The sequence below is a fragment of the Protopterus annectens genome, chromosome 5.part0, assembly GCF_019279795.1.
Source record: "Protopterus annectens isolate FY-2018-M chromosome 5.part0, PAN1.0, whole genome shotgun sequence".
In the NCBI taxonomy this organism is placed as follows: domain Eukaryota; kingdom Metazoa; phylum Chordata; order Ceratodontiformes; family Protopteridae; genus Protopterus; species Protopterus annectens.
Window position 1 is genome coordinate 912,612,139 of NC_056735.1, and position 72,089 is coordinate 912,684,227.

Below are 72,089 nucleotides of genomic sequence, written 5' to 3' on the forward strand. Positions count from 1 at the left end.
GGAAAACCAGTTAGATTTCTGAGGGAAGTGTCTTTTGAACTAATCTCTGAAAGTGGGAAAGAGATTTATTTTATGTGAGGGAGGTGGAATTACAAGAGCTTGGGTTCAAGAATGTGAAAAGGTGTGGCCAGTACATTGCAATTTGGTTTGGGAGTCCTGGGCAGTGGTCAACATGTACACAGTGGAAAATATCCACAGTTATGTAAAGTGCATTTACATAACAAAGCATGGACAGACTGTATGAGTAAGTCAATCTGCTGTACATTAGCTTTATATAGCATGTAGGATGGAAATGTAAGTGAAGTTTAATGACATAAAGCATTAGCATACAGAGAAGGACAAGGTGGAGTACTTATGTTTCCTAGAAAGAATTTTGCCAGAATGCTGATGAGACATGCAGCAAATAGTGCAAGTAAGTACTCACTTTGTCAAGCCGTTGTTAAACTTGGCAGATGCATAGCATATAGCAGGTGGTAAGAACCACTAAACTGGTGCCCAGATAGAAGAAGGAAGGAAAACAAGGGGGACCACAAGGAGAAGAATGCAGAGTAGGAGCACGTATAAGTAAAGCAGTAGGGAAGAAGACAGGACACTGTTTTCTTGGGGGGGTCAGAAGTATAGCTAGGTTACCTGGTATTCTGTGCAGTTCCATTATCTGGTGGCAACTTGATTCAAAGTTGTAAAATAATGTCATCCCAAAGTTGTAACCAGAAATACAGTATCAGCATTCCTTTCTAAATTAAAGTACATTGTCATCTGCCAGTCATACCCACTGACACCTTGCACCCATGGCAGACATCGCCCTGTAATCACATGTATCCAGGGTGAACACTGGATCTTATATTTAAAGGGAGTTTATTCATTGTTATCCATGATAAAGGTATCTATTTATATTCATATTTCTCTGTGTTTGTGAATAAATCATCATCATTCCTTTTGAAATTAATAATTTTTGAAAACAGAGGATCAAAAATCATTATCAGGACCAAGTTCAGCTGTGTGTCCATATAATGTACTTGTGACAATGTTCATGATTTCACAAATCCATTCTTTTAGACATCTATTACAGTTTTCTATATAAAATAAGATTCCTTACACTGGGAAAGTATATCTCATACCAAGTGTCACAATTTGTATATGTCTTCATAGTAACAGGATGAAAAAAAAAATTATCACCAGAAATATATTTACATTAGCACTAGAAATATATTTACATTGTATACAGTTCATACATGGAAGTACCCTTTTCTTCTAAACTTCTATGACATATTTACTAACAATATCCTTATTACACAAACTCATTTTTAAAGTTTGTCATTTTTTATGCAGATAATAAGGCTTTTTGTCTGACACTGTCTAAAAGTCTTAATGGTTTCAATATACCACAATGTCTACTTGTAATATTTTTACTGCTATTTAATCTCTATTATAAGTCATAGAATATCTGACAATAGTTTTCTTTTCTTTTCTTTTTTGTAAACTTCTGCCATCAAAACTTATAGGTAAAAAATTGATCGCCCTCGTATAATTTTTTTCTTCTTCGCTATTGACTTCACTATTACTCATCAGTAATGTTCTCTATATTTAAGATCACCAGAACAGACAATCAGGTGTTATTCTGACAGGGTATCATCAGTTACACATTTTGATTTTATTGACATTTTACTGAATAATACACTCAGGAAAATAAACTTTGGATACATACTAATTTCATGAAAATATGCACTATTACAGATTTTCCAAATAGTTCAGTCTGTTCTGTTTCTGCAACGTTCAATCTCAAATACAAAAATCTCTTTCTACTCAAAAGCATGACTTACATCTTAATAAAGTTAATAGTACCTACTTTATGTTTCACAAACCACATGTAATTCATCCTCATTTCTCCAGATATCATTAAAACATAATCTACAAAGCGTTCACATAATAAAATCCAGTTAAAATATTTTATCACTTAATACATCGTGCTTTTACCACTCAGACAAAACAAGATTTATTTGCAATAGGTGTAGCTTTGACAACACCTGGCATTTATTTAAAATAAATCTTCTGAAATATAAACAAATTATTCTTAACAACTTTAAATTTCAAGTACTATTAACTTCATTTTGCTTATATAAATATTCTTACATACTTATTGCCTCAAAGCTTCAGTTTGTTATATTGGAAAATAAGAAATCTGTATCCAAGATGACAAAATAAATGTAATGAGCAACAACAATCTTTATCCAGTCACGTACCAGTTATGTAATTGCACCAAAAAGTCATCGTTATTTTTAATATAACAAGTAACAAAATGTAATAAACTATTTAAACTGATTTTCCAAATAAATGGAGATAGGTTCTGTTACCCATTCCCTCACAGAAAAAAATAGGTGTCATGAGTGGATTAGTTACAGATTTATCAATTATAGGTAAAGTGTAATAATTAGGATCTTTAGAGTGAAACACAAAAATAAGTCATCATTTCATCAGTGACACAATTGTGCTGTCTCAGTTCATGGACAAATAGGATTTATCCAGTATTTTTTTATCAGAGTATGTGTGTGTGTGTGTGTGTGTGTGTGTGTGTGTGTGTGTGTGTGTGTGTGTGTGTGCGTGCGTGCGTGCGTGTGTGTGTGTGTGTGTGTGTGTGTGTATATATATATATATATATATATATGTATATAAATATATAAATATATAAAACATACACAAACACATACACACACACATATTTTTATTTACATTTGTTAACTGGGTAGTGTCAGATTGTGTTGAAAAAACTTGTTTACAGGGGAGACCTGGGAAGAAAAGCTCCACAACAAAAAGAACATTATTAAGGTACAAGCAGTACACTTACTGTAAGTAGTATATTGCTAACAATATGTAAATGAGCTTAACAAAAATATTATAGCAAAATATAATAACAGAATACAATATAACTATGCATGCATGTTTCAGGCATACAGGAATACTATTTTTTTTTTTGCAATATATGTGAGGTGCATAAGTCATGTCGCTTTACATGGTGAGTCACTTCTGAAAGACCAAAATTGGTCATGTAGTTTTACAAGTTAAGTCATCTGAAGGAACAAAGATTAATATAAATAAGACAGATAGTGGGATAGCCTTATGTAGGATGAGCACTATTTGGGCTAACATGTGAGTTGAGTAGGAAAAAACAGGAAGAATATTAGTTGGGAGCAATACAGGGGCATAACTAATTATCATTTAAATAGTCTTCAGGGTAGTTTTTAATGTGGACTGATTGGGGTTTTTAGTTATCTGTTGAGGAAGGGTGTTCCAATCTTTGGCTATTTCATGGGAGTAGAGGGAGTCTTGTGAGACTGAGTTACCTTTAGCATTAGTTTGTTGGATTACCTGAAGAGTCTACAGTTTGTGTTTGGCTGGACTAGGTTTGATAGAGATGGGCAGTCGGTAGGGCTGAATATGATTTTATGGGCAAGTGAAAGTTATTTTAGTAATAATAGGTTGGGAAGTTGTAGCCAGGTGAGCTGTCAGAGAGCAGTGCACTGGTGTGTTCTGTGGAGTTGGTTGATGACAAACTTAGCTATTTTGTTATAGCAGGAGTCTAGTTTATTTAGGTCAGTTTTTGATAGGTTAGTAAAGACCTCAGAGCTGTATAGGAGGGTGGATAGCTAGTGGGATCTTGCAGTGGCCAGTCTAGCTTGTTGTGTAAGGTCAGGTTTAACCCTGTATGGAGTGCCTGAAATTGTCTTCAAACAACCTTTCTTTTCTCCATTACAGTTTGCCTCTGTTGCGTTCCAACATCCTCGGGTGCTCCCCACTGCTCTTAGAACCACCCTCCTAGAAGTAGCATCAAGTAAGAGAATTGCACCTCTGATTTAATGCAGAAAGGATTTTTAGCATGCATGTAACAAAATAAGCTATTTTCTATTTTATCTGCTTGTAATACTGTCCTAGTAAAGAGCTCAGCCATGTGTTCTCTAGCAGCCTGCTGACATCTTCAATTCTCTTTTCCCCATTGCCTCCCCATTTCCCTGGCTGTATCAGGTTTTACCACACTGTAATTTACAATCTTAGGCACCAGGTGGCAGTGTTTATGCATTCTTATTTTTGTTATTAATCTTTTCTGTGGTGGTGCAGCGGTAGCGTTGTTGCCTCACAGCAAGAGGTTCTCCCGTTCGATTCTCGGCTAGAGTGCGGGGAGTGCCTTCTGTGTGGAGTCTGCATGTCCTCCCCACGGTTGGATGGGCGTGCTTTCGTAGAAGGTTGAACATCGAGCTGGCACCTTGTCGTTCGTGAAAATTTACTGCCAATCATTAGCAGACCGGAGTTACACTGTGGCGACCCCTAACCGGGAAAAGCCGAAAGACAACAACATTTTTGTTATTAATCTACGAAAGTCCGGAATCATTTCTTCACCACATAATTCCCTGTCTAGCTTTGTTGTAAATTGAAAGTGTTTCCAAACAAAAATAATAACAACAATTATCTTTTGGCATTAGAGCCCATTTTGTTGACTCTGTGTAGCCCAGTGTTACTTCTAACTTGCAACCTAACCTCTTAATTCTAGCTGAGAGTCCCGTAATGTTTTCCCTGCTTAGCTCTTAATAGCATTACATTTCATTCTAAATATTATCTTCTCTAGCTAAGAAGCCACTGAACCTATTGAGTTGCATTCCTACCCCTTGGTATATCCTCTTATCCTAGAGCCTGCTCTTTGGCCCCTGGCTTATTACCTCCACACTGACTGATTGCTTTTCTTACCTTCCTCCGACTCCTTGGATCGACCCGCTCCATTCACCCTATGGGCTCACTCTGCTCCCAACCCTTCCCTCAAATCTCACCCACCCCCAAAACATCTACACTTATAGTTGACTAGTCAAACCCCACCTCCGCCCACACCTAATTAACCTATCCACCCCACCCATACTTACTTAATTTACTTTGCTAATCCTACCCTTCATCTGCTCCACCCTTTCAGTTAATTAAATTTGCATTCTTAACATAGCTGTCTCTATTCCCTCTCAGCTCAACTTACTCACCAAATCCATCTAATATAAACACCATGCCTGTCACACCTATCACTTCTCTAACTCTAATACTATTTCTCATCTCCGTATCATACTTACACTATCTCACTAGACCTCTCTATGCCTATCACACTCCCCCTTTTCACTCAGCCATCTCATCCTCTGTACAGTACACACATTCCTATATCTGCATATGCACTAACCTCTACTCCTTCAATAACATAATGCTCTTCTCCTATAAAATCATACCCCACCACAAAAACACTACTTCAACCAACAATAGCCACTTCACTGTACACTTTACTACCTATAAACTCTACACTAAGTAACACAAATACCTCATCTCACACATTCTATCTCTAGCCTTGCCTCTGGGGACATACACCCAAACCCTGGCCCCTCTACTTCACCCATCTCCTCCTCCACATCTCTTCATCCCCACTCAGCTGATAAATCCCTCCATTTCTCAACATTAAATGCACAAAGCCTTTATAACAAAATCCCTAACCTCCATGCCTGGCTTCTCCACAATAAACCTGATATTCTTTCCATCTCTGAAACCTGGCTTAAACCATATATAAAAGACTGAGAATTGTCCCCTCCCAACTATTGTATTATCAGAAATGATAGAACACACAAAAAAGGAGGAGGTGTCTCTCTGCTTTACTTCTCATCCCTCTCAGTCACCCCTTACTCCAAATCTATCCCCAAATTTGGTAATGCTGAATTACTTCTAGTCCTCCTTCAAGTAAACAAGCATAAATCTATTTGTATTGCCACTCTTTATATTCCTCCCAGAAACAATGCCCCAGTCCTGGAGGACATTCTCTCCTGGCTCTCAACCAACATCTATAATGAAATTATAATTCTGGGAGATGCTAACATTAACTGGGACACAATTCAATCAACTAACTCCTTAAATATAAACCTCTATAACTTCACTCAACTTATTAACTCCTCAACCAGACCTTCCAAGAACTTCCTTTGTGGTAGTATCCTAGATTGGATCCTAGTATCCCATCCTCACTACATCTCCAATAGTGGTATGCTTCCTGATCCACTAGGTGACCACCTCCCAACTTTTGCTCATCGTCTTCCCTCCTATCTACAACAGTCCCATACCTACACCTCTACTTGGCACCTAAAAAACTTTAACCCCAACACATTCTCTGATGCACTAAGACAAGCTAACTGTAACCCATGCAAAACTCTACCCCTGGAATAATGCTATTACTTACTTCAATGATACCTTCCTCAGCTTGCTAGACTCTTATGCTCCATGGAAAACAAAATGCATTAAAAGTAACCATGTCCCTTGGATAACTAAGAATACCTCAGCCACCATGCAACTCCACGATAAAGCTTGGAAACACTACCATAAAACCAAAACTATTATTTCCCTTAATGAATACAAAACACTTCACAACAAAGTAAAAAAAAAAAAACTTATTAACTCAGATCGCAAAGTCTATTTTTCCACTCTCCAAAATCATCACAGTAATAACCCTAAAAAATTCTGGAAAGGAATCTCCTCTCTTCTTAACCCAGGTAAACAAGAAAACCCTTGTCCCAACCCAAATGCCTCTGACTCAGAGTTAGCTACTCAATTCAACTCATTCTTTATTGATTACATTATCATATCCAAACTAGCATCATCTTTCACTAACAACCTTCTTCCCCCACAACATCCTCTACATATCCCCTCCACCTCCAGTACCTCCAGCACCCAAACGCCTCCCTTCTCCTTGAATCCCATTCCCACCTCTACCATAAAAAAACTTAATCTAAACTGAAACCTTGCTCTAATGCCCCTGATGAAATATGCTCCTACTTCTTACAGATTGCCACAGATGCCATTGCCTTCCCTATCAGCATCCTAATAAATTGATCTATTTCAAATTGCCATGTTCTCCAGCTCTGGAAAAAGGCCTATATTATCCCATTCCACAAAGGCGGTAACAATAATAATATCTCTAACTTCTGTCCCATTGTTATCCTATCGCCTATCTAAAAATTTCTTGAAAAATGTATCCACTTGCAACTCTTACCCTGTCTTATAAATAATAACCTTCTTACTCCCACCCAGCATGGATTCCGACCTAGCCACATCAACACCACCACTACCCTCCTCTCATTCCTGGAAACTGTAAACAAAGCTTGCAACTGTGGTCATATTGTAACCACACTTCTCCTAGATCTCTCTAAGGCCTTTGACACCATCTCTCACAACCTTCTTCTTGCTAAGCTCTCTAAACTAAATCTGTCCCACTCCTCTATTAACTGGTTCACCAGTACATATCTAATAGGCAACAAGCAGTTAAGTGGAAAAAAGCTACTTCACCATTCCTAAATACTCCCACAGTTGTGCCACAAGGCTCAATTCTAGGCCCCCTTTTATTCAATATTTTTATTATCAACTTCTACCATGCCATCCCCAATGCCAACCTCATCCAATATGCCGATGACTCGACAATAATCTGTTCTTCAGCCTCCACCTTTTTACTCGCAAAAGTAACACAAGATGTCTTCTCCTCTACAGAACAATGGATGCTACAAAACCATATAGCACTAAATGCAACCAACAATAAGCTAATGCTATTTCCCCCTTTTAAAACTCCCACCTTAGACAAAAACTCTTTCTCTATCACCAGTCAAAATAATACCCCTCTTGAAATAGTCTCCATTGCTAAACTATTAGGAATCCTCATCAAAGACTAACTAAAGTTTGATATCCATCTTCATACAAACATCAAAAAAACTCACAAAAAACTTGCCATGCTTTATCAACACAACCGTTTCATCTCTCCCTCCACCAGACTTACTCTTGCTAACACATACCTCATCCCTTCTGTATGGTGCCTCAATCCTTACCGATCTACAATCCTCCCTCAAATCAAAACTCTTCTCCTGTTACTATAAAATCTCAAAATTTGCATCTGGCCATAGATCCAATACTCCTCACTGAATCTCCCTGCATTAACTGAACTGGCTGGAGCTGCCCAATTATCTTACCTATGTTCAACTTATCCAAGCTCACAAACTTATTTTTTGTCCCTCTCTATGCCCTTCCCTTGCCTCTACCTTCCAAATGCATCTTCTTAAGAGATGTCTTCGACCTAACTTCCAAAATCTGATAGAAATACATAAACATGCATGCTCTCCAGGCAAACATCTTCTATCCTTCTGCCTAGCACGTCACGGGAATTCTCTCCCACCACTTATCCGTACCACTAAAAGTCCCTCTATCTTTAAAACTTTCCTTCATTCGTACCTAATCTCACAATGGGAATGCTCTTGCTCTCCTCTTACATAACATCCTTAACTATAGCTCTCTTAATATCAACATATCTGCTTATAACCCTATGCCCATAACTTCCTGAAAGGTTCAGACTTTCTTTATAGTACCTTAATTTGCTAACAATGGGATGTTTCATGCATTCTTCTCCTTTATATGTCAGTTTATTCCAACTGTTGTTAGCGTGTATATTTTTTTCAAATTTTATCCATTAAGTTTTTTTTGGTAAACTTTGTTAGGCTTGTTGTTCTGTAATTCTTTAATTCTACTACATTTGGATTGTATTTGTATTTACTGGAGCTTTTCTCCCCAGGACTCCATAGAAAATGGGCTCCTCATGGCCCGATGGACCATCCTGGTAAACAAACTGCAAATAAATAAATAAATAGTTTAGAGTGGATTTTTCTGATTGTCAGATAGATGTGTTTATCAAATTTTAGTGAGTCATCTATCGTTACCCCTAGCAGCTTGGTCTGATTGGTGGGTTCAATTCTGTACATTCTGTTAGATAGTATGGAGAGGGCTTGGGTACTGGGTTTGGAAGATTTATTAGAGAAAATGATGAGCTTGGTCTTATTTGGATTTAGGATGAGTTGATGGCTGGTTAGGTACTTTTCAATGTCTTGGAATGACAATTGCATTTTGTGTTGCAGTTCTTGTGGGGAGTGGGCTGAGCAGATAAGGGAGGAGTCATCTGCATATTGGATGATGGTGGCATGTTGGGTTGGCAGTATATAGGTTGTTGGTAAATATTATGAAGAGGAGGAGCCCAGGTATGGAGCCTTGCTGTACCCCCGTGGTGACTGGTAATAGTGGGGAGAGACTGTTTGCCCATTTAGTGGCCTGTTGATGGTCGGATAGATAACTGTAAAACCATGTTAGGGGTGTGGTATTGAGATGGTAAGTTCCAAGTTTGTTGAGGAGCAGCTGATGGGATACTGTGTCAAAAAAAGCTTTTGACTTATCTAAGAAAATGGCTGGGACTAGATGTCCTTCATTTTTGAGGTAGCAAATGGTCTCTGTACAGGTTATGAGGGATGAGTTAGTACTGTGTTTAGGCTTGAAGCCATGCTGGGTGCTGGAGAGTAGACTGTTGGTAGTGAGGTGACTCATAAGTTTCTGGTGGATGCACTTCTCTAGAATTTTGGCAAGGGGGGACAGAATGCCTATCAGATGGTAGTTAGTTATGTCTCTAGATGGGCCATCCTTATGAATTGGTATGATATTTGAGATTTTCCATAATTTGGGAACGTATTGTTCGGAGATCAAGTGATTTATTAGTAATGATATGGAGTAGGCGATGGATGGGCAGCTAGTTTTAAGTATTCATTTGGAAGTTGGTCGGCAGTTAAACAGCAAGGTTTTAATTTACGTAGGAGATTTTTTATTTAGGAAGTTGGGATGGGAATAAAGGAAAAGGAGTTTGCGTCATTAGAGGTACGGGAGGGGACAGTGAGTGTGTGATTGTTTTGCTGTCTAGGAGAGAAGTGATAGAGTTGAAGAGGTGGGAATTGAATTGTGAGGCTAAAGGCACAGAGGAGTTAGTAGTTGGGGGGGGCAGGGGTAGGGTTTTTTCTGGGGTTAAGAAGGTGGTTGATATTCTGCCAGAAATTTTGTGGATTGTGTTGGTATTTTTGTTAGCAGGTGAAGAAATAGGTTCTTTATACTCGATGATGTTTTTCTTAGCATGGCTTCTAAGTTGTTTGTAAAGGGTGAGATAGTTGTTATTTTTGGTCATATGATATAGTGACCAAGCCTTATCTCTTTATTTCATTAGTTGTTTTGTTTCTTTAGAAGCCATGGTAGCTGTTTGGTTTTTTGGCAAATTTTTCTGAGGGTGGCAAGACTATTTAATATTTAAAGGAATTTATTACTGAAGTATTCTACACCTAGGTCTAGTTGCAGTTTTTTTAATGGGGACCAGTCGCAGTTCTGTACTAGTAAATTGAAGCTGTCAGAGGAGAGATATTTTTTGCTATGGATGTATTTGTATGAGATACTGGTTTGGATATGTGTTTTCTTCCTAACTAGAAATGTAGGGGCATGGTCACTTAGCGTGACTGGTAGACAGCCTGCCTGGTACCCATGGTTTGGTTTATTGGTTAAAATACAGTCTAGAAGTGATTTTTTATTGAAGTGCTTGTCGATGCAAGTCGAGTAGTTAATAATTTGGGTGAAGATGTATAAGTTTATATATGAAGTAGGGGCGTCGGAGGAGCAGGAGAACCAGTCTAGGTTGAAATCACCTAGAATGATGGTTTCTTGGGATAGAGAAAAAGATGACCAGGATAGGAGGGATTCTATATTGTGCAGGTATACACAAACACACACACACACACACACACACACACACACACACACACACACACACACACACACACACACACACACACACACACACACACACACACACACACACACATATATATATATATATATATATATATTTGTGTGTGTGCGTGTATGTGTGTGTGTATATATATATATATATGTGTGTGTGTGTGTGTGTGTGTGTGTGTGTGTGTGTGTGTGTGTGTGTGTGTGTGTGTGTGTGTGTGTGTGTGTGTTTGTGTGTGTATTGCACATATATAAACAATTATAGCAATTTTTCTGCATATTTAGTTATTATATTTTCATTTTTCTGTAAGATTATTAAAGAATTAAACATTCATAAGTTTCAAATAATTTATACAAATTATTTTTAAATTCCTGTTGAAAAACTGTCACAATCATTTTACTATTCAGTATAAGTATTATAGATTTGTGTATTTTTATTACTATTAACTAGAAAAAAATAACTTCAGAAATAATTACTTAGTGAACAGTTCAACTTCAGTTCTGCTACTAAGAACATCTGCATTACTTACTGGATCAAAGCATAGTCCTTACCTGAAATTCCAGGCCTTATTTCATGTCATTGGAGATTGATATCCTTTTCCTTCTGTTTTCTATTTTCTCCTTGTCTTTCTTGGATCTACTTCTTTTGTTGTGGTATTGGTAATGAGAACTGTTGCTTCAGCAGAGAAAAATCATCTTCATTTAAACAAATGGTCTCTGTTCCTTTTAAGAAATGACTGGTTCTACAGTTTGTAAGAAAAAAACATTTTGTGTAGAGATGTGTACTAAATGCCTTGTTCTTGCTGTTGCAGCCCTTGCTGTGTAGCTTTGTTTCATCCTGGGCATTCACATTAATAGTGTGTTACTTGTGCTACACATTGACCTTTTGCTGTGGTTTTGGGCCATGTAAATATATTTTTCAAATTTTCAGTATCTATTTCTTTTACATTTTTAGTAACAATACTCAGATTCTCCTGTTGTGCCACTTCACCATCTTTTCATCAGGTGCATGTTTAAATATATGGTAATATGATAAAACCAGTATTTCATTTTCCAGTCATCTAATTTCATTTATTAATCTGTCTTCTATCAAAATGAAAAAAATGTGTTAATTTCATGTAATCCATGTTCTCTTTTAGATTCTCTGCTTGCATTTGCTTTAGAAATTCAGCATAGGTTTTGTCATTGGTCAGCATCTTCAACATTTTTTAATATCTCAGCACCACAACAAATAAGGATTAGTGCTTAGATTTTGCCATTGTAATTTTTTGTATTTGAAAATATTTTACTTTCTATTCTGTTTTATTTTTGAAGACAAGTCAATATATTATGTTTTGTATGGGGATATTTTCTTCTATCAATAGATTATTCCTTACAATTAGAATGAATTGCAAATGATTATTCATAGCAGCAGGTATTTCATCACATCTGCAAACAAATAGGTGTTTCACTCTCTCACTACCTTTGTTCATGTTTCTTGAGCACTCCCAAACACAAACAATAGTATTACAATTACCGGCACCTCAATTGGGTGAGTTCTGGGGCAAGAACCAGAATTCATCGGTATGTTACCCATCCCAGTTTTAAACATGTCCTAGTCTGCTCCTCACCCTTCTCATCTTGGTTACCACTTGTGCACGCTGCTGTCCATAACAAGTGTGGCCTCTGCTGACTTCCTCGCCATATGCAATCTCTAGTCCTGCTCAGTATTACTAAATCAAGCTACACTGTCTGAGAACTAGCTCACTCTGCCAAAAAGTCAGTGTCCTACAACCATGGCTACTCCCTTCTTATATGTAGACATGTCCTCAAAATGGGACAAAGAGCAGCGGTTAAACATTTCCGCCCTACAGTGTGCCCACCAGTATCTAAGAGATAAGGTGTGAGGCACAGTTGTTCATGACATCAAAAATATGACTGGCATCAGTCACACGGCAAAGCACTGTCATACGTGAGGCAAGGACATGATAAGATAGGCCACACATGAGCTGTGTAGCATAGGAGCCGCTAAGTTTGCAAAAAGAGGAAGGCATCTCTCACTGCACTCCTCATGGATGGTGAGTTATTTCTACCATTCCTGCACAGAGGTAAAGAAGGTATGGATACCATACCAGGAGACGCAACACTGGTTCCGGGAGTGGCCAAATTTTGTACTTCTAACAGGGGACCAGCCAAGTTAATAGATATAACATATTAAAAAAAAAAAGGACTCCCATAGGCTAAGGTATTCTTTCAGGTTTATTGAGCACTTTCATTCCTTATGTTCAAAACGAATACAAAACTACTTAACTACTTTGTTCTGTGGCACTGTTCTTTTGGTTTATGTTACTCTATACAACATATATGCTCTACAGGAACTCTGTAGAAACTGACTACTCTAAGTATAAGATAACCACTGCTTATGTTCTCCTAGTAACTTATGGTGTTTAGAATTGGGGTACCACCAGCACCTGTACGTGTATGTTTCTTGACTAAATGCGCCCACCTACCACTTGCCTACACCACAGGACATTATATGTTATAGGGATGATCATCTTCAAACTATTATTTATTATCGTGTGTGTTAGCAAAAAAAAAAAAGTAATAATAAATAATATGGAGATAGTTGTAGAGGCTAGAACAGAACAGCTGGCTAACTCAGCTTTTGTACGGGATCTAACAAATGATGCCAATGCACCTGGCATACATACTGTCAGTGTCTGTAGACTTATAGATGCAACAATGTTCTTGCACTTACTGCTATGTGGGTCTGTCAAATGTTCCTGTGTAGGAAGCAGTGATTAGATTTTTATATGCTATGCATCATAGGTATTACCTGGGTGCTATGGAGACACATTCATAATGATCGCTGGCATGTTGCACTCTACCAGGCAGCTGACAGAATGGAAACCCTTCCTGTAGAAGTAACACTGTCTATGGACAATTGATGGGCCTTTAATGTGTGCAATTTGTGGCTCCCTCCATTTCAGGGAGATGGACAATATCATAAAACTAATGTAATGAAGAGTCTCTTTCCCCTCATGTATCAGGCAAACATATGTGCTCATCCATGAATCATTAATTTATCAAAGAATGCCTTGAGTTTTTTACAGTTTGATGCCTGTGAAATACTTAATCTGTCTGCTGTTTACGAGTGGAAAGTCCATTTAGATAGAGTTTTAAGAGTGACGCATATCTTTTTATCTATTGGCATGGGAAGGACACAAAATCCTTAAGAAACAGTGTTTTTTCACCATTGAGGTCACCCATGACCTTACAATGTCTCAGCCTACAGAAAGACAACCCTGGTGTTGCCAGTCTGTCAAGGGAGGTGATTTTATCCTGTTTCTATATCACTTTCACTCATGCAACTTTCTGCTGGGTAGCACATCTATTTGGCTGATTGCAGTGGTGAAATATAACAAATGTTATCTATTATTTATTTATTGCATTTGTTAACCAGGAAAGTCTACTGGGCCTACTAGGTGAGCTCATTTTCAGTAGAGGCCTGGGAGAAAAGCTCCATAAACATTAATAGTACATACAAGAATAAGCACAATATACAGTGTATATACAGTCTTAATGCATGGAAATAAATATTAAACATAATGGTACAAGTTATTTACAAACATTGCACATCATCATTTTTACAATTTGATTATTGAGGATTAAGTTAGTCAGGTAGGGTAGCAGTTTTGATTCTTGTTGGAGTTTTGTAGGCATAAGCAGTTGAATTCAAAAAGTCAGAGAGAGCTCCTAAGTAGTGATATTGTAGAGGGATATAGTAGTGAATCGGGTTTTAGGAGATACTGTTTTGGCATACGTGCATTGCCAAAGAGAAGAGAGGTGTGTTCTGAGAGACATTTTAAAGAAAGCAGGATTACTGATTGTTCTGATGGAAGGTAGGACGGCATTCCATAGTTTTGAGACAGTAAAAAAAAATACAGCATTTGACCAGCTGCAAGGTTTGGTTTTTCAGCTTTCAGCATCATTGTGTTTATGGATCTTAGTGGCCTGGTCAGGTGGTATGTAGTCAATAAGGAGGAGAGGGAGGGGCGTGTTGAAGGCTTGTATATGAGTTTATGTTTATTTATTTATTATTTATTACTTATTTACATTTGTTTATCAGGAAATTCCAACTGGACACAGATCCTTTTTTAGTGGAGACCCCTGGGAGAAAAGCTCCACTGAACAATAAATGAGCAGCAGAGTACATGAAGAACAATTGAATATACAAATGATAGCAAATAATACATGCTGCAGCAAACATTAGCTATACATACAATATGAAACATAGTAATGAACAGATATACCAATATCTAGCTAGAAGGTAGGAATAAAGGTAGGATGTATATACAGATAGTACTAAGCTCACATGGATATTGTTCTAAACTCATATACACAAATCTTATAAACAAATATTGCACTAAACTCAAGCAGGTAATAAGCAGAAGCTTCACACGAAGGTGGAACAAGCTAGAAGGGCTAATGGGATGGAAAGGGAAGACAGAGGCATAAGAGAGGAGACTGAGTGAGCAGTATATGTGGTAGTGAGAGGAAGCTAGGTGTGAGTCAGTTGGATATGTATTTGGAGTATAGATGAAGTGAGGTAGTTAATCATATTATAACAGGTCTGAGAGATTGAGTGAGGAGGGAAGGGGAGTGTAAAGGGTGAGCTAGAGCCTGCAGTAAATGGAATGCAATGATCAGACAGTGTGAGACAGGGTGGCTAGGGGAGGAGAGAGGAAGGAGAGATAAAAGGAGGATTACAAATCGGGATTGGTACATGGGCATAGCCATAGACTTTTTAAGTGAGTTTTTAGTGCAGTCTTGAAGTGATTGCAAGAAGGTAGTGTGGTTATAGAGGGGACGAGATTGTTTCATAATCTGGATATGACGCAAGAGAATAGTGCTTCTCCCACTGAGTTCTTGGGTTTGGTCACGAGAAGTAGATTTTTGCTGCTGGAGTGTAGTGATCTAGTGGAGTAGTAGGTTTGGAGAAGGTTTTGAAGGGATGGGACTTTTAAGAGGCTGGTTTACTAACTTGTGGATGATAGAGAGTTGATTCAGGTGAAGAAAATGAGGGAGTTCAAGCCAGTCAAGTTCTCTAAGTGAAATACAGTGCTGGCTGCGATAAGATGCACCAGTGACAAACTTAGCAATTTTATTCTAGTAAGCCTTGAGCTTGTTTAGGTCTGTTTGTCTAAGTTGGGTAAGTATAGCAAAGGTGCAGAGGAAAGTGGAGATTAGATGGGAATTGGCAGCAGAAATTATGGCAGTCTTGATGAAGAATTGTTTGCTTCTGTACAATGCACCTAGTTTTTTTGTGAACCTTTTCTATGGAAAGAAAAATATGATTGTTAAATCTGATATTGATATCAATCTCAACACCAAGTAGTTTGGTGTGTTCTGTCGGGGAGATGACGGTATTGTCTTTGGCTAGAATACTAAAGTGGTGGATAACTGGGTCAAATTTAGTGCGTTGAAAGATAAGGGGTTTAGTCTTGCTTGGGTTGAGTAATAACTGGGCATTAGATACTCAGTTTTCTACAGATGAAAAGGCTTCCTGTATGATTTTGTAAAGTTCAGGTATAGTTGGGGCTGAGCAGATGAGGTTGGAGTCATCTGCATACTGTATAAGAGAAGCAGGATTGATGGCTGTGAATAGATCATTGGTGAAGAGTGAGAATAGTAGGGGACCAAGGATGGAGCCTTGGGGAACACTGAGTGTTACAGGAATCGAGGACATAGGTCATTATGTCAGACAAGTGATTGTTGGGTGCCAGTTAGATAGTTGAGAAACCAATCAGTAGTTGATTGGGAAAAGTATAGGTTAATGAGAACAGAGATTAGTAGTTTGTGTGAGACTGTGTCAAAAGCCTTGGATAGATCCAGAAAAATAGCAGAGGAGAACAGGCCATTATTTTTATGATGAAGGATAGCATTTGTGGAAGAGAGCAAGGTTGTAGTAGTGCTGTGGTATGGTCTGAAGCCATGCTGGCTGCTCAAGAGAATGTTATTAGCCAAGAGGTAGTTTAAGACTTGAGAACGGATGTGTTTCTCAAGTATCTTGGAAAGTGGATAAAGGATGGCTATGGAGCAGTAATTGGAAAGTTCTGTGGAGGACCTTTATGGAGGTGAATGATGTGGGGATGTTTTCCACAGTGTGGGGACATTGCTTTCTGATAAGGACTGATTAATTAAGATAGAGAATGGATTAGCTAGGGCTTCTGCTACTATTTTTAGGTATACAGAGGGGAAATTGTCAGCTGCTTTGTAGGCTTATGTTTCAACAGAAGTTTTTTTTTTTTTTCTATAGGAGGTAGGTACTGATGTAAAAGAAAAAAAAAACTGTGGGCAGAGTATTTGGTTTTGGTGTAGGGAGGGTGAGTAGAAGGTTGTGTTGTTTAGTCAAAGACAGAATGGTTTCAGTAAAGTATCTATTGAATGAGTCAGCAATACTGCTGGAGGAAGGGGGAGTGGTAGGTGGGGGCTGCCTACTTAACCTGGTTGGAGAATGGAGTTTATTTTGGACCAGAATTGATTAGGGTTGTAATGGGAGGAGTTTAGGGAAGACTGATAATATTGGGTTTTATCTTCTTTTATTTGCTTTTTGACCTTGTTGCGCAACTCTAGGAATGTCTATCTAGAGGTGGGAGTTTTTGTTAAGCGCCGGTGCTCCCAGGCCTTATCTATGATTTTCATTAGTGCCCTGGTGGTTTTTTGTAGCCAAGGGGAGTGCTATGTTTTGACTCTGGCATTTCTTGCAGGGGCATGTGTGTTTAGGATGTTTAGGAAGGTGGTATTGAAGACGTGGATGGCTTCATCCAGACTGAGATACTTTAGTGGTGTCCAATCATATTTTTGATGGGATGAGATAAAGGAGAGAGGGTTAAAGTTTACCCTATTTTGGATTTGCCTATAGATGATGTGTTTAGCATAATTTAAGTGGTGTCTCAGAAGGAATGTTGAAGCGTGGTCACTGAGGCTGTCTGGTAGACAGCCAGCTAAGTATGAGTGAGGATCTTTATTGACTAATATCCAGTCGAGAGTAGTAGCAGTTATGTGCAGTGGTTAATTGTGAATAAGTGAGGTAGTGTGGGAGTTTGAGCCAGTTTAACTGTTGTAGAGATAAGCAGTGGTGTGTTGAGTTTATTGAATTGGTTACAAATTTGGCAATCTTCTGTAACATGAGCCCAGTTTGGTTTTCAGGGAAGACTGGATATTGTTGAGGATTGGGCACCATATAGTAGAGATTGTAGCAGGAAGGATGCTGCTAAAGCTTTTTTAGCAGTAATATTAAGGTAGAATTTGTGTCTATAGATGGTACCTAATTTTTATGTGTTTTTTTGATGTTGCTATGGATATGGAGGTCACATTTTAGATTTTCATCAGTAATAACTCCTAGCCATTTGGTACTTGGAACAACATCATTGAGATTATTATTATGGGATTAGACAGAAAAATCATTCTTGTTCAAAGCGGTAGTTTTTTGGGGGGGGGTGTTAGAAGCTTGGTTTTACAGTGATTTAGAGTGAAATGGTTGTTTCGCATCCAAGTTTCAATTGAAGTTAAAGCATTTTGGGTAAGATGTCGTAACTCAGATTTAGACTTGGCAGTATTGTAGAATCATCTGTATATTAGATAACTGTGCCATGGTTAAGGGTGGTGCGGAAGTTGTTAATAAATATACTGAAAAGGAGGGGACCTAGTATAGATCCTTGAGGTACATCTGTGGTTGTGTTGAGAAAAGGTGAAAAGGATTGTTGCCATTTGGTGGGTTGTTACCTATTGATGAGATAGTCTGAGAACCAGTTTAAGGTATGGGGTGAGATACCTATGTTGGTGAGTTTTGTGAGCAGAAAGGGATGTGAAAACATGTCAAAGGCCTTAGAGAGATCTTGGAACACTGAGGAGACTATGTGACAGGCATTGCCAGCCCTGTTTACTGTGTCCATAAAGGATACAAGAGCAGTGCAGGTACTATGACCTGGCCTGAATCCATGTTGTGTGGGGGAACGTATCTGGTTTTGGACAAGACAGTTAAGAAGTCGATTTTGAATACATTTTTCTAATATTTTAGAGATGGGAGAGAGGATATCAATGAGTCAGAAATTAGACATATAAGAGCTTTTGCCACCTTTATGGAGTGGATGAACAAATGGTTCTTCCATACATTTGGTATACTGGACTCCTGAATAGATCTATTGAGGAGTATGCTGATAGGATAGATAATGAAGTTTGTAGATAGTTGTAGAAATTCAGCAAGTAAATTGTCTGGCGCATTAGTACAAGGTTTGAATTTATGAAGTAGTTTTTTATAGTGGACGTTGGTATAGGTGACAATGAGAACAGAGGAGTAGCAGAGGAGTGTGAAGTGGGAGGTTCAAGTGGGCAGGGGTCTATAGGTGGGAAGGCAGTAGTGAGTTTAGCTATGGTGTTAACAAAATATGAATTGAAGAGCGAGGCTATCTCAGTGGGAGTTTTATCTGGATTAGGAATTGTTATACTTGCCTGGATGGAGTAGGGAATTGATTGTGCTCCAAAATTCCTTTGGGTTTACTTTGTGTTGGTCTTGAAGGCTTAGGAAGTGTTCTATTTTATTCTTAATCACTAGTCATTTTGCCTGGTTGCATAATTGTTTATATTGAATGAGGTCATTAGGATTTTTATTTTTTGCCAGGTTTTCCAAGCTTTATCCCTAGCAGACATAATTTGCTTTGTGTGTTTGATAAGGCAGGTTGCCTGTTTAGCTTAATTTTAGTCAAGGTGGGGCTAAACTATTTAAAATTCCAAGAAATGTTGAACTGAAGAGTTCAACAGCCTCATGGAGAGGGAGATATTTGAAGGGGGTCTAGCTGATCCTTGTAAGATTTCATTAAAGGTGTTTAGGGGTGAAGTGAGATAAATCTATGGTTTGCTTAACTTGGTGTGTGCTTAGGACTGAGGTGGTCTTACGAGTTATCAAGACTGATAAGTCATTACTAATACTATTCTGTAGTGTGCCGGAGGAGGAAATTTTGTTAGGATCGGAGACGAGTATCCAATCCAAAACTGAGCCACTGCCTGTTTTATTGTTGGGCTTGGTTATACTGGTTATTAGTTGCATATAATTATATAGGTTTATATTGGTGGAAGGATCCTGATTAGAAATATCAAGCCAGTTAATATTAATGTCCCCTAGGATGATGGTTTCATTTGTAATATTATTTGTTGACCAAGCAAGAATATCTTCGAGTATAGGAATGCTGTTGCCTGGGCGGCTGTATATGACTATGATACAAAGGTTTTCATTGCTATTCATTTTTAGAAAGGATACTAGTATCTCTGCTGTTGAGAATTGCGGAACAGGTTTTGTGTATTGAACAACAGTGAAGGTGTTTGGGTATATCAGGGTGATACCTCTCCCTTTTTTCTGTTGTCTATCTATTCTGAGGCAGTTGTAATCTTTGATATAAGGTTTTAACCATGTCTCAGTAATGGTAATGAAGTCTGTTTTTTTTTTTGTCTAACCAGGCATGTAGGTGTGGTATTTTATTTCTAATGCTTTGGAAATTGTTGATGGTGAAGTTTAGGGACTTTAAGGAGGTTGAGAGTTAAAACAGGCTGTAGGGAGACCATGTTTGAATGTATATTGCCGCATTGACTTAGGTTACAGAGGGTGGGGAGATGTAGCTGTGCTAATGTCACTGCTGCTCCCATATTATTGCAGGATGCAGTTCTGAAAGTTGAGACATACTTTTCCTTTATACTTGGATGCATAGAACTTGTTTACCATGCACTGTGCATTGTTTAAAACAAAAATACTAAAGCAATCCACATTCAGCAAAACAAGCATGGCATTTGATGTTTTTTAACTGTTTCCATAACTTCAACAAAGCCTATTCAGATAACCACTTCAAGGGTAAGCACTGCCTGATTTCACCTGTATCTCTATTAGATATCAGAGAATTTTAACTTTTGTAGCCAGCCTTCTGTAATGGCTTCAATGTTGTAATAACAGTTGTTAATCAGAAATGGAAATTTCTATAAAAATAAAAGGGTAAATGTCTGAAAGAAAGTCTGTAGCAAGTAACAAACTTTTTCAAAACACTTCAAGTTTAATTCAGAATGATGTGAGTGCTGGACATAACTTATGATACATCCCTGTAAATCATTAGAAAGGCTGCATCATCCACAACAAGAGGGAGGAGAACAAAAAACTGTCAGGCATGGGAGCAGGATTTAGAAATCATGTTCTTAAAATCACAACAGCAAAGTTCTCAAAAGAGAGGAAGAGCATATTGAAAATGGATTCTGGGAAATATTCAGGCTTTACAAAAATGCATGTACTGTATAGACCAAAGAAGCTCATACTGATTGTATAAGCAGATTCAAAAGCAAAGAATACAGGTGGGTTGTACTTTGAAATACCAAGTTTTACAGTCCTGACCATAGGAAATGTCAAAAAAGAATGTCTGGAACACATAGGAAAAAAATATTAATTTTACTGATTTTACAAGCCCCACCAAACCGCAAACGTATATATGCCACCTCCATGGTCACACCAACTCAAAGAAGTGAGAACTTTCATATAAAAAACAGCAATCAAGGTTATATTTCTCAATGTTTTTAAGGGTGCAGCTTCTCAAGGAAACTCACCTCAACCAACTACAGGAGAGTTATAAGGGTATTACCTTTTGCTAAAAAAGTAATTTTAGTTTACTTTTAAAATGTATTGTGGAAAGTTGAGTGTTTTTATGGAGCTAAATGCCTTGCCCGTCTCTCCATTTCATTCTTTTTATTCATACTGTGTGGATGATGTGCTCATATATAAATGAATAAGTATTAGAGGCAATATATTCCATCTTGTTTTAGGCAGAAGTGCCTATTTTTTAGCCATGACTTGGGAGACAGTGTAGTTAAGTGCTTATCTCAGGGTCTGACAATGACAAAGTTAAGAATAAACTAATAACAAGTAGGAACACACGGAGAAGTGCAGAAGTAGCTTGTAGCATTAATACTCTTCATTAAATAGCTAGACGTGCTTAAAGTGTGAATATGTTTGAGCTTATATCTTTGTAGGAGACGTGACTATGTTTTTAGATGTTGTTGCTTTAGGCTCTGAGTTATGTGGGACTGAGGGACTGTGGTCCCATCCATAGCTGATACAGAAGGGAAAAGCATGCCAATAATTAAAAATCTAATATTATGAAACAGACAATGTCACCATCAAAAAGATAACCATGAACTGCATCCTGTGGTCAGAGATGAGGGGTTCCACACTTCATTTTTTAGTAGTTTTTAGTAGTTAGAAAGTAAGCAGTAAATTAGGCCTGGTGCAGACTTCTCCTATTGCATTACTTTCAATAACCTTCTTACAGTGCTATAATATGGAAATATTCACATAAGTGACTGCCTACAAAATATAAATTAAAGGCCTGGCGTATATGCACCAAAATTAATCTTAACTGACCGAATGACTGGCCCTGTATTTAAAAATGTAATGGTGCTTGGCAGGATCATGTGCTGTTACCCTACTCTGAAGTCAATGGGACTAGAAAACAATGTTGTCCTTAATTAAGTAAAACATGTCAAGTGGCATGCTGCTTTCTGCTGCATACCAGACCTATACTCATCATCACAGTATCTCCTCACATGATCCCAAACATCATGATGGTTTAGATGACAGGATTGTTAGGAGGTGCAAGGATTCGTGGAAATATCAGTGGAGCTTCTATTCATTTTATAAGGGAGCACCAACAGGGAACTGTGTGTTGATAGTGCCATAACTGTTTTACCCTGAATAATTGTCACTGTAATTAAGTTACTTCAGTGATTTAGATATGTTTGTTTTGTGGTGTCATACACTGAAATAATAGCAAGATTCTCGGGCATTGCTTTTTCATCCAGCATGGTGCAAATACTTGATTCATCAACATTTAAAAGAAAAATATTCACAAACAAAATAAGGTGCAGGTTATTTGCTTTCCTATAAATATAGCTAGAAGAAAAAAAAATACACAAGCAACCAAGAAACATGTAGTCGTATTAATGGGATGGCACAACATCATATATTTTATGCAAGCAGAACATTGCATTACAGCATGTTCAGTTCAAAGCTCCTATTGTTTTTAACTATTAAATATAAACTGAAATTGCATATTATTATCATGTCCCCAATGCATCAGACATAGAGGAGTAATAATGCATTATAACATCTTAAAATTGTTATAGTGCCACTTTCCATATGTTTTAGAATTTACTTCCCTTTTACAATTACATTCGTCTAATGTTTTGTAACCTACTTAAATAGGCTAACCTTTTAAAACATACACTAAAGAATACAGCCTGCATTGTCATCGCTTCTACCCCAAAAAACACAAACACAAACACACACGCGCACACACACACACACACACACACACACACACACACACACACACACACACACACACACACACACACACACACACACACAAATCTCACACTTCACACCAGCATTGTGTTAATATTATATGATGAAGAGATGGAAAGGATAAACACAAGTCTTTATATTAGAAATATTGCTACAACTAAGAGCATAAATAAGGTTTCATTTTCAGTGCTAATTAAGTTGTTGCTGGATAGAAACGGTCTCTTCCTTTTGAACAAATTTAGCCTTTGCTGCTGCAACTGCTGTATGTATTTTCACTGAATTTTCATTCCTGGAATCCTAAAATCCCCAATTAATTCTCATGAATACATCATTCATATCTTATAGTTATTTTGAATGTGATTTCAAGACCTGGTAATTTACAGGAGTGACTGTAAGCATAAGGGCAATTTTCTGTTTTGCAACCTAAAAAATAAAAGCTCTTTCCTTCTACTATAGTGGTAGGCAGCTATTATAATAAATGAAGCATGCTGCAATGTTACTTCATAATTTTATAAGTTTTATATTTCTTCAAAGAAGTAAGTTGTGATTATTTTCAGGTGGGTAAAGGTGCTGACCCAACTGTATGCCATTGATTTAGTGGAAAACTATGTCTGTGATGAAATGTCTAATACAACTACATTTTAATCATCAATAGGTATAGCTGTTGTTTGCAATGAAGAGCGGCCCAGCAAGGTTAAGATACAATGAAAAGATTGCATAAAATGAAGATAATAGATTGGGCCGGATTTACAAAGGCTTGCACAGAGTGTAAGAACAGTGTAAGACTGCAGACAGGCAATATGTCTGCCAAGCGATTCAGCAATAGCCAATAGGGGCGTGCATGAGAGCTTCTAAAGCTACTCTTGCACGGACAGTGTTAGGTTATGCAAATTACCTCATTTGCTGCTGAAAGCTATGCAAATGAGGTAAATTTGCTTTCCAGGAAGCACTAACCTGTCCGTGTAAGAGTAGTGTTATCTGCAGAAATGTACTCCATTGGTAACGGAGTACCGTTCTGCAAATAGCAAAACGGAGCAATGACAGCTCCAAATAGATGCATCCAGTTGAGGAAACATGCCAATGGCCAAATATAAGGCCATTGGCATTAATATGTGTTGCAAAATAATGAAAAACAATAATTATTTTTACACCCCCGATCTCCGATGTTTAAGCATAGTGCAGCGCCGGGCAAACCTGCGGAGCTGTAAAAACCAGAAAAAAAAAATTAAAAGTGAAAAATAGGCATTTTAATACAAATATTCATCTTCCATGCAAGTGGATGGCAGGCTGAAGGCAACATGGCCACTGCGTAGTCTTTGCTAAGGGGGGAAGCACAGTGTGAGAGATGTAACCAAGCATTAGTAGGCAATCCTATGCAAATGAGTATAAGGATAGTGAATCCCAATTTTCCCTGCCATGTCAACCATGTCCCTAGAGTGTAAGAGTAGGATTAGGGGTGTAACAGAGTAGAAGATAGGTGACATCATGACGGGGGTATGTATCTAAGACTGTAAGCCCATTGGAGCAGAGTGGCATGTGCCTGCTGTGAGTTACTGAAGACTGGAAGAGGCGTGTCCCTAGTTGTCTGAACTGAAAGCCAGAAACCGAAGACATACGCTGTGGCTACCACCAAAGTTTCTTGCAAAGATGCTTACAATGTGTGCGCACGTGTGCACTCCTGTAAACCCGTGTAAGCCTGTGTGCACCCGTGTAAGCCTGTGTAAGACCGTCTAAGCCTGTGTGTGCGTGTGTGCATCCCTGTAAGCCTGTATAAGACTGTCTAAGCCTGTTTGCGCGGATGTGCACCTAACTAAGCCTGTGTAAGGCTGTGTGAGTGCACGTGCGCGTGTTTGTGTGGCGCTGCCCCCTGCAGAAAAAGAAAGGGAAAAGGAAGGAAAAGTAGTAGTAGGAAGTTAACCAAGGAGAATAAGCAGAGCTGCCAGGTGAAATCAGTCAGAATCAGCCAATTACACAGGCAGTACACTAGCCCAGCCCAGCACTTAAAACTCTGCAAACAACATCCCCCCATGTTCTACACAGAAACACTGCAACACTGCAGTATACAAAGAGAAGTGAAAACTTAAAAAGCTTAACTGAGACAAAAAAAATGTTAGGGGCTGCCATTGTTATTATAAGGCAACATGTGCAAGTTGCTGAGGGAGGTGCCAATGTGAATGTTGCTGAACAACCCACAGTGAGGAGCCGGAGAAGAATGTACAGACCCAGGGTAATCTAGCAGGGGCTACATGAGCTGGAAATAGTGGAGTGCTATAGAGTGGACAGAGAGCTCCTGCAGCAAATTGTTGAGCTGTGCAGGCCACACCTCACACATAGAATCAACAGAGCGGAACCCATCCCAGTGGAAACCAAGGTATGTGTTGGCCTAAGAATACTAGCAACAGGTACCTTCCAGAGACCAACTGGTGATATGATGGGGATTTCACAGGCATCAGCATCCAGGGTACTGCACCAGTTCCTGAATGCCATGTCAGCACATGTCAGTGATCATGTATATTTCCCCAATTCCCGTGAGGTATTGGCCAGCAATATGTGTCTCTTCCAGCAAATAGCGGAATACCCTGAGGTAGTGGGTGCAATTGACTGCACGCACATACACATCAAAGCACCTGCCGGTGAGCGAGGTAGGGCCTACATCAACCACAAGGGCTTCCACTCCATCAACTGCCAGGTGATGTGCAATGCCCAGGGCATAATACTGAATGCGTGTGCTGGCTGCCCTGGAAGCTACCACGACTCCCATATCTGGCATCTGACTCAGCTGTATCAGACATTTGCCAATGGGGGCATCCCTGACGGTCACCTAGTGGGGGATGCTGGATACGCACTGGAGCCGTGGCTGATGACACCCATCAGAAATGCACACACACCTGAACAAGAACTCCATAATGAGGCACACGCACAAACATGAAATGTAATTGAGCGTGTCTTTGGGATGCTCAAGTCACGGTTCCAGTGCCTGGACACATCTGGTGGAGCCTTGCAGTACTCACCAACTACATGTACCCAAATTGTCATAGTATGTGCCATGCTACACAATATGATCCTGCAAAAACAGCTGCAGCAGGAACAGCATGAGGCAGGGCCAAATAGCCCCCTACCATTGCCAAGGCCTGCACAGGCACAGCGTGACTCGTCGGAGGAACAACCTGAGCCTGCCCCAGTAGGCAGAAGGAGGCGTGCCCAGTATGCCTTGGCCTTGGCAAAGAGGCAATGCATAGCACATACACTGGCTCAGTAGGAACCCTGGAAATGATAACTCTCTCTGACTCGCACCTAGAATAAAAGGGATGCCTAACTTGACACTACCTGTTTTCAAACATGTATAGGGAGTGTAGTATGTGCATCCGACATTGGCAGCCCTGCAGCACCACCAGAGGCATTATTGCCATGTTTTAAGCAATATAAAGCAGTGCTAAGCAGCATTTACCAATATTTAAAATATGTAAACAAAATTGCCTGTGCCAACTAGCGCAATGTTGGGCAACATTGAGCAATGTTGGGCAAGGTCAGGCAAAGCCATGCAAAGTTGAGCAAAGACAGTTAAACATGCTCATATTAGCTTTATTGTCCCTTAAGCAGTCTGGTCTGCCTAGCATGAAAATAAAAAGTAGTGACAGGGATCGAACCCATGATACAGTGCACTATAGTCACGGTACTGAACCACTAAGCCTTGATAGCATTTCAGTAGCACAGGCACAGCAGGACAATTGTACAGTAATTCAAACACAAAGACATACTGTATCATGCCCCTAAAGACGCATATGGGTAACCTCCACCACAGGCCTATGCAGACAGAGATCATCAGGCCAGGCAGTGTGATGTGGGCTGTGTAGGCTATGAAGTTGCAATCTAATGTAGGTGGCACTGGATGCTAAGAAGTGTAGTACAGTAGTATGCCCCAAGCCAGTATGATAGGCAACAGTACAGACTGAAATGGTGTACTGTACATAGCAGTGCAGGCATAGCAAATGTGAATAAGTGTCAAGTGAACCCCTCATCGTATGTACACCCACAGTAACAATCAAGTGTGCCCCTGGGTAGAAATGTACAAAGAATAGCTTCCCCCCCTGTATGTAGAAATGTTGATAAGTCTATGCAAAGTGTCTCATGGAAGCCCTGCAGGCACAGCATGATCCCTGTTGATCTATGACACAAAGGTGAGGCCTGCTGTAAAAATACAACTTGATTTTCCATACACATATAGTATAAATGTCTATACTGGGCGTGCTGACACACTCCAACAAATGTAGTGGTTTCATTCAGCATCACACAAGAAGGTCATACTGGCCATGCTCACACACTTAAAAAACGATGCAAATGTCAGGCAACAACATACCAAAAGGTCATACTGGGCATGCTCACAAACTTATGCCAAATACGTAGGTGATAATAAGGGATCTATGGACAAATGTGGATAGACATCTCTACTACCAGAAACACATTCACAAAGTTGTCAGAGAATCATGCTATGTGTTCACACAAACAGCCAAGGTCTGTGCATGTAGGTCAAAGGAAGTTCCCAGTACTCATCAGTCATCAGACCTGTCAGAGAGTACCACAACACACTTGCGATGAATCTGACTAGGCACGTTCAGCAGTCAGAAAGACCACTGAAGTACCCTAACAAGAGGATTATGGGCCTCAAACAGTAGCCCCATGCAACAAGACTGAGTGTAACCCAATATGTACCCTGTTGCATACTGTCTACTCATGAGATCTCTGCCCAACAGACAGGTCCATGTCATGGCTACACTCAGATCTGTTCTGAGTTGCAGCTCAATGGCACTAAATATACAGACCCAACTCATATTGGCAACATCCTTGCAGATAGGATCAGTGTTAACTGTACCCCCCCTCACCCATGAAAGAGCACATCTCTATAATGGAAGACTGCAAAGTTGCTGTCATCACAGCTGCACAGGTAAAAAACACTCTCCAAAGCCAGTATCACAGCAGCCATGGGACCAGATAACTTCCCAGGCTGTGTTCCACACAAACCACAGAACGAACAGGCACCACACTGATGTACCATGCACAGTCATAGCCTCACCTCATGCTTTGTGCCTGTTGAATGGTGCACAGTGACGGTCATCCCACTACACAAGGGTGGAGACACCACCAACCCCAGGAACAATCGCTCCATTAGCCTGACGAGCACACTCTTCAAGGCCATGGAATTTATCATCATACAACATATAAAAATTACATTTTTAATCCCCAAACCCTGGACCACAACCATGTAGGGATTGTAAAATGCAGATCATGTCACCTAAACCTAATAGATGACATTGAAGCAGTCAACAGAATTGTCAACAAGGTTAAGGTGATTCACACAGCCTATGTTGATCCTGCCATGGCTTACAACACCACCACACACTCTGGAAATATAGATAAACCAACTAAACTAGGTATAAATTGCTATGTCACAAGATGTGCTGCCAACAGGCCTACTGACAGAACACACACTGTGAAAGTAGCAGACTCCAAGTATGACTTTGGACCAGTGATGAGTGCAGTACCACAAGGTCCAGTCCTGAGTCTTGTCCTGTTTAGTATCTACTTCCCTGAAGTAAACTTCAACATGGAAGGTCTCTGGCTACTGAAGTTTCCAGAGGACTGCAAACTAGGAGCCATAATTGTAAACACTAAAGATGTGGACATCCTACAAAAGGTCCTCACTGAGACAGATGGCTGTTGTCAAAGCCATGGGCTCTAGCTCAATGCCAAAAGGTACATTGTCATCCCCTTTGTTAAAGGCTCTGTAGCCAAGAACGACAACATAGGTGGTAGTGTACTTAACACTGAAAGTGTGACAAGAGACCTTGATTCACAGGTGGACACTGGACACAACGGTGATAATCACATCCCCACAGTAGTCAGGAAACCCTGCTATGTGGCACACCCCATCAAAAAATGTGTCTCATGCAGAATAGAAGAGGACATTGTTTCCCACTACTCATCATTCACTAGAACTATAAAAGAGTACAATGCCACTTTTGCTACATACCTCACAAGCCAACTACAACAACTGGAAATCCTGCAGCAATACCTCACAAAGAGCATTAGTAGCCTGAAATACATGCCATACACAGACTATCACAAAATGCTCCATCAGTACTCCCTTGCATATCACCTACTCAGATGTGTTCACTGTCTAACATACAAAGCTATGTCAAATGCAGAGCTGTTGGACATGCTCCACATAAAATACTCACAATCCCCTTGACCTTTGGACCCAACACTATGAGTGAAATACAAAAGGAAGGGGTGTACACATTTACCCTATGGATACCCCCACCTCCAGGTTAGTGGCACAGCATGAGGCCTTGGAGATCATGCAAGTGCAACTAAGATTGTGCAAAGCTGCTCATTAGATTGTAGCCTTCTACAGATCACCTACCTTGTCACAGGAACCTCACACAGTATTCCTGAGAACAGTGGAATATATCAAGGTCCTATCAAACAACATTATATGAGGTGATTACAACTACCCAAACACTGAGTGGGAGAATCACTTGTGTACAACATCCATTGCCCAATGTTTCCTAGAGTTTAAAAGCTCTAACACCCTGGAACAGCTGGTCACCATGGCCACTAGAGGTGACACCATACTGGGCATGATCATCACCAACATGGGGTACCAGTGTTCCACAACAGAGATAAAACCCTAGCTGGTAATATCAGATCATAAAGTAATCACACTGGACATCCACATCACGCACCCCCACCCAGCCAATGAAACCACCATGAAGACATTTTCAAAAGCAAACTGCACACGTCCCAAGGGAAAAGTGGAAGGTTCCAAAGACCTCTTGCTATACGAGAATGGTATACAATCTGCCAAATCAGTTACAAGTGCATCCTATGAGTATCTACAGGGATGAATGGATGCACTCCTCCAAAAACAAGAAAACAATCTGGTGGTGGTTAGGCATAAATAAGCTAGACAACAGAAGGAGGAAACTAACATCCAATAGAGCCAACTTCACTAAAGGAAAGGCATCACTGATCATTATTAGGAAGTAGCAATGATCACTCATGGAATAATTCAGGGACACTGTCAAAAGGCAATTGCCAAGGACTGTAAGAATAACAACCACAAAGCATGCTGTAGCTTTACCAGACATGTAGGTGTCAACTTCCAAATATGCTGTGAGCTACTGACAAATGTCAAGGAATACACTGAACCAACTTTCATTGGCCACATCCTGGGGGAGAAGTTCAGTGTAAACCTCCCCCCATCACCCCAAAAAGTGCCTGTGTCCATCACAGAAGGATGCAGAGCCCCAGACGTAATGGACATGCAGGTAAGGACAGCTATCTCTAAAGCCAAGAACACAGCATCAATGGGAATGGATGGTGTCCCAGGCTGCGTCTTACACTAGGCCCAAAAGGAACTACACCCTCACCTACATTCACTGCCCAGACTCAATCGAACCACAGGGTATGTACACAAATAATGGCATACACTAACAGTCATCCAGCTCCACAAATGAGGTGCCACAACAGAACCTGGAAACCATTGCCCTATATGCCTACTCAGCCTGATCTACAAAGCTATTGATCAAATTGTCATTGAACCCATAAACAGAGACAATGGGGACCTCCAGACACTGGACTCTACACAAGCTGACCTTGTTAAAGTCAGATCCTGCCTCCTAAACATAGTTGACTTACTTCAAACAGTCACCAAGGACATAGATGGAGGTGAAAGTATTCCACACAGACCACCTGGACCTCACTAAGGACTTTACCCACCATTCCCCACTCTGTCATCATGGACATGCTTACCAGCCTGAACATCAACAGGTATGTCACAGGATGTGTGGCCTAGTGTCTCTCAGATCAAACACACATGTTTAGAGTTGCGGGTGCCATGTACAACTGTAAGACAGTCACAAATGGCATCCCACAGGTCTTGCGCCTGGGACACCACCTGTTCAGTGGACACTGCTCAGAGGTACAGGCAAGCACAGGAGGAGTATGGCTGAACAGGTTTGCAGATGACTGCTAAATGTGGTCCATAATTGACTCTATGGCTGACACACACATCCTCTAGAAAGGGCTTAAAGACACAGATACCTGGTGTCAAAACAATGCCCCAACAAGAATGACAAAGAATGCATAGTCATCCCGTTTTGCTAAAACAAATTGCTACAAAATTACCACATAGGTGGTACACCAGTATGTATGGAGAAAGTCATGAATGCCCAGGGGACACAGTTAGATAGTGAACTCCCCTTTGATGATCACATGGCCAAAGTGTTCAGACATTCCTTCTATGCAGCCCACCCATTATTACCTAATGTAACCCACTTTGTCTAGTCTGATGATGTCACCATTCTACAAATATACCTGTGGAAAAGAAAACTCACAGTAATGTATATAGTGCATCGTATAAATGTGTACTCCTGTAGTAACATAAAGCAGCTGGGTAAGGGTTTGAATCTTGCATTTGATAGGTGTGTGTGATCTTCTTGGAGAGGAGCAACCTTTTTGGAGAGTAGTGAAACACCTTAAAAGTGGAATATTAATCTTTGTCAGGTCTGATGATGTCACCATCCTACAAATATGAATCCAAAAGGAGTACAGTCCCAGGAAGGAAGACCTCCGAACTAATAAAACCAGCTTTATTGTCATAAAACACCCGAAAAACACAATGACATTAACGCTCTTCCAGGATTAATCGCGTTTTTGTCCCATCCACTGGACTTCATCAGATGCTAACATAAATTAACACAAACATTTATATACCTCTATTAAAACCAATAAACCAATGAAAAAGCTGCAATTAAATTTGAATGCACAAATCAATTTACATTTTGGGCTCATAAATATTCATCAGTTCATCCTTCCATATATTTATACAATAAAATAAATATCCATCCATTAAAATAGTTTAAATAACTCCATATTCTTATAAATAATTTAAAATGCTATTAAATATTAATAAATAAATACATTATTTTATATATATAAATCTAAAATCTTATATTAATTATATGAAGGTTCCATATTAAGGAAAACCACATTTCATAGCACAACACCTCCATCTGTCGGTACAAAATTGTATTACAACTAACACATAAATTCATAATTTAGCTGCCTTTAATTTCAAAAGGGGCAAGATAGACACATGCTCCTACAAATATACCTGTGGAAAGAGAACTCACAGGAATGTGTATAGTGCATTGCGTTAGTGCGTACTCCTATAATAACTTCAAGCAGTTAGGTAGGGGGTTGAATCCTGCAGTTGACAGGTGTATGTGTGTCTGCTTGTGTGTGATCTCCTTGGAGAGGAGCAACCTTTTTGGAGAGTAGTCAAACACCTTAAAAGTGGTATACTAATCTTTGTCAGGTCTGATGATGCCACCACCCTACAAATCTACCTGTGGAAAACAAATCAGCAGTAATGTATATAACGCGTTGTGTTAATGCATATTTCTGTAGTGACATAAAGAAGTTAGGTAGGGGTTTGAATCCTGCACTTGACAACTGTGTGTGTGTCTCTTTGTGTGTGAACTCCTTGGAGAGGAGCAGCCTTTTTGTAGAGTAGTCAAACATATTAAAAGTGGTATACTAATCTTTGTCAGGTCTGATGATGTCACCACCCTACAAATATACCTGTGGAAAAAAAGCCCATAGTAATGTGTATAGTGTGCCGTGTTAATGCATTCTGCTGTAACGGCATAAAGCAGTTAGGTAGGGGTTTGAATTCTGCACTTGGCAGCTGTTTGTATTTGAACTCCTTGAAGAAAAGCAACCTTTTTGGAGAGTAGTCAAACACCTTAAAAGTGGTATACTAATCTTTGTCAAGTCTGATGATGTCACCACCCTACAAATATACCTGTGGAAAAAGAACCCACAGTAATGTGTATAGCGTGTTGTGTTAATGTGTATTCTTGTAATAACATCAAGCAGTTAGGTAGGGGTTTGAATCTTGCACTTGACACCTGTGTGCGTGTGGAACTGTTGGTCAATGGGTTGTGGATTTTGCTTTTACTACTGTATGACATATCAGTATGACACCAGTATGTGCATTGCACATGTGAGGTAGCTGTGTGGCAAATACATATACGTACATGTGACCTCAATTATTGTATGTGTGGGAACCCTGCTTTCTCCAAGAACACATCTGTAATCAATTCAAGAGTGTGCTGCTGCTTTCCGGACCTTATGTCACATCTGTATGCCAGTGACAAGACCAGCCACTGCAGTGATCCCAGGCCTAGGTCATCTGTGTCACACACACTCATTACGGTTTCTTTAGAATTGTGTGAGTGAGTGTTCATGGCTGAGGTAGATGTCAGACCTGTTCAAACGCAGCAGGGTCTATCACTGATGGCAATTCATTATACGTGTACAACAACCTTTGTGGATATGCATGCAGACCCCTTATTGCTTATGTGATCCACCGAGGGATTTAAACATACCTTTGGAAATGTGATTATCAAAGGAGAGATGACGTACCACTTGGTTGCATGTACACATTGGTACGTGTTCTTCATGTTGGTAGCTACTACCTATGTGGTACTGTGGGGATACTATGTTCTGTAAAGGTGGATGACTATGCTTTGGTTGGCTTATAGCTTTACAGCATGGGTTTGACAACAGGGATCTGTCTGTGAGATACCCTTGAGGAGGATGTGTGTGCCATCTGGAGAATGCATTATAGGCCACAGTATGCATCACCACACATGGACGGACATATCCCTACTGTGATTGCTTGTACCTAAGAGAGCTATATGCCAAACAGGAGTGGTCTCAGTAATGTGTGCAGGTGAATACCACTGGTTACTGACTTAGTATAGTACCTGAAGTGTCCAAATGTTACTGTCTGTCCTACATCTGTGTGTCAGTTGTCAAGACATCATCTAACGATTGGTTATGGTCAGGCTGTTGAAGTTGTGTATACTACCAGAATGCAAATCAATGACACATATTAACAGTATCACCCACAGCACAGTGTCTAACCATGTCAGACACACATATGTAGTCAAGTTCTGAAATGTGTGTAGTACAATGCATACTGGCCACCAATCAAGACTATGGAGTGTTACTGTGTAATACAGGGCATGTCACCCTGCCCATGTGTCCACTATGCACATACATGCAGACAGTGTACCTCCACTATGTTCACAAATGTACAACTGCAAATCTGTGCCACACACATCCCACACATACTGTCCACTCTCTAACACATGATGCCAATACTACACACATCAGCCAAGTGGCACATGGGCAGACTATACACTATTGGAACTAACACTGGTGTGAACATTACTACATTGACAATCATAGCTTACATGCACCATGCCTGCTCAGCCACACCTTCAAGCATATCATCACACTCTACTGCTGACAACATGCTAACATTGCTATACTGCTATTAAGTCACCTGGTGCATCAGCACCATGGTAGCCTGTTTCTGCATCAATGTCACAGATGACAGGAGGTGGCACTGGATTCATCATATGCACAGGGTGTGTAGTTGGTTTGCCAGAGGCCTACAGTGAGCCATACAATCGATATGTATGTGGGTGTGCGTGTGTGTGTGTGTGTGTGTGTGTGTGTGTGTGTGTGTGTGTGTGTGTGTGTGTGTGTGTGTGTGTGTGTGTGTGTGTGTGTGTGTGTGTGTGTGTGTGTGTGTGTGTGAGGGCCAAGAGTACTGCTATGGGCCAATGTTGATGTAATGTGTGCATGTATGTGGTAGCCCTAGGTGTGTTGTTTATGTATGTGTGTGTCTGCATGCACACATTTCCACCATGTGGCTGCTGAATACAGGTATTTGTGGGACAGCCACAGACTGTACCTGCCAGGCTTTACAGATCACCAACTCTGGCCACCGATACTGTACCTGTGCCTGGCAGGGGTGCTACTGACAATATCAGGTACTAAGCCTGACTGGGTACTATCCCCAGAGGTAGATGGATGTACACTGGACCCAGGTCCCTGCTGGGACTGTCCAGAGCCATGTGCATGTCATCTTCTAGGATGGTCTATGGACAGCCCAGCCCCAGCATTGCTGGGGCTGGTACTGACACTATGGGAGCGGCTGTGACTTGAGGGACGTCCATAGAGACTGCCAGCTGCTGAAGTTGCTGGCATATGTCCATGTTGACGTCTCATCCATCTCGCTCTGTCCTGACACATGGACATGACATTGCGGAGGACATCTAATGTCTCACCCCATTGTCTATCCATGACCTCAGTGTAATTACAGATGGCACCTGCTAGGTCACGGATACTGTCATTTAACGTGGTGTTATGTGCCCTCTGTGCCCTTAGTCCCTATCTGGTGTACCGTTCCATATGTGCCTGTGCCTCCATGACAGCCTGGAACATGCGCGAGGTTGTAAAACCTGTGGCACGTCTGCCAATGGCATGATGGACAGCAGTGCTCCGACGAGAACCCCTGGACATCTACCTATGTGGTACCCTTCTAGACATCTAAGTATGGCTGCTGTGTCGGGATGCATGTGCCATAGATACCACACTGTCCTGGCCAATGCCGGCTGTAAGCTGTCCCTCAGCTAAGGGTATTGGTGATGGATATATTGGCAATATGACTGTGTGCATGGATGGGGTGGACACTTGTGTACTGTCGATTGTTGGCTCAATGACAGACCCTGGCAAACATGCCTGTGCCTCAACACACCTATCATCATCATCACTATCATGCTCAGTGACATCAGTTTCCCTGCTGCAGTGAACCAGCCCAAAATCAGCACCTGTGAGAGGGAGACAGGAAACACTCTTTACAACCTGTACATGATGTCTGCACACATGCACACATGCACACATGAACACATGAACACATGTACACATGCACACATGCATGCATGCACGCATGCACACAAGCACACATGCACACATGCACACATGAACACATGAACACATGAACATGAACACATGCATACATGCACACATGAACACATGCACACACGCACACATGAACACATATACACTCCTCACTACAACAAACGCACACAGACACACACACCACCAGCAATCCAGAACATACTCAATAGCATGTGATGGTGGGGTACAGTATCACAAGCCAAACATTTATATCAAATGTGACAGCATGCAAGACGTGTGTTGCTCAACAGCATGCAGTGTGAATGTAGACAGCCCTTGCTAATAACAGTATACATGGCTTTGATGCATGTGTGTTTTGTTCAGTGATTGGCCTCACCCTGGAATGCAATATGTACATGGACACAACATTGCTGTGCAAGTATTAACATCTCTGCAATGTCCTGTGCACCGTCACTCACAGGTATACATACCATGGCTGGATGTGTATCAGTGTGTCACATAGCTATCCATTTCTGATTAGAGCATCTGTGCCTTTAGCAGACAGTTGTGCACACAGGTTTAGCACATGCATGCCATGTATAGACACAGGATGAGTGGTGCATGTACACCTGATGGAATACCATTGCTCAACATAGACATTGTACAGTGGTTATGGTGAGTGTAGGACATATCGTGGATATGCTAGTGCCAAGCATGACATGGCATGCTACCACACAACTGCAACATTAAACCTCACACATGCACAATGTGTGGCATGTGACCTATATACTCAATAGTATTAAAAGACATGTGTGTCACTTTGTACAAATGGTGATTGCTATGCAGATTGTGTATCGGTGCATATGTTTGCACACACACAACATTGAGGTGCATAGCAATTAATGATATGTGTAGTACTGTGGCCACTGTAACTGGATGTGGTGTAGTACCATGTGACATCATCATGCAGCATCATGTGGTCACTCAAGGCTACTAATGTGTGCCAGACTGGCACATAGCATGCTGTACCTGAACTGCAGTACCATGGTTACATTCACCATTTCACGGACAGTTTTTACATGGGTTCGTAAGGTGCACAGTAGGGGGCATTACCTAACATGAATGTGTTATGTGTTGAAGAGTGTCACACAGCCACATGAGAGGACTCTACTCCTCAGGTATGTTATGTGTGCTGTGTGGATGACATTTGGGATACTGAAGTGTGACCTTACAGCGTGTGTATGAATACGACATGTGTAGCATGTTAACATGTACTGCATATGACACAGTTGTGTGTGTTGTGTGCATGTGTATCGGCTGTGCCTATCCAATTTCCACTACAGTGTTGCCACAATTGTGTGGGATGCTCTGTGCATTGCATGTGTTTGAGTCAGCTACTCATGTTACTGAGATGTGCATAGTCTCACAGCAAATATGCACAGCATGCATTATGCGCTGGTGTGTGACGTGTACATGGCCTACACCTCACCTATGACATGCACATTTATTTAGCAATAATAAATGTAGAACACACTAACCAGCATGGGTCTGCTGCCTTGCTGTCACACCAGAGAGACTTACAAGGGTATGAGACAGTTTGTCAGTGGCAACAACTGTGGCATTGCTACTGTGTGTTTGAAATCTTACAGTAGTATGACTGTTGACAGTCACAGGCCTGCATATTATATTCCAAAATATTATTATTGCACAACACTAGGCACCACATCTTGTAACTACACACTACACATCTCACATAGAGCATGATCAACTAATAGAGGTAACAGTAGTGTACAGCTATGCCATATTACCTGCACGCTCCATGTCAACTTGCTGGGTGGCTCCGGTCTCCATGATGATGCATGTCAGTTGTTGTTGTTGCTGTTGTTGGCCAGGAGCCACCTGGCTCAGGAGCAGCTCCTCCACTCTGGTGAGGGGGGGGGTGGATGGCTACCCCACCACCTGTGGCAAGCTGTTGTCTACGGATATCAGATGCATGCTGCAGGATATGTCTAATTAAATCAGTGCAGTGAAGGCGTACCTGCTCATATGTCCGGTTATGCATACCTATGTCATTTACCCTACGGACAAGATCTTGCCACAGTGCAGTCCGCTCATGCTGGTCCTGGCTGGTTCTTGAGAACAGCATGGTGTAGTGCTAAACCATGGTGTCCGTTATCACTTCATCCTCTGCTGTGCTGTATCAGGGATTACGATGGTGGGCCATAACCCTGAAAGACAAAGAAACAATATGTGTGAGCAAGTCAAGTGGCACACTTAATATTCTAAAGTACGGATATCATTTAACTGCCATATATAGCAACCTATTGGCTGTCAAAGGATACACGCATTCAATACCACATATCAGTGCTCAACCCATAACTGCCTGACAGTGCCTGGCACAATCCATATATCAAACTATGTTCTGCACAGCAACAAAGTTAAACCAGTATGTAAGACTATACAACAGTATATGGCACACTGTATGCGACACAATGCACCACCTAGCCACAGGGGTTATATATCATGCTAATGCATAACGTAACATGTAATCCATTGCAATGATTGTAGGGTCCAGTCACAATATTACCAGCATACCACACTAGTCATTGATGGCAAACCCCTGCCTAACATATGTGCTCATTCGTCAATATGGGTGGCATACTGCTGTACTACACTATACATGTTGCTAGATACACACCTATATCCTGTAACGCACATATGACCGAGGCCATGGTACAGGCATATGCACACACACACATCAGACATACATACCAGACACAAACCTATGGCAACACACATGACCTTTACCTGTGTACCATACAGTAATGTGTGTTAGTAGTTACAAGACCTTATGCCTGAGGTATGTCATCTGGAGGACTATGGGGAACAAACAAAACAGTGGTTCCAGGACATGTGTACATACACCTTACTGTGCTGTTTAGGCATACAGCTTCAGGTAGTACTGCAGTTCATTCAGGGGTTGGATTCACCTGTAGTAACACTCAATAAGCATACATGTACTGCTGTAGCCTACAATGGGACACCCCAGTAGACACCAACACACTACGTCAGACCGTCTGGCATACTGCTTTTTTTGCCTAGCAATAGCATACACATATTTTGCTGGGATCACAGCTAGGACACTACATACCATGACAGAAACAGTTTCCCACTTAGCTATCACACATATACAGAACTAGGACAGATTCACCATCACACTCAGTCAACCTCACAAAGCAATTATTGCAACAGGTACATGTGGGTGTGTATCAGTTCATAGGTAGATTATAGGCTATTGGCCCTAGGACCTATAGATGTCTAGCCATACACTACCTTGGCCTTTGACACACGGATGATTCATTTCATGTGGCCCTGTCAAGCAGAGCCTCAGAGGTGATTCCCGGGTTGTATTTCCTATCTCACACACAATTATCAGGTTTACATATGACGACTGCTAATTAGGAGCTTCGTTTGCTATTGATAGGTGGTTTGTGCCACGGTACGGTATGTCTCTGAGATAGGGATCTATCCGTCCAGCATGTGCTGTTTATTGAGGTGACAAGCTTTATGTCCCTAGAGTGTGTAGCTTGTAGGGATTGTGATCTGATTACGTGGAACATGTCCAACAGCTCTGGGTTTCACATAGCTTTGCATGTTAGGCAGAGGTCACCTCTGAGTAGAAGGTATGCAACACAGTCTAGCTGTAGTTTTGTGGAACGGTCTGCATAGGGCATCTGTTTGAGGCCGGTATTACCCTTTGTGAGGTATGTCTGTGTCCTTTCCAGTTACTGCAGATGTCTTGTGAGGTACATACCACATGGGGCATTGTACTCTATAATGGGTTTTCTGTGTGTGGAGTAGAGGGGAACAGTGACCTATACTTCCCTAAATGACACACCTTTTGGGATTATGTGTGCCACGTAGACAGGTTACATGACTAGTGTGGCACTGTGACAATCAAAGGGGAGACTACTGTCCACCTGTGTCCCATGGTCTCTTATCACACCTTCAGTGTTAAGTAGACTACCACCTATGTGGTAGTTAATGGGTACTGAGTTTTTGCAAGGAGGGATGCCAATGCAGTGTAAACATTGAGCTTGAGTCCATGGCTTTGTCACCAGGCATCTGTTGCAATAAATTTGACCCTGTCTCTCTCTCTCTCTCACTCTCTCTCTCTCTCTCTCTCTATATATATATATATATATATGTGTGTGTGTATATATACACACATACATATGAACACATATACAGTCCACCTTTCATGGTGGGAATATTGAGTATGGGAAGGTTGTGAGGTATACAGTTATGTCATAATATTGCACAGTGTTGTGCAGAATGCATTGAAGGTGTTCTCAGCCCATGTAGCTTTAGCAGGCCTCACTGGCTGCAACACTGCAAAAGTGACAAATCATATCCACAGCATTCAACCACCACATGTCATATACCAGCACTGTATGCTGTCTGGTTTGCCACACACTGCAACCTATATAGGAATATGCACATAACAACCTTCAACAACATATATGCATCCACCTTTCACAAACAGTTGCAGTATGTCCCTTGCTCTATGCACATGCACAGATGCTAATATATCTGACACAGACAGATCTCTCTGTATGTGTGTGCCATACACACACAAGTTCCACACTGTTGTAAGCCATTTACCTCATGGCTGACCTGTTGTGCTTTGCTGCAACATGAACAGGTGTCACGTGAGCACACAGTAATATTAGAGGGTGTATATATAGCTGCAAATGCTTAATTACCATACTAGCCTGGTACAGCTGTTGCCAATGCTAAGCTACATGTTGATATGACTATCATGCATTTGTTACTCTGTCACATCCATGGTTATATAGCTGTATGTGCTACTCCCCCAAACAGACATTGTCCACACTACTGTACAGAACACAGATAACATGGTTCAGATGTTTGACATTTAATGCTGACCTACATATATCACAGTTATGTCCCCCTGTACACAGCCACACACTGATATGTCCATGGCAGTAGTTATGCAGGGCATCTGTGCATAGATACGTACTGCTGCCACATATTGATGTTTCAAAGTATGTAGAGTGGTCTTCAAATACATCTACTACATGCCAGCAAATACATATCTGTTACATACCTTTCCTTTGTATGCATTCATATTTTTCACTTAGCTGTCTCTTTGGCAGAATGTAATAAATTTGTTTTATGTTTTCTTTTCTTTTTTTTTATTACTTTATATTTTTTTTTCCACTGGTGTGGGTAGGGGTGTGAGTCTCTCTCTCACTCTCTCTGTCTCTGTGTGTCTCTCTCTCTCACGGTCTGCAATGGGATGATTGCATGTGTGGCCAGCAGGTACAGCCTGCTTTTATAGGTATCTGCACAGATGGCCTCTGCACCAATTGGTGGTCACCATTTGGTAATTGCATGCAGCCTGCTGTGTGGTAATTGCAGTGCTCACTGTCATAGCAACCCAATGCTATAAATTGCTATGTCAGGTAGGCATAGCCCTTTCAGCTTTCCAGAGTGGGGACCATGCTTGTTTGCTGTGGAGACCGTTGTGTAAGTCAGAAGGTTGGTATAGTTCTTATATCTGAAGCTATTGGTGTAGCCAGTGATATAATTGTTGTACTCAGACCGGAATGTTGCCACTTCCACTACACAGTTGTCAGTGTAGAATTGCACTCACCCCTACATATGCTAACACAAGATACATGGCAGTATGTAGTTTCTTTTCTACATATACAATTTACTGCCATACAAAAGTAGTTATTGAGATGTATTCATTTGGCACATAAACTGTTTGTGAACTGCTATACTGTGAATATTTATTCACTCACTTTTGAACAGTTTGTGCTTTTTTACTGTTGACATTGGCACAGGCTGCTCAAGAAAACTGTATAAATTTCTGCAATGAGCGTGCCCACCTACATCCTTGGTAGACCCTGAACACACAGGTTTATTGTACATTTGGGTAGGGGTGCAGTAGGACAGAGAGCATTATGTCTTAATGTGTGAACTTTATCTTGCTGGACTTAAAGGGTTGCTGTGTACCTGTTAGTTTACCAAGGCAAGTAGTCTGTCTGTGTAGCTCCCAACTGTGGACCTATCCAGATGGTATCCCGAGGTTAGCTTGTTATTCTTTGTGCACCACACCGGTCTTTTCAGCACTGGAACAATGGCATTGTCACAGTTGGTTGCTACCAGTACATGGCTACATCCCTTGGTATTTCAGTGTTCTCCTACATAAGGGTATGCTTCTGGAACTCCTTCCAAAGCTATTTGCATAGTGTGTAACAGCAGAATAGCTGACATGCCTGTGTGATTCTGCCTCTGCCAGGCCTCTCAAATACTCAGGTACATATTTGAACAGACTCAGGGTAAAGTAAGTTGAAGTGAGGGACACCTTTACAATATTAGTAACATTAGGTTGAGACTTTGAGAGAACCAGAGCATATGGATTAATACACATTTCCTGAAGTACAAGTGGTGTCTAACTCTTACTTTTTGTCACAGTTGGGAAGTATGGCCTCTACCCTAATCAGCTATGTTACTGTTTGTCTTGCTATAATACTGTGTGGGGGTTGTGAAGTGCTGCTGTAATGTTATTTCCTGCTAGAATGGCTGGTTCTCTTTTCACTGTCATGTAATGCAATTCCACAAGAACTGCTGGTAAAGATCCACAGAACAGGATTTGTGTTATGGCATTCCTATTTGGCCTTTACATTCACTCATTCTGATGCATGATATATTGGTTCCAGCACCAATTTGTTGTATGTTTACCATGGCTCAGTGGTACTTCATGCAGTCTAGTGTGTACAAGGTCCGGGGTTCGAGTCTGACAGAGGTATTTTATTTTGCTGCTGAGCAGAACAAGGGCCCTGACATGCAGAGTGACTAAGGCACTTTTAAGTAGTTGTAAGCGGGTTTGTGCGGGTTTGCGTGATGCTTAGCTAAGTGCACACAAGCTTAGCTAAGCACACACTTGCGCAAACACGCTAACTACTGCTTAAAGGTGCTTACTCCCGCTAACCCCAGCGCTCATTTCTTAGAAAGAAAACAAAAGGGGGAGATAGGAAAGTGTTGAAAAAAGGGGCACAAAGAGGGAAAGACAGTAGGGAAAACAGCTCGGGATGTGCAGGACGCGTGTAGGGAAGGTCCATAGCTGCCCATTTCTTTAACAGCAACAGCTGTGCATATACTAGTAATTTGAATGGAATTTTGAAACCTTCCACCTCTGAGAGAGGCGTGAGGACAACAAAGTATGTTGTTCTGCCAATTAAATTTCTGTTTGTGTCCAGCGGACATGTGTGCGAATTGGGCAGCTATGTATGGGGAGTAATTTGTTTTTGGGTGCAGATTGACCATTTTTTTTTTCTGGTGAGAGTGGAATGTGGGGTAGGGGAAGTAGGTATATTTTGGGAGGTAGGTTGGGGAGGTAAACAGGCAAGACAAACAGGATGCATACAGGGGTTGAGTATGACACATGGGGTGGGTGAACACCATTGTCAGCGAAGGGTGTTTGGAAATCGCAAGCCCATGAGCCCACAGATGGCAACAGTGGAACTGAGATCCCCACCCATGGGCAGTCACCACTGCACCTTCACAGCCCGGGGGGTGGCTGTGTTGGGGGCTGCGTAGGAGGGGCAGGCTCACCCGTGAGCCGCTCCACTCTTGCCTCGTGCTGGCGTAGAGGATCAGTGACTGAACGCTGGATCTCCCTATTCTCCACAGCCTGGACCGTTTGGAGGGTGATAGGTGGCCCTCCTCTGCCCACACTTGCATAGGGGGGACAAGCCCCATCCCCTGCAGCGCTTCTACCCAAAGGTGGCACAGGACCAACGGAGGAGGGGGTCCCAGGCTGGGCACTGGAACTGCTGGTGCCAGGTGCCATCGCCAGCTGAGGTGGGACAGGTGGGTCCACTGGGTCCAGCCTTTCCATACGTTCTATGTTTTGGAGGATTTAATGACAATATGGGTTAGTAATAGCCAACAGCATTCCAGTTTATTTGTAACAGCATACAGTAATATTCCCATTAACCCAACACACCAGAGTTCCAACAGTTGAACAGTAAGCATAACACATTCATATATAGAACAACAGTGGACATTCCAAAAGCATGCAGGATTGATTGGTGGCAACAGGCCACCAAGATTGTGGTATGTGAACAAGGCACATGCATCGAAGTAAATGCAGATATGTATATAACAATAGGACATGCGTCCCAACAAATGTTATGAGATTAGACATACCCATTGAGGTGTGGAATTGCATTGTTTATGCACATACAGTTGGGTGTAAAAGATACCTCCATTAACAACTTATCTATACTTATAGTTTACATTACATTCCTATTGACTGCAGTTAAATATACCCTGCATGTATTATTACACTAGGTAATGTCCGTTAAATTGTGAAATGGGTTTTGCTAGTTCTTGATATACCTGACATGTATCTGACATACAAACTGTCCTGGATGCAGATGTTACTGCTACATATTTATATTTTTCATTTATATTTATGTATCTACATAAATGGATGTGTTCAGGTGACATTATCAGGTATATGTTAACAGCCCCCTACATTTCTAGCAGCATGCTGACATTTCTGGGGAACACATTAACAAGCTACTCATGTGCCAGATTAACATGTACATGCCGGCCATTAACCGACAGTTGAGGAATGTGTATATGCTTAACAGCTACTGGCACTCCCTTCATCCACTTTATATGGGCCTACCCATGTGTGGGTTGACTGCACTTAATACAACAGTACTATTTCTATTATGCAAGGGTACAACAACATATCGCAGAAAGTGACACGGACACACTCCAGGAATTATACCTTTATTAATTACATTACACACTTTTCTAGTGGCTCTCTCAATTATTTGATATATCAGTGCATACAGTGGTCTTTTATTCAATACTTTTTATACCTTTATTAATGGGTTACAACACCTTTTCATGCTGTCTCACTTATTTTATATAACAGTACATGCAGAGAAGTTATTCCACACTTTTTATACCTTTATTAATGGGTTACAACACCTTTTCATACTCTCTCACATATTTTATATGACAGTGCATGCAGAGAAGTTATTCCACACTTTTTATACCTTTAATAATGGGTTACAACACTCTTTTTCAGGCTCTCTCACTTCATTTATATGACCACACATGCAGAATATTTACTAACCTGCCTGGTGGCGCAGCCTTAGCAGCCTATCTGCATAGGCTTGCTGATTCGCGGCACGGACACCTGCAGCTGTGAAGTAAATGAAGGGATATTGAGACATACCTATCCATAATATAGACTACAATAGCAATTCTTACATTTCATTCCATGGCTACATACTCAGTAGTGGGGCATTTGGCATTCCATGGGCCTCCTGTATCCAGTGGTTCAGTTGGTCCTCCATGCATCTCTTCCGGTCGGCATGGTGGTGTCTGACCTGATCACCAGTCCGAGGGATGCCTGTGGCACTGGTGAGATCATGTGCTAAATGGTCCCAGGCTTCCGCTTTGTACTCTGTGCCCTGGAACTGGCCCTACAGGAGTCTTGCATCATGATGATGGACGAGAAGCCAAACCATGTATTTTGACCCCTCAATGCCCCACTGTTGCGCTCGAAAACGAGACCCCTCTCCAGCACCGGCTATACTGTCTGCAGATGGGAGCTACAACCAGTTATTTCAATTATTCCCGCCTATGGAGCTTAAATATGCCTCATTTCCAGCACTTATTTGTGATTGGGCAGTTTTGAAATATCTCAGCTAAGAGCAATCCTGCTTAGCAATGGGTAAACTTCCACTGATATATATGAGTGTGTTGGAAATGCATCCATATTTAAAGCTGTCATGGCTTAGTGGTTTAGTACTGTGGTTATGGTGCACAGTATCCCGGGTTCGAGTTCTGTCATTGCTTTTTATTTTACTACTGGCCAGACCAGATAGGGGGTGTGGCTGTGTTTACCTGACTTTGCTCAGCTTTGCCCAACATTGCTCGATGTTGCTCTACATTGCTCTATGCTGCCCAACGTTGCCTAATGTTGCCCAATGTTGCCCTAGTTGGTGCTGTGCACAGCTCCGCTCAAACATGTTTTGCTTGTGCTAGTTGGCGCGATGCGCAGCTCCGTGCAAAACTATTGTGCTAGTTAAAGCACTGCTAAGCTATGAGCAATTATACTTCATTGTGCTTAATACTAGCGAACTTTGCTTAGCAGTGCTTCACATTGCTTAAGATACATTACTTATGCATTTATCAGTATGCATGACCTTTCCACCTTTTTATATATATATAAAAAATATCGTTTCCTAACGCATAGGCCATTTCAATGCATTTTACTGTGATTTAAAAGGTAAACGTCAGGAGTTATTTTTATGCACACATTTCCTACAGAAAATAGGGAGAGGAGTGCGGGACTCGAACCAGAAATGCCTCCTCTTTGTGTGAGGGCTTTACCACTATGCTATTGCTATTTGGCTTCATTTGCATATCAGTAGTTTATTATCCTCTTCGATGTCTACACTGCTAACTCTAGCTAAACAATGGGCAAACCCGCGCATACACACGCAAATATGGGCAGCTATGTCGGGAATCATAAAAAAAAAAGGTAAGCTTTACATTTTTAACTTGTACAGGGATTTAGAATGTGGGGGAGTGTAGTGTTGGGTTTGTGGACATTTGAGCGGACTCGCTCATTTCTGTTGACATTTGCTGTTTATGCACTTGCAGGGGCATGGATATTTGGACTGCTCGGCAGTCTGACATGCCCCCTGCACTCGTGCACGCTCCGTGTTAGCCTTAGAGTTGAGTCAGCGCGCCCTCATGAATATGCATGATGGGCTGACATCTAACTCTTAGACTGCAGTTTCCGTGTAAGACTTAGTTAGTCTTACATGGAGGATTAGTGAATCCCGGCCATTATATGTGTATGCAGCAAGTGTGTGTATGTCTTATATAAGGATATTTCTTTTTTGAATGTAGCACTCAGCATTCACCACATTCCACTTCAGAGAATCAGACTTCTCTAGTCCCAGGTACAACCCCTCCACCAGTTCATCCTGCCCTACTCTTACAGCACAACTTTTACCTATACATTACGTCAGTCCTGTAATACTGTATGCATATAGTGAACCCAGCTGCTCAATTTGTTATCCTCCTGTTAGCAATGATCTGGCAGCACTTTCTTTTAACTCTATCTGGGAGCACTTTCTTTTAACTCTTGCTATACTTTCTCTCTATCAGACTTTAGTTATTCTTTACAATATGTTTCTTGACATGATAATCCTTTGATTAAATAAAAATACAGATGTGATGTATCTTGTCAATGCATGAAATGTCAAAGGCTATATGACAGATCATAGAAGACCCAATGGACAAGCCATCAATCTTTTTTTTTTTTTTGTGGGGAAAAAATTCCAAACAAAAATGCCACAAAGTGTGGTTGTGTCTCTCGTACCCTAATATGAAAATAATCAAGGTCAACAAACATTATTGTAAATAGTATCTGTGGCGAATGCTTATCTTCTTGGTTTTTGAGGCTTAAGTATATGCCCTTCAGTGACAAATTGATAAGGCAAACTACTCCCATAAAATGAATTTCAGATTTCACTTAATACCCTAGCCTGCGGATGTTTATTTCATGATAATTTAATATGTTAATTTATCTTTTCCTGGTGGTACATTTACTTTGTGAAGGAATGGGAGAGGCAAAATAGACATTACCTCAAATATCTATGTATTAAAAGGTAAGGAAGCATTTCCAGCAATAATTATTTGTAGTAACTCAGTATACTAGACACTTAAGTATATACTGGATTCTAAGTTGAGTTTTATATCTATATTTCGAGTTCTACCTAAATGAACAGCATGATAGATCTTATAGCTCAACATATAGAACCACCTCTTCTCAGATATTTCAGTCTTCTCTTAGTCTTGGACATATAGGTCTCTGATACTTCTGAAAAGGAGGGTCTCCTAAACTATTCATCATATTTGTAGGAGCCATTTCAATTACTCTAACTAGGTCAGACACATACATCATTATTTGTATACAGAACATTGCTACTCTGGTCTGACAAGCAGTGTTGTGAGGCTTATTGGGTGTGGGTGGGAGGATTCTAGCACTTAGGGCCAACAGATGCCTTCACTTAGTCATAATGATATATCAATAATGCCAGCCGTACAGCAGTAGCAGTTGGGCAAGTGGGGATCTCCTAACAATAGAGATATCCCACAGAATATCTTTTTTTTTTTCTTGCCAATCAGCATCATTTTTGGACCTTCAAGAGTTACTAATTCTGTGTAGAAAATGCTCTTCTTATGACTGGATTAATTTTTATTTATTGCTAGCAAAAAGCTTTGCGTGTAAGTGTGTGAGTATGTGTGTGCATGTGTGTGTGTGTGTGTGTGTGTGTGTGTGTGTGTGTGTGTGTGTGAGCTCATTTATGTGAATGTGTGTTTCCCTTATCTATAACCCTATCAACCAAAATATGTAAATTTAGTTATATATATATATATATGACTAATGAGAGACAGTGGCAAATGCACATATGATGCGCAGTGCTGTGAAAATAATCTGCATATGATGTGTAAAAAATAAATAATACTCAGACTGCAGTGTAATGATACAACAGTCTCCAAATCTTCTTTGTTATTTCACATTTGTTATTTCACATTGTCTATGTAGCTAAACTTCATTGCTCTACTTGCCAGCAGAAATCTGATGCATAAGTAATCTAGTCAGCTCACTGCAAGGATTAAAGCCTTACTGCAAATTCACTGCTGACACTGCTGGCTACATTTCACAAACTTTTCTTCCAAGGTTCTTATGACATTTCTTGCTTTCTGTGTTACGTAGTGACCATTTAGCCAGGTGTCCACAATAAGCAAGTAGTACAGTTTCAAATCAGCATCCATTACATACCTTTGCAATTAACCAGTTAGAACATAGACAACTGGATTAAGTTCAGATGCAGCAGGATAATTTAAATGCAAAACACAAATACTGAGTGTACTAATTAAATGCATTCTGTCTTTTGTGTAGACCATGTAGGAAGCAGCACATGATGTGTGAAACAGAAGATGCTGTTCAATTACTGTTATGTCTGTGAAGCTAGAGGTAGTAAAAATCCTTATAGTTCATTGCATTGATTTCAACAATATGGATTAATACCACAGAGAATTAATACAATGCCACCCTAAGGTACAACCCAGGAATCGCAGTTCTCATAGTATGGTAGCACTTACAAATAAAGACACGATAAATAATAATAATAAAGCAGAACAGCCTCGTCTTGAATGAGTGACAGTTCCACAATCACAAATTCATGTTTTTTTTTTTTGCAGAGCTGTGCAGAAAACAGTTATCTAATATATCGTTTATGAATCTTTAAACTAAAAAAGGAAACAATTATTGGCCAACATTGGCAAATGTGTACCATTGACTGGCGTGCCCCCTGCACACTCATATTCAACTGCAAATTCATTTCATGCATAATCCGTAAGCCATCATTTCCTGGATTTTGTTTCTGATTTCCTTTTGTCTACTTATTCTTTTGGTCACATTCTCTAGACCAGTCACAACTCCCTGGTGTTGCTTTATGTTCAGAGAAAAGAATCCTAAGAGCTCCTTAGGGATCCTCTCCCATGTCTTATCCATGACTGGGTCCTGACCTTCAAACTCTATCTTTGCAGAACTCCCAATTACCAATTGAAGGAGCTGAATGAATTTCTTTGTAACAAACGAGGCCTTTAATTTATGTACTTACAGAACTTCCTTGACAGGGTAGATGCAAAATGTAGAAATATTTTTTCTCAAGCTTGCTAAAAATTATTCATTAGGAGGAAGAGCTGCTCTAAGGATTTGATTTTGTGAAGGATATATTATATAAGCAAATGTCATTACCATACCTTTTTTGTGTTGTAGCTTAATGTTTAGTCAGTGCAATATTTTATTTTGAGAAAATTACAGTTCATCAATAGAGGCTACATACCTGCCTTTTATAATAAATGTGTACATAATTTAAAAGTACTAAAAAAATCTGCCAGACAAAAATGCTTTAGAAATGGACTTATTCTGGCAATATTTAAAGTCTTTCCAAACAAAAGATGTAGCTGAGAAATTGCACAGCCAAAGAAGAATAAGCAGCCTTGAAATGCAGTCTGAAAGATACTTACAAACATTTCTCATCTGTGAAATAATAACACTTCTTGGTACAATTTCCTGTAGGCTGAGGCTAGTAATGTTAAACTAACTGAGAGTCCTTTCACAATCACTTATGGCACACATGAAAGGCCTGTTGAATCAGTGCTGTCATATCACTTATAGGAAACTCAGCAACTTGATAGCAGAAATAGCTTATTATCATGATAAATTAGAATTTCACACTGTATAAAACATGTGCATGCAAAACATTTCTTCCCATATTGTTAAAGCTTGGGGTTAAGACTACTTGCCTCCTTTCTTATGACATTTAACAAAACTATAAACAGCTTGTCATGTCCATATTCATATACTCTATGTCTATTCAATGTCAAAGATCCCGTTGTTAGACTAATGAAAAACTATTTTAAGAATGCAGCACTATATACCTTACATTTGATGCTGGCACATATATAAATGGCTGCTTTCAGAAACAACTACAGTACTGAAGCGATATAGTTATTTCTTTATTTGCTGTTCGGACTGACATAACAATATGAATATTTTCACTGCTGATATTCACTTTACTATATTTCTTCTGGTTCTGTTTTAACCACTTGAGTACCAGCTGCTCAAAATTCAACAACTTACATCCAGGGTCTCTAGTGGCTGTATTCCCATCCCTTCACCTGCCACAGCAGCTACTCAAAGTCAAACTTGAGTTTAGAAATGCAACTGCCATAATGGTCAAATGCCACCAAGGTCTTGTTGTGTACTGGTAAGTGGGGAAGATATGCGGTGAAGGGGCTTTATATTTAGGGAATGCAGGGGGACTGTATGTTTAGAAATTGACCAGGAGCTAACTCATGATTATGGTTAGGGATGTTAGGTGGATTTTAAATTGAGGTAGCACTCAAGAGTAAGCTCAGAGTTCAGGTGGAGGGGGTCATTTTTGGTTTATGGAGTCACTGGGGTATAGCTCAGAGTTAGGGTGGGGGGTATTTTTGGTTTATGGAGTGACCAGGATTTAACTCAAGGTTGGAGTTAATGAAAGGAGGGGAGGGGGATTGAGTTGATGGAGCAACCAGGAGTTAGCTTAGAGTTAGAGGTAGGAAGGGAAAGGGAATTTTAGGATTAGGCAGAGTTTGGGAGTTGTTTTTAGGGTCAGGATTGGGGTTCTGGGAGGGATAGTTAGGTTAGTGGTAATGCACAGGAAACTAGGTGGTGGGAGTTAGGGCACTTGCTAAATGAATGAGAGCAGAGAAGTGTGTTGTGAGCTAATAGTATGTGGGAATTGCAGTAGACCAATTTCTTCTTCCATGCAGACAAATATTTTTTCCATAGATCCCATGTGACCTCTGCTCTACAGTTATAAGAACAATAATACATGAATTCACTGTACAGTTTTTATAAAAAAAAAAAAAAAAATAAATCAGTCCCTGGACCTAGATTCAGTCCTAATCCCAGTCACTGTCTGTGTAGAGATTAAATGCTCTTCTCATGTTTTTGTGGTTTTCTCTGGATACTCCAGTTTTCTCTCACTTGACAAGGACATACCAGCTAATTAGGTACACTAAACTGCTCATGTATATTTCCATTTAGTATTGAATCATGACCTACACTGGAGGTAAAAAGGATCTGTGGAGAAGTTCACTTAAAAAGCAAAATAATTAAAATTAAATTAAAATGCACCCTCATTTAGTTAAATAATGAATTACTAATTATCTTTATTTTTCATCTTTTTTTCTCCCGATCTCCTTCTGATTATCACCATTACTGTGGCCAGAATGGCCAATTTGTTTATAGTAGGTGAAGACCTATTATAAGTATCTATCATTCAGGCAGATATCATTCCCCAGGATTCAATAAAGCTTACACGGAGTGTAAGAATAGTGCAGCTGCTCCTCATGGAGTATGGCGGCCGAGCGGTCCAGTAAACAAGCCTGAGGATGTGCACGAGCCTGACAGTACTATTCCTACATGGACACAACTGAATAATGCTAAATACCTCACTTTCTGATGAAAACCATGTAAATGAGGTGAATTAGCGATTCAGTAAGCAGGCAGGCTTCCGTGCAGGAATAGTGTGAGGTACAGAAATGTATTCAGCTACTAGCCGAATACATTTCTACAAAAATCAAAATGAAGCATGTATTGTTCTCCTTAAGCGTGCCAAAATATATGGCCATTGGCATGGAAAATTGTTTCAAAATTATAAAAATAAAAGTGTATTTTGTTTGGCCGATCACTGTCGTTTGAGCATAGGGCAGCGGCAAGCAAACGGGTTCTTGCCGAAAATTTTTTAAAAATGTGAAAAGGCAATTTTAAGTGAAATCTGTATTTTTCCATTATAGTCTATGGCATGCAGAATCAAAACAATAACAGGTAACACTCATTGCTACAGAGGAAGGCTGTGGTGTAGTGGTGCAACCAGGTACTAAGGCAGTGGGGTATGCAGATGAGAACATTTTATTGAATCACTAAAGGGGATACCATTCTCTGGCTGCACCTAACCATGTAAGAGCTATAAGGCAGTGTTGTAAGTAGGAGAAGCAGCTGACATGAAAAGGGGGTGTGTCATGCTTGGTGTAAGCACATTGGAGCTCCATGGCTCCCAGTTGAGCTTAGCTAAGCACAGCTAAGCAAGGTTGTGTGTCTCAGACTGTATTGACTTTTATCATGAAATGAAAAGCGTGTTCGTGTCCAGGGGAGGGCCATTTCTGCTTCAAAGTGTTTACTTTAGCTAAATGGGTTTGCATAGTGTGCACCAGGTCTAAAACAAAACAAAACAAAACAAAAAAACTTCCAGAAATAGCAGGACTGTTTACATTTCGGTACCAGAATTGCATGGTGCACCTCGTGGCTTAAAAGGGGCGGAAATGGGAAGGGAAAAAAGAAAAAAGGCATATAGCAGAATAAAAGCAATCAAGTACTAATACAATAGCAAACCGGTGGAATGTATCATACCCAGCCAATCACACAGGCAGCATCTGAAGCACAACAGTATAAACTGTGGAAACACCTTTCAGTGTGGTTTTCCCACAGACCTTGCACCATTGGTGTACACACACGGGGGAATTTTAACCAAAACAATGTTAGGGGCTGCTGACACCATTGCTTTGACCTATCACTATGTGTCAGAGGCTGAGGGCAGTGTGGAGGATAATGCTGAAAACTGCTCCTGACTGAGGAGGAGGAGAAGAGTGTTCAGACTGAGGGTAACCTACCAGGGGCTACATGATCTGGAGATAGTAGAGTGCTACAGAGTGGACAGAGACATACTTCAGCAAATCATCGAGCAGTGTCAGTCTGAACTCGGACACAGAGCCAACAGAGGGAAATACATCCCAGTGGATACCAAGGTATGTGTAGCATTAAGAATAATAGCTACAGGTACTTTCCAAAGACCTACTGGGGACATGATGGGGATCTCACAGCCATCTGCATCCAGGGTACTTCACCATTTCCTGGATGCCTTGATACCACATACTGGTGAGCACATTTACTTCCCCAACACCCGTGAAGAGAGGACCGGCAATACGCATCTCTTCCACCATGTTGCAGAATACCCAGATGTACTGGGTGCGATAGACTGCATGCACATCCACATCAAAGTGCCACCCGGTGAACAGGGTAGGTTCTACATAAACCACAAGGGCCTCCCCTCCATCAAGTGCCAGGTTGTGTGCAATGCCCAGGGCATTATCATGAATGTGTGTGCTGGCAGCCCTGGAAGCTATCATTCATCACAGTTGTGCCAGAAATTTGCCAGTGGGGACATCCTGTATGGCTATCTGGTGAGGGATGCTGGATATGCACTGGAGCCATGGATGATGACACCCATCAGAAATGCACACACACCCAGCCAAGAACTCCTTGTCACCATTCCGCTGTCTTGACATATCTGTTGGAGCCTTGCAGTACTCACCAGCTACATGTGCACACATGTTCATAGTATGTGCCATGCTACACAGTATAATCCTGCAGAAATAGCTGCAGCAGGAACAGCATAGGGAAGGGCCACACAGACTCTCCCCACTGGCAAGGTCCCCACAGGTACAGAGGGACTCGGAGGAGTAAGCCCCTGAGCCTGCTCCTGTAGGCAGATGAAGGTGTGCCCAGTATGCCCAGGCCTTGGCAAAGAGGCAACGCATAACACACACACTGCCACTGCAGGGACCCAGGGACTGACCCCTCTCTTCGACTCGCACACACTGTAAAATAGATGCTACACACATCATACTACCTGTAGCTCACCCTGTATAGGCAGTGTATCCGACAGAGTCAGCCCTCACCCACCATCCCCACAACTGCCGCAGGCACAAGGTAAGTCAGTCTTCTAACCAATAAATGAATGGAGCGGTATGTTCTCGTACCATATCTATGGTATCGCTGCATGCATGCAAGGGAATGTGTTGGCCTACTGGGGTAGCAGCAGACAACTGACAGCTATGTGGGACACCAGAAAATGTCTGCCCAATACTGGCTTCCCCACACTATGCAGTATTATCCAAGGTGACAAATCCCACTGCAGTATATGCAGGGGGGCAACTAAGGGGGTCATAGGTCACATGCATGGATGTCAATGTGGGGATCCCATACTCACCCCTCAGAATCACCCAGCAAATCAGCCATAGAAAACCATAAAGGAATGTGTGGCAAAGGCCCACAAATGGTGACAATGATGGAATACCCGCCTACAGATTTACACAGTGATATCAGTACAGGCCTTCCAGTTGCAGTAAGGCTCTGAAGGGTAAGAAGTCTGAAACTCAATTGTATGCCATTACAATCTAACCTGTGGCCTCTAGTGATATGCCTCCATTCTCCAAGACAGGGTACAATTCTATGCTAAATGGAACCAAAATGTAAAGACGATGTCAGCACAGTATGCACAAATGTGTACCATTGACAGGTGTGCCCCCTGTACACTCATATTCCCATAGAATTGGAGTAGCATGTAAGTTTGTAGGGTAATATCAGCAGAGCACACATTACCACGGCTGTCCCAATCAACATGATAACTTGTTGCATGTCCATAATATGCAGGGGTCAATGGTCTACGTAAATGCATGGGAAATACTGTCAGGATCTGTTGTATCTTAGTGGCCTAGGTACAGTACTGTGGTAGACAGGGTCATGTTCCAATAATTGCAATGCCAACTATTTCAATTGTCAGCTACACCTACGGTGGGAGTTGTACACACTGTGCAGATGTGAATATCAATTACTGCTGGTAAGGTGGACAGGTCTTGGACAGGGGGCCACACATATGAACAGTACACAGGTCAAAGTAACCTACACAGTGCCTATCATACCTCCCAACTGTACAGACCTTTTGCAGAATGGACAGAGGTTTGCATTATATTTGTGGTGTCTCTATCATTAAATAGTGGTTGTGTGGCAAATAACTGGCAAACCACAAAAGCCTAAAGTCAGAAAATAATGATGGATTGTAGTATCTCAGACCTCACACCCTATAGAAAATGCATGCTAATGCAACATCTGTTATTGTAACTCCATTTTAGGTTTGTAAGGCCAGTAGTTAAAATGGTCCCTATATTTAGGACTTTGTCACCCAATTACTTATGGCTTTGTCAAGATGTCTGGCTCTCAGACAGAATTCAGCTCAGTTGTGAAACTCACAGTCATAATGGAAGGTTGGACAAGAGGTTGTTTGGCTGGTGAGTCTCTCCAGTAAGCTTAAATATATATTGCTGGTTTCTTGAGTCATAGAAGGGGACCTATAGCTTGCAAGGAAGTAGCATGGGATTTTGCTTATGGTTTATACACCTGCTGTAGCCACCTAACTGAACCTACCTCACAAGCGGCTTGGGAATAAAGGGTATCCTGTGTACTGCCATCTACCTCCCTGCAGTCAACATCATATAACAAGATAAACTGTTAATACCAAAGACAGCAGCAAAGTTAATATTTCTTTTACATTGTTTCAATTTAAGAATATCTAGTAGCAAAGTGGTGTACCCAGGTGCTCACAGCACTACTAGTAGTGGAGTAACCCCCCCCCCCCCATTGGCAACATTTTGTTTGAAAGCTCTTTTTTGAATTAGCTAAAGGGAAGCAGTCATTAAGAACTTACCCCACTCCTGGCCGGTTTGTACCTGCTCTCCCCAGTTTAGAGCTCACTGATTGTCGCTGTAGGATATCTCTCTTTAAGTCTCGTGGTGGCTGGGCCCTGCTCCATTCGCCTCTCTATGCTCGGCTCACTCCATTCCCCTACCCTGCCCCCATTTCCCACCTGCCTCCACTACCTCTAGATTTATTCTAACCCTAAGTCACCTGACCACTCCTCACAACCAATCAACAATGTCCCATAACACACCCCAAGAATCTCTCTGCTACACAATAACACCACTTGCATCCACTTACAAGCAAAAACAAACCATGCTAACCTTACTTTCATCTCTTCTACTGGCCCTTTCAACCCTAACCTATATTAGATCCTTGCACACATACACACCCCTGCCACATAGCACCTATCATACTACACTTACCTTCACACATTCCCCTACACACACAACCTTCCTTATCACCCCATCATTATTTAGCAACAAAACTATACTATTTTTACAAACCAAGTACATCCCACTATCTAACAATAGAAAAACATCATTTAAACTCCACATAGACATTCAACTATCAAGCTTCAACTTTTTTTTAAGAAATACCTCCTTACCCCTGGTGACATCCATCCAAACCTAGGTCCAAACAACATTATACCCCCAAACAAACACCCTGCTGATCTCATCATCATAAACCTTAACTCTCATAGTATATCTAACAAACTTCCTCACTTACATGCACTCATAACCTACTACTCCCCCGACATTCTTACTATAACAGAAACCTGGCTAAAACCTAACACACAAAATAAAGAGATCCTCCCTCCAGGTTATAATATCCTATGTCTAGATAGAACAGGAAAAAAAGGCAGGGGCATTCCAATTGTATATAAAAATTCTCTCTCTCCGACCTCTATTAACCCCACTACCAAAATTTAATAGTGCTGAGACCATTGGTTCTGTGTTATTCATAAATAACAAAAAGAGTATCATTATTTTATGCGCATATATCCCTTCAGGCAACAACTCTCAAACAATTGAGGATATTCTACAATGGCCTAAAGATAATCTCCCACAGGAGATTATTATACTAGGAGATCTAAACATGGACTGGCAATCCTGTAACTCAAAAACATCCACTAACCACATAAACGTGTATGGCTTCACCCAACTCATTCAAGAACCTACTAGGGTTGACAAATAATCCCATAAAGAATCAATACTGGATTGGACATTAGTTAACTACCCTGCAAATAATTGTCAAGCAGGTAATCTACCAGATGGACTTAGCAATCATCTTCCTACCTTTCTCCTAAGGAAACAGACTAATACTCCAAAACCTACATTCTACAGACAAGTCTGAAATGATCATAATGTCAATCCACTAGAACTCAACACTTTGTTAAAAAAATGTAATTGGGAACCACTTCGTAGCCTTGATCTTGACCATGCAGTTGACTATTTTAACAATACTCTGATTAACATCCGCAGTTCTATTGCTCCAGTAAGGAAAATAAGAACCAAGCACAACCATGCCCCATGGCTCACCAAGTCCATTAGAGACCTAATGAAAACCAGAGACAAGGCATGGAAAGCTTGAAAAATTATAACACTCCCCTAGCTAAACAAAACTATAAGTACTTTAGAAACCAAGTAAAAATAAAAACAAAGCACGATAAATAAAAATACTTCTTAGATATGCAAAATAAACACTTGAATAACCCCCTAAAATTCTGGCATGCTATAAACTCCCTATTAAAACCAGGCAAAACCTCCACACCAGTGCCCTCCTCCACCACTACAAAATCAAATAGTGAAATAGCCTCCCATTTTAATCACCACTTTACTGAATCCATTATATCACTATCAACCCAACTTTCAAAAAATACCTTCCCATGTATACCAAAATCTACTAATAACATAACTTCCTTTTCCTTCTCACCTGTCTCACTCTCCACAATAAAAAATACCTCTTAAAACTAAAATCCACTTCTGTTGCAGCTGATGGTATACCGGCTCATTTCCTAAAAATGGCTGCCAGCTCTTCATCTTACCCTGTTTCTATCTTAATCAACCACTCCATTCAAGAATCCCATATCCGTCAACTCTGGAAAGTCTCTTACATTATTCCCCATCCACAAGGATGGAAATTCATATGAGTTCTCTATAACAACCGCCCAATAGCGATTCTGTCTCCCTTATCAAAAATACTTGAAAAATGCATACATTCACAGGTGATGCATTTCCTCAAGTCAGACTAGGCCTTCTCCTCTACACAACATGGTTTTCATCCACACCACAGCACAATCTCTGCCTTCCTATCTTTCATAAACCTAGTTAACCAACACAGAAATAATAACATGTTTGTATCCGCCATATTTAAAGGACCTATCTAAGGCATTCAATAGGGTTTCCCCACTCCATTCTAATAGATACTCTTACCTCTCTATCCTTTGCTACTAAGGCTGTTGCTTGGTTTAAAAACTATCTAACAGACCATCAGCAAGCTGTCCAGTGGCAAGGAGTCCTATCATCCTTACTCCCAACATCAATTGGTGTACCTCAAGGCTCCATACTGGGCCCTCTCCTCTTTTCTATCTTTACTAATAACCTACATACCTCTACTCTACAGACCTCACTCCTACAGTACGCAGACAACTCCACATTGATCTGCTCTGCCCCAATCCTTACTGCCCTTCAACATATTACCCAAAAATCTTTTAGCGCAGTGAAGAAGTGGATCCCAAATATTCAACTTATACTAAATCCTAACAAAACAAAACTACTTCTATTCACCCCAAACAAATCCAAAGCCACCCCACTCTCCTTCTCTATCCTTGCTAATAATGGGACTGTAATCTCCCCTTCTCTTTACACCAAGCTACTGGGTGTTAAAATTGATAACAACTTACACTTTGACGTCCACATCTCCCAAACTATCAAAAAAGTACATAAAAATGGGGTCCCTCTACAGACAAAAATACTTTCTGTCAGATCAAGCTAGAGTCACTTTAGCTCAAACCCACCTTCTCTCCACACTTATGTATGCAGCACCAATTCTCACCTATGTCAGAAAATCTGATCTCAGCAAACTAGAGTCATGTTATAACAACATTGCTAAATTTGCTAAAGATTCCCCCTTTAGAACTCACCATTGTATACCTCTCAGGCAACTTCAGTGGCTTGAACTTCCACAGCTACTAACCTACCACCAGCTAGTTATAGCCTATAATATCCAACAATATCCCGACAGAACTCCAGCCCTTAAAGAACTAATAAGTAACTACATACCAAATTGATCACTCAGCTCTGTCAATAAATCACTCCTCCATCTCTTCAGCTAATAACACAGCATCTAAAGCTCTGTTTTCCCATTGTATAGTAAAGTATTGGAATAACCTCCATCACTCAGTTATTTCAGCACCAAACACAAAACAATTCAAACATTCCCTTAAGTCTCATCTTATTAATTCCTGGCTATGTCCATGTATTACATAAACAGAAATAAACTACCTTTCTTTCTCATACTAAAATCTTTGATCTAACTCTAATCCGTAAAAATGTAGATCTTTGAGAATATTGTTTTGAAATTGATGCACAATAGGGTGCATGGGAGACAAAAATTGTCATTTATAGGATAAATAAATCACAATTTTTGCCTCCCATGCACCCTACTGTGCACCAATTTCAAAACAATATTCTCAAAGATCTATATTTTTACATATCAGATGCTCGATTGAAACCCAATAATATAACACAAGCTGAACAAATAGCTATCAAGGAACTGCAGGGTAATAACAATATAGTTATTATTTCAGCCGACAAAGGTGGGGCAGTTGTCATTTTGAATTGTTCAGATTATGATAATGAAGCAAGGAGACAACTTACAGATAATAAATATTATTCTGAAGTGGCAATCAATCCCACCTTTAGGTTTAAAAAACAAATTGATGAATTTTTGTTATATGCCAGGGATGCTGGTATTATCAACACTGAGGTTATGCATCAGCTTATGATCCAGGATCCATCTAATCAATATATATACTTCCTACCCAAGATACATAAGAACCCTGTCAATCCCCCAGGAAGACCTATCGTGTCAGGGAAGGGTTATATCACAGTACCCTTGTCTCTTTGCCTTACCAAACAAGTCAAGTGACTACTATCATTGGTATGCTCATGATTACAGGATACCACCAACTTTTTACAGATCATCTCTGAAACACAGTTAGAACCAGATTGGCTAATGTGCACACTTGATGTAAGTGCCCTCTATACTAACATTCCCCATTCAGGTGGCCTGGAGGCTTTGGCACACTGGTTGGACGTGTCAGGCTTATATCAATCTGAATATAATGAATTTTTGGTTAGCCTTGCAGAACATGTTCTCACTTATATTGCCTTCTTTTATCAGGAGACATGCTATTGGCAAACAAAGGGCACTGCCATGGGGTCATCATTTGCTCCAATTTATGCTGATTTGTTTATGGCCTTTGTAGAAAGGGATCTCATTTATAATAGCCATAACAACATTCATTTGCATCATTTGGATATCTGGAGATGTTATTTGGACGATTGTTGGATGGTATGGAAAGGTGGGATCAATGAATTGTTTGAATTTTTGTTATATCTCAACAGTAATAAATGGGGTCTCCATTTTACAGTACATTATGACATTAATACTATCACTTTTTTGGATGTACTGATAAATAGATTACCTGATCACACCTTGGATACTAAGGTATTCAGGAAACATCCTGAATATAATACTATCCTCCATGCCTCCAGCTTCCATCCACCACATATTGCCAGAAATATCCCCAAATCACAATTTATTAGAATGAAACGCATATGTTCCAATGAATCCTCTTTTCAAGAACATAGAAAAGATCTTACCAACAGATTCAGATCCAGGGGGTATAAAATGGGACATGTTTTGCATGCAAGCAATCTGGTCAACAAACTTAAGCGGGATTATTTGTTATGTTATAAAGAACATAACATCAGGGTACCACAACCGATTAGGTTCACCATGACTTTTAGTAGGAACTCAGACACTTTAATACAAAGTGTACACAGACATTGGAACATTCTACAATATGATTCTGAGGTATCCAGTATTATACCTGACAGATGCCTTTTCTCATTTAGAAAGGGCAAATATTTAGGTGGTTGTTTTAATCATTATAAACATCCACATGACAACAGGATGTCTCAATACATACAGACCACACTAACAGGGGGACCTTTGATTGGCTGTTTTCCATGTGGCCATTGTAGTAATTGTAATAAAGTCAGTAAAAGCAAACAATTTTCCAGTCGTAATTCTGCTGTAGTTTATTATATCCATTTTTCTGCCAACTGCAGCTCTGACTGGTCGGTTTATTTGGCCACGTGCACATGTGGGTCTTTTTATGTAGGACAAACTTCACGTCCCCTCAGACTGAGGATTTCCGGACTCATCAGTAATATCAAAAATCATGAGGTCCACAATGCCTTATATAAACATCACTTAACACACCAAACTGCAAAATTTTCTTTTTTGGTTATTGACATTATAAAAGGCAATAAACAAAACAAAACAGGTTGACACTCTCTTCTAAATTCGAAAGAAAAGAAGTGGATTGTAAAATTAGGTGGTTTATTCCCACCAGGTCTTAAGGAACATTTCTAGGTTTAACCAATCAATTACTTTCTAAGCATATTTAATAACAACATTGGGATGATTGTATTTGCACTGAGAAAGGCTGTGTTTTTCAATGCTAACCGAAACCGGTCTGGTTGTCTTTTTGTTGTTTCAATAAAATTAGTGCCAGGCTGCAGTTTGCTGGCTCATTCCTGTTTTTTTCTAGACTGCCAACCAGTCACAAGTGGAGTATCACAGGGTCTGGTCCTGGGCCCCTCGTGTTCGGTATCTACTCCTCTGAAGTCCAGCCCGACATGAAGGGTCTACGGATGACAATGTTTGTAGATGACTGCAAGGTGGGTACCATTATTACCTCCTCAAGTGATGTTGACATCCTGCAGAAAGGCCTCACTGAGTCCTACAACTGTTGTCAGAAACATGAACTTAAGCTCAATGCCAGAAAATGTGTCACCATCCCCTTCGGGACAAATTGGTTCCCTTGAATCACCACATCGATAGTAGTCCACTGAACACAGAAGTCTTTATAAGAAAACTGGGACCACAGGTTGACAGCAACTTCTGTGTTGACCACCACAGTGACAATGTGGTCAGAAAGTCCTACTATGTGGCACATCTCATTACTAAGGGTGTTGCATTCAGGAAGAAAGAGGTCATAGTCTCCCTCTACTCTTCCCTCATTAGGCCAATCATCGAGTACAATGGCCCATTTGGTATGTACCTCACTAGACACCTACAACACCTGGAGAGGCTGCAAAGGCACCTCACAAAGAGGATCCTATGCCTTAAATACGTGTCCTGTATGGCAGACTCCAATAACTCCAACTATTCACTGTCTCATATTGGCTACTTAGAGGCGATCTCTGCTTGACTTACAAAGCCATGTCTGACCCAGCTCTGTTAGGCATGCTACATCTAAAGAAATCCAATACGTCCACACCACATGCACCAGAGACCTCAATCCCATTTCCAAAATCAACAGAACATGCTGGAGGGACAGGTTCATAATCCAGAGACTGGCCACACTATGGAATAGACTTCACATACATGTCAAGCACAGCAGCTCACTGCCCCTCTGCAAGAGAAATCTGGATGAGTGGATGGGGAATTGAAATCTCACCCTGGGGAATCACTCCAGTGGTTGTACTTGATAGACACACTGGGGAGTAACTTCAGGTGGCACAATGCCAGGGTAATCCTATGGGCTAGGCTTGTAAAGGCTTCATGGCCATTTGCCTAGTACACACCTATGAACCGATGGATCTCAGTACTGGCATGTGTGTGTGTGTGTGTGTGTGTGTGTGTGTGTGTGTGTGTGTGTGTGTGTGTGTGTGTGTGTGTGTGTGTGTGTGTGTGTGTGTGTGTGTGTGTGTGTGTGTGTGTGTGTGTGTGTGTGTGTGTGTGTGTGTGTGTGTGTGCATTAGTGCATCTAAAAGTGTTTGCGAGTGTGTAAACATGTAGGTGAAAGTAGTTTGAGGCCCTTCTCCCCCAGTACACCTCCCATTGCCATACATTACAAGGGCTGGTGATGTTATTCACTTTACAAGTACCTTGGGACACACTTCACCCTACAAGCCCCGTGGAGTGTGCGGTACCTGCATAACACTATAGTACCAATAACTGCATAGGTAGACTTTCTAATCGGAGACCTGGCAAATGGGAGTATGTGTGCGTGCATGTGTAAGTGTTTGTAAGTGTGTATATTTGCAGGATACAGAATTTTGAAGCCTCACTCTCCAAGTGTACTGCCCATTGTCATACTTTACAAGAGCTGTTGATGTTGTTCACCTTAGAAGAACCATGGGACACTCTTCAGCATATGCTTTCCATGGCGCATGCAGTAAATGCATAATACTGTAGTAGCAATAACTAGATAAGTAGGGGATATAATCTGAGTCCTGAGAAATGTATGTGTGTGTGAACTGTATCTTTTGTATGTGTTTGAGTGAGAACTGTATCCATTGGGGGATGAGTTTTACATTTTTAGGCCATGGTACTCCCAATACACATCTCAAGGTCCACTTTACAAGGCCCACTGTCTTCATCAACTGTAAAGGTATGTGTTGACACTCTTCAGCCCAATAAGCTCTGTGCCATGTGTAGAAACAATATAACAGTATAGACTGACTAACAAGATATGCAGGGCTGCTAATCTCAATCCTGGCAAATGTGTGTATGAGTGTATTTGTGTTTGTAAGTGTGTATAACTGCAAGTTAAACTATTTTCAGTCCATTCTCACCCAGTACACCTCCTATTGCCATACTTTACAAGGCCTGGAGATATTGTTCACCTTAGAATTACCTTAGGGCACTCTTTACTCTGTAAGCATTGTGGCACATGTGATAAATACATAACACTGTAAAAGCAATAAATAGATAGGTAGGGGAACTAATCTTAGTCCTGGCAAATGTGTATGTATGAGAACAGTATTCTGTGTGTGTTTGAGTGAGAACTATATCCATTGTGCAGCTATAGTTTACAATTTTAGGCCATGGTACTCCCAGTACATGTTCCAAGGTCCACTTTACAAAGCCCACTGTTCACATCTACCATAGAGGTATCTGTAAACACTCTTCAGCCCTATAAGACCTGCACCACATGCAACAGCTATGTAACAGTATGGAATGAATAACATGATAGGCAGGGCTGCTAATGTCAGTACTGACAAATGTGTGTGTGTGCACTGGTGTGTATAGTAGTGTTTGTGAGCGTGTAGACTCATAGGTGACAGTATTATGAGTATTTCTCCACCCAGTACACCCTCCAGTGCCATACCTCATAAGGGCACATGATGTTATTCACTTTACAGGCACCTTTTAACACTCATCGCAGTATTAGTTCTGTGCCAGCTGCAATAACTGCATAACAATAAACTATCACTAATTAGATGGGTAGGGTTTCCAAACCCAACACTGGCAACTGTGATCCTGTGAATGTGTGTGTGTGTGTGTGTGTGTGTGTGTGTGTGTGTGTGTGTGTGTGTGTGTGTGTGTGTGTGTGTGTGTGTGTGTGTGTGTGTGTGACTGTGTGTGTGGGAATAGTATTCTCTGTGTGTTTAGTTGACACAATATCCTCTGGGGGTGTGGGTTTTAGCAATCTGAGGTGTGTTCCACCTACTACACTTACCATTGTCCATTTTAAAATAGCTGCTGATATCAACCACCATAGACTTACCTGTATACACCCCTCAGCCCTCTAAGCTCTGTGGCACATGCAATAACTGTTAAACAGACCTGGTAAATGTGTACATATACAGCTGTACCTTGGCTATGACATGGCCGATGTGCTACCACTCTGTCATACACATCATTGGCAATGTCTACAGGGCCACATCCTGCTGCCACACAGACACCTAGAACACAAACAGAATACAGCATGTGATACTATATTCAGTCAGCATTATTAACACCAATTATGCATTATGGCTGAAAAGGTACACACACTCTGCAGTGTACCCATTACAAATGCCAGCTGACAGCACCTTACACAGCATTACATAGCTAAACTGTACTTAATTCACCTGTGCATCAGAACCATATTAGCATGTCCATGCATTGGTGGAATGGATGACAGTGATGTGGCACAGGTATCATCATATGTACAGGCTGTTGTGTGGGTTTGCCAGAGACCTAGGCTGGGCCATAGGGATGGCATCATGAGTGTGTGTTTGGATGGGTGTTCTATGAATGGGCCGTGCAGGGGTGGTGTGGGTGTGTCTGGAAGTGACTTGGCTGTGATGATGATGTGTGTGTATTTGCATGCACACAGTCACACCATGTGGTGGCCCTACACAGGAGTATGTTGGACAGCTGTGGACCATACATGGCAGGGTGTAGACTTCATCATCTCTGGCCACGGACATGTGAAGTGGTCCTGCCAGGGGTACCAGTGGCACCACTAGGTCCAAGGCCAGATGCAGTACTACTCCCCGATGGTGACTGCTGTCTGCTGGATCCTTGTCCCTGATGGGACCAGCAAGGACAATGTGCCCATTCCTTGCTGCGTTGTGGTGTGGACAGCAACCCCACTTTGGTAATGCCGGTGGTACTGCCACTACAGGAGTGTGAAGGTGCATGACCTCGTAGACCCTAAGCTGATCGTGGTGTTGACCTATGTCCATGTGGCTGCCACCCATCTCCCACCACACGGTTCAGCACAGCCACTGCATGGTCGAGGAGTGTCATGGTCTCATCCCAGCATCTATTCATGATCTCAGTATTCTCATATGTGGCCTCAACAAGATCATGTAGGTTGCCATGGACACGAGGAAGATGTGCATCCAAGACCCTGAGTATTTGTCTGGTGTTCTAGTCAGTACATGCCTGTGGCTCCATGATGGCCCAAAACATGCATCTGTTGACATCTGCGGTGGCACTTGTGACAGGGGGTGAATGGGCAGCAGTCATCCTGTGAGCACCCTGTCATCTGCTTGTGCAGGACCTCACCTACACTCTGGCTATGGTGAGTGTCTACACTCACACTTACCATAGTCACCTCTCTAGCCTGTTCCATGCCATAACCCACCAATTGTCCATTATCTGTGGCTACTGGGGGCAGAGTATGTGTGGGTATTGTGACTGTGTGTGGGGATGTTGTGGACAACAGTGGGATGCCAACCAATGGCACAGATTCATCCCCTGACAACCCCACCTGTGCCTCACTTTGACTATCATCATTGTCAGTATCTACATAGACACTGACATCAGGTTCCATGCGGGAGGGGCAATGACCCCCATCACCACCTGTGTGTGGAAGACAACATATGTAAATTAATGCCTGTACTATAAGGTTGGCTGGTACACACACACACACACACACACACACACACACACACACACACACACACGCACACACACACACACACACACACACACACACACACACACACACATACACACACACACACACTCCTGGTACAGTCTGGCACAGCTGTGACACCTATGGGCCCATCAGAGCAGATCTTACGATAGTTCTGCCTGCCGCAATCCTTCTCTGTCACTGCTACTATCCCGCCTACAACAAAGGGTGACAAATCCTACTGTGTGATGGGTTTAGAAGCAGAATGGTAACTGTGGGCAAGACCAAGGCTATGGAAGTGAGCTATACAGTGTCACCAAGTGCATACACACGTACTGTAAGAGCTGACTTACTGCTATACAGGTCACACACACTGACAATGTGTTATGATATGTGATAACTGATGAGGGAACAGGAATATACACTATTACTGCAGTACATAAACATTTCTGACTCACAGGGATTAATTTCACACAACATTGCAGGACAGTCCGGAATACATACAGGACACATGTAAAGTACTAGGTGCATAGCCTCATAAGATGATTCCAGGATATTGGTCCTGATGCCCTCATAATCCTGGCCCAGACTTTCTTACATGCCTCTTCCAAATTAGCACCTGTTTCCCTGTCCATCTGGGACACACACAGGATCCCAGGGGTGTCTCATCCATTTCCCATGCAGTTGTCCAGCTTTCTCTTCCAGAGGGCTATGCACGTGCTCTGCTGGACATGGGGAGGGAGTAAATTTTACAGACAGTGTATTGTGTGGGACACCACACTATCCTGCCAACAAGTACTATACATGTCACAGACCAGGTGAGGACCTTGTGTGCATGATGAGTGAGTACAATATGTCTTAAAGATATGCAGGACTGCCATCAAGGCTGGTTTGGACATGGCCTTGTATGCCAGACCCAGGTCATCTATGATCAGTCTGTATGAGACTGACTACAGGGACAGGGCTTTCAGCCTACCTGTATAGGGTAGGTGTTGCAGATCCTGGAATTGCCTGACCAGGAACCTCTGTGGTCTCTGCAACTGCTGCATTTGCTTGACAAGATGCATGCCAAAGGAGCCATTGTACTTGGTAGTTCATCTGGTAAGGGGGGATTACAGGGATGTTGTGGTCTAATGGTTCCTGTATAAAATACCCATATTTGTGAGATGGGCCATATAGATGGCCTTCTGTACAATGGTGCACACGGTGGGAAACTGTCAGGTTGCTACAATCCTCGGCACACAGGTCACCTCATATCTGATTGCATGTTCAGTACATTATTACTGTCATACTTAGTGTGGATGACATCTGCCACAGCAGGGGGAGTTATACCTCTCCTGGCAATCAGTTTGCAGTAATGCTTCTTGCACCAGTCAGTAATTGGGTTAGTGTCTCTTGGGGGATGCTCACAATGGTAGAGGGATATAAGACAGTGGCCAGCTTGCAAGCATCTGTACACCTGGTCAATCACAGACCACTGCTTTTTTCCTGTACCTCAAATATGTATATCTCAAACAGTAGAGGCCCCCAGACCAATCCTTGGGGTATACCATTGTGGAAGAATCTACTACTAGTGGTGGGTTCCACTAGTTTGACTGAGTGGGTACTATCATTGGGGCAGTTAGCTACCCATCTGGTAACCACCTATAGGTTGTTGTCTAGCTGTGTAGGTGTATGTATCCTGTCTTCCTGGGGATTAGTTTGAGAGGATTGGGCTAGGTGAAGGTAGGCATTGTTCACCATCTTCCCCTTATTCCTGTGTTTGGTGACCACTTCAGAGAGGTTAAACAGGTTTAACAGGCCTGATCTCCCTTTAACAATGCCATGGTGTGTGGGCACAGGCATTTCAATGTTGTCAATGTCCCTGTTCATAATGTCCTTGATATTATCTTCCATGCCCTTGGAGATCAGGCTGTTTAGGCTGATGTGCATAATATTGGCTGGGTCGGTGGATTGCTCTGCCTTTGTGTATAGGGATGACAGTGGCTGTCCTCTGTGCAGATGGGATGACATTGTTGCTCAGGCTGTGGTTGACTACAGTGTGGAATGGATCTGATTACCCATGCCTGTGTTCATGTAGGATGCAGCCAGGGATGGTATCAAGCTTATGGAGACCTCTGTGTGTTGTCTTTGAGAAGGGATTATGGACCTGCTTTCAGATGATGAGGGAAGGGGAGCAGTTGATGTACATGAACATGTGTACTAATGGAGGGACAGGCGTGTGATGTTTACACTTCACCTGTCTGCAGCCGGTTGCCTATATCTATGTCATATGTGTATGTGGTGTTACTGACCACAACTACAGAGCAGATTTGTGTGTTGCCTCTAGAATTGCAGACTCATGTGTGGAAGGCCTTGTGATTGGCCTTGTTGGATGTGTTCAATTTGCACTCAAAGACAGCCTTAGGGTACAATACTTGTTTCCTTATTTGCTTGTGCAGACCAAGGTGACATTTCTTCCAATGAGGCACCTGTTCCTTCTTGGCCCATCCAGCAATTGTTTGCACCTATTATGGTATTTGTGTATTGCTTCTGTCCACCACAGGCATTTACTCTACCTTGAGTTAGATTATGTTGCTCTGTCAGGTATTGCTGAGTCCATATAGCTATGTAGGTGCCCACATAGTACTGTGGTGTGGGCCTGGACACTGCTGCTACTTCCAACAAATGGGGCGTTGGCTGTAAAGTTACTTCTAACTGCTCTGAGGGAATTTATAGTCATTTGTGTACAGTTCATTCTGTTTGACACTGTAAAGGGGTGGCAGGGGAGATGGTGACCTGAACGGTGATGGCTATGTGGTCAGATATTACTAAGGAGGATGGCACTGTAGGAGTTGGTTAAGACCAGGTACAGGATATTTCCACCTGTCATAGGAGTGTTAACTGGCTGATCCACAGCATTGGCATTGACAAAGCCGAAGAATCCATGTGCATTCATGTTCAGGTGGCATAGGTCATGCACACTGTGGTTGGGTATTTGAAGTCACCCAGGAGCAGGGTACATGACAGATTCCAGCAAGTACCAGTAGGTGTGGTGGGTGTCCATAGTCATGTTTGGAAGCGTGTAGCTAGCTATGATTTGAGTAGGCGTTTTGTCAACTGTTAACTGCACTCCGGATGTCACCAATGTGTCATACTGTTTGGCCATCCTGTTGGTGTGTATGTGTATGCTAATGTTCAGCACTCCACCTCTTGTGGCTTTGCAGGACTCCATTTGGGGTCTAAACATATGATGGGATGAGTGACCTGGCAAGGTTGATGTGCTCTCCACAGATACAAAGCAGGTGTCAGTGACTGCACAAATGTCGGCATCCTACAGGACAAGGTATGCTTGCATTGACATGGGTTTCATAGTAAGACACCTAGCTCCTGTTAGAGCAAGACATCTGCACAAAGGCACACACCAGTGGTGGTCCAAGGCCAGTAAACAGTGTCACTTTATGAGTCTAGCTGAAACCCACTTAGTTGCCAGCAAAGATGTTTTCGCATTCATAGGTCTACTCTGCAGGATATGACATATGACACTCAAATGTATGCTAATATGTTATGACTTCAGTCTTTAATGGGTTGCCAGTGATGTGCCAGACAATACACAACTGTCTGTGCCATTGACTACAAATATGAGGCAGACATGTGGTCAGTCTGCAAAACTCTGGACAGTTGTCGGGTATGGACTCATACAGTTCAACACACACTTCTGCACCTGTTGTGCAGTATGCACATACCCTATATATGTCTCTTTCATTTGTAAGACAAGCATATGTATCAGAGTAGCATTCACAGGTAACATATGAATAATTACAACATCCCAGGCAGCTGGCCTAGTAGTGACACACTCAGTATTGGATAACAGACACTCCAGTCATGTTTATATATATATATATATATATATATATATATATATATATATATATATATATATATATATATATATATATATATATATATATATATATATATATATATATATATATATATATATATATACATATATATATATATATATATATATATATATATATATATATATATATATATATATATGGGTCTACTTGATATGGCCGAAATTTCAAAATGTCTACTTTCATATGGCCGAGACCATATGATCGACATTTGAAATCTCAACCATACAAGTAAAACACAAAACACAAACACAAACTTATTTTAATGCTGCTAGAAGGGGGGCTTCGCACCCCTGCACCCCCTCATAGGGGGCTCTGCCCCCCACACCACCCGTTACTTAAATATACCAACTCCGAGATTGCATTATAGCGCGGAAGTGGAAATCTTTCCATTCCACACTGTAGCGTGATGCCGGTACCCCATGGTCGACATTTCAAATGCCGATCATATGGTCTTGGCCATATGAATGTCGACATTTTGAAATGTCAACCATTAGAAGGGGATCCATTAATATATATATATATATATATATATATATATATATATATATATATATATATATATATATATAGAAATGTATGTGTATATATATAAATATATATATATATATATATATATATATATATATATATATATATATATATATATATATATATTGGTATCTATATATACATATATATGTATATAACAATACTATGGATTACCAGAATGCATGATATGTTTTTAAAAGCATTGCAGATTCCCACAGCTCAGATGGTGTAGTGGTACATTGTTTTGATGGTAGTGCACAATATCCTGGCTTTAAGACTTGGCAGGCCTGATTATTTTGTTGCCGGGCAGAACAAGGGCTGATGGAGACAGAGTGAGTAAGGCACTTTTAAGCAGTTGTAAGCGGGTTTCCACAGTTTTGCATAGAGATAAGCAATGCTAAAAGATGGTTAAGCCCTGTTAGTTTCACTTAGCACCACTTACTCCGGCTTACACCCATGCTAATTTTCATTAAAAAAAAGAGAAAGGGTGGTAGGAAAGTGGTGAAATGGGGACAAGCAGGGGGTAAAACATTAGGAAAAGCAGCTAAGGATGTGCAGCATGTGTGTAGGAAAGGACCATAACTCTACATTTCTTCTGCAGCAACAGCTATGAATAATGTGTAGAATTTGGAATTTACAGCCTCAAACCCAACAGGGAGTGATGTTGGTGACAGACATTTGCAAAATAATCTGCGAGTTGATTGATTAGTTTCACTGTACATGGGGGCAAAATGTAGAGCTATGTGTGGGGCAATTTTTTTTGCAGGACAGATGCCCTTTTTTTTAAGGTGAGAGTGGGATGTTGGGGAAGGGCTGTAGGTATATTTTGGGAGGTAGGTTGGGTAGGAGAGGTTCATTTGCATACAGACAAGACAGACAAGACAGCATACAGAGGCTGTATATGACACATGAGGTGGGTAAACATCTTTGACTGGGATGGTGGATGGGAATCTGAAAACCATGACCCCCCCAAATGTATACAGTAGGATTGAGGTCCCCACCCATGGGCAGTCACCACTGCACCTTCATAGCTCTGAAGGTGGCTGTGCTGGGGGCTGGACAGGAGGTGTGCCAGGATGCCCTCAATCTGATGCAGCTGCCCACCCAACTCTGCTCCGATGCTGCTGTGCACCAAACCTCAGAACTGACTGCGGGTGACAG